The sequence below is a fragment of the Zingiber officinale genome, chromosome 10B (assembly GCF_018446385.1).
Source record: "Zingiber officinale cultivar Zhangliang chromosome 10B, Zo_v1.1, whole genome shotgun sequence".
Lineage (NCBI taxonomy): Eukaryota > Viridiplantae > Streptophyta > Magnoliopsida > Zingiberales > Zingiberaceae > Zingiber > Zingiber officinale.
Window position 1 is genome coordinate 91,011,319 of NC_056005.1, and position 72,089 is coordinate 91,083,407.

The window sequence follows — 72,089 nt, forward strand, 5'->3', positions numbered from 1 at the left end:
GGTCAGAAAAAGTATGTGTCATACCATCGTAAAAAACATTTATATTGGATGTGACGGATCGGATCACGCTGGGGTTGGTAACGCCTCGGGGTACGCTTCTAACATTCTCTCACCCGAAGAAGAGCCAATCACCAGCTAGGAAGCTTCGAAAGAAGACGTAATTAGATGGATATAATAAAGTAGAAATGACTGACTTTCTTGACTAAGTCCAAGCTAAGGACAAAAACTTTTAAGGATGGAGATTTAGGCGAATAATAGATTTTGAATTAACGCCCTTATGAAATGTAAACTAATATTGATCAGAATAATTTTATATTAGCCGGTATAACTTTGGTTATGCTAGGTAAGTATAATATTGATTTCAATCAGCGAAACAATATTGGCTGGCATAATATTAGCTATAATATAGAAGTATTCCAACAGTTAAGATAGCCTCGGCCATGACAAACGACACATAAAACATAAGGAGAGGTAATAAGCACAACATCACATTTATTCTTATAAATCAAGAGGATTCAATAGAATCACTTAATTCAGTACAAGAGGTTGTTTTCATACAATATTACATTTCCCTTCAAAACAGTAAGCCTCAGACAGATAACAAAAATTACAGACATAAGCTCTTGAGATACTTGGAATATCTCAGTCCCATTGGATTCAAACTTACCATGGAGCAGAGATGGAAACATTGTACCTCGTCCAGGCTTGTCAAGGCACATAAGTGGTAATATTTTGCCCTGGATGAAGGAAACAATGAAGCAAAAAGACTCAAGGGCAAGGGGAAGGGGATGGGTCTATTCAGACCATGATGGAAAAGTAAATGTAAAAACCACTTCCTCTCTCAAGCCCTAGAGCTCTGCAAGTGAAGCAACCAAGCTCAGCCTAGGGGTAACATGTGATGTGCCCTTCTCACAACATCCATGGGCTATTGAGCCGGCTCTCCATAAGTAGTGAGAATCCCTCTGAAGTCCCTCGAGCCTTCAGAAACTGGACACCTTTGGATGAAAAGTCTGGACTGTGAAGCTTCATCTCTTAAGACAATCCCTTGAACCCTAGAGGTAGCCGGAGCAAAAATCCCAATAAACTCATATATAGATCTCACCTTGTCCAACAAAAGTCACCCCCAAAGAGGAGGATCCGAGACCATAACCTTAGCAGTTAAAGGTGGCAAGGAAGGAAAAGAACTGAGATGGGTGGTGGATGAAGAGAAAGTTGTATCCCTATTTAAAGGATCAAAAGGCTCACAAGATCACTATACTTGGTTTAATGAGACAGTTGTACACAAAATCTGTGAGGTCATTTCAATATCTGGAGCAGAGTCACGGGTAGGAAAAGACAAAACTAGACTTATGTCTAGTCAATCGTCTACACCTCCTTCGACTAGACTTGAAGGGAAGGCTAGTGATATGGGTTAGGTTTCGTGGGCCCTCGATAAGGAAAGGAAAGGAAGTAATAAACCCAAGGAGATAAAATAATATCGGCGGGATATACCTCCAAGGGAGGTAAGTTTATAACGACCGAAATATGCTTCCTAGGAGGAAGATCTATATACCTCAAAGGAGGTAGGCTAATATCGGACGGGATATGCCTTCAAGGGGGAAAGATCCATATCACTTGGCGTATACCTCAAAGGAGGTAGGCTAATATCGGCCGAGATATACCTCCAAGGGAGGTAAGTTTATATCGACCGAAATATGCTTCCCAGGAGGAAGATCTATATACCTCAAAGGAGGTAGGCTAATATCGGCCGGGATATGTCTTCAAGGGGGAAAGATCCATATCACTTGGCGTATACCTCAAAGGAGGTAGGCTAATATCGGCCGAGATATACCTCTAAGGGAGGTAAGTTTATATCGACCGAAATATGCTTCCCAGGAGGAAGATCTATATACCTCAAAGGAGGTAGGCTAATATCGGCCGGGATATGCCTTCAAGGGGGAAAGATCCATATCACTTGGCGTATACCTCAAAGGAAGTAGACTAATATTGGCCGAGATATACCTCCAAGGGAGGTAAGTTTATATCGACCGAAATATGCTTCCCAGGAGGAAGATCTATATACCTCAAAGGAGGTGGGCTAATATCGGTCGGGATATGCCTTCAAGGGGGAAAGATCCATATCACTTGGCGTATACCTCAAAGGAGGTAGGCTAATATCGGCCGAGATATACCTCCAAGGGAGGTAACTTTATATCGACCGAAATATGCTTCCTATGAGGAAGATCTATATACCTCAAAGGATGTAGGCTAATATCGGCCGGGATATGCCTTCAAGGGGGAAAGATCCATATTACTTGGCGTATACCTCAAAGGAGGTAGGCTAATATCGGTCGGGACATACCTCAATAGGAGGTAAGTCTATATCGACCGAAATATGCTTCCCAGGAGGAAGATCTATATACCTCAAAGGAGGTAGGCTAATGTCGGCCGAGATATGCCTTCAAGGGGGAAAGATCCATATCACTTGGCGTATACCTCAAAGGAAGTAGGCTAATATTGGTCGGGAGATACTTCTGAAACATGTAGAATAGTATCGACCGAGACATGCCCTGAAGAAGGAATGTTAATATCAGCCAGGTCGACCAACACCTTGGAAAAATACTTGATAAGATATGACCTATTGCTAGTTAGGATAATTAACATAGAAGGACGCGAACAGAAGCCTCATGAGGAAGGATAAAGATAAATATTTCAAATAAGATAATTAATGAGGATATCTGCAATATGTAACCACATGACAGGTGTTATATATTTCGGTGGGAAATATGCTTTTAGATTATTTTGCAGGTGCTAAAAGACAAAGGAGGTACATCTGGGGTACAAGAAAGATTCCTTAAAAGTTATTTATCACAAGTACGCAGCTTACGTCATCTCATAACAAACTCTAACAAACCGGAGTCCACTTCATGACTACGGAGGTTATATGAAGTGGTATAAAAAAGGGAATCCTCTCCGTTGGCAAGGTAAGTTCACATCATCGTGCACATTCATAACCCTAATTTTTCAACTACTGTTCATCTCCTTCCTCTTTCTTCCACACCGAGAGAGATCACTGACTTGAGCGTCGGAGGGCCTAGCCAGGGATTCCCACCCCGGTCTTAGGTCACTGACGGTAGTGTTGGTTGGTCTCTTGTGCACAGGAAGTCTTGGAAGCTTCGGATCTTGGTTTTTTCTCTTCAGATTTAGATTTCCTCTTCGTCATCGAGTCTTCGTGGAGGAGGACCTTCGGTGACTCTATTTTTTCCCGAACCGCTTTGGGTTTCTCGGATCGGCGTCCTACGAGTATTATTCTTCATCAACGTAGTGAGTTTCCTTCTTCCGGATCTCCGTCTTGTTCAACTTTTCAGACAGGATCAAATATCAACACCACTTTGGTGCTGGTTTCTACAAACCAGCACCAAGGTGGAGCTGGTCTTTAAAGACCAGCTTTAATGTGTTGGTGTCGGTGCTGGCACCAACAAATCAACACCATCCAAGGTAGTGTGGTTTGTAGAAACCAACACCAAGATGGAGCTGGTTTCTACAAATCAACACCAACATGTTGGTGCTTGTCTTTAAAGTCCAGCACCAACACGTTGGTGCCGATTTCAATAAACTAGCTCTAATGTTGGAGCTGGTTTCTTGAAACCAGCTCTAATGTTGATGCTAGTCTTTAAAGACCAACACTACATTGGTGTTAGTTTATAAAAATCAGCACCAGCTTGCATGCAGGAAAAAGAAGAGAGTTGCATGTAGATGAAAGAGAGATTAAAAAAAATGATTTTGGCTACATCAGATCGCCCACGTCGAGCGTCACCCACAGTCGCTCACATAACGGTGTGCAAGCTATATATATATATATATATATATATATATATATATATATATATATATATATATATATATATATATATACCCTGCACTCCCTTACGTGAGTGACGGTGGACGACATCTAACGTGGTCACCTGACATGACTTTGATCATTTTTTTAATCCCCATCAAGTCTCATTTGCATGCATGCAACAAATTCTCTCTCGATTAATTTCATGTACAATCACAGCAACTGTGGTGTCGATCTTTAAAAACCAGCACTAAGGTGGAGTTGGTCTTTAAAAATCAACTCCAACGTGCTAGTCTTTAAAGATCAACACCCACACGTTGGTTCTGGCCTTTAAAAACTAGCACCAGCATGTTAGAGATGGTCTTTAAAGACCAGCTCCAACATTAGAGGTGGTCCAAATATGCTCTCCATTACTATTTTTAACTTTCCTAGAGGTGGTCCAGAGATTTTGAAAAAAAATAAATTCTTTTTTTCCCTCAGACTTGTTATGAGAGATCAAGCCCATGTTCGGTCTGATATCTCCCCATATCAGACCCACATTAGGCCTAATATGGGGAGATATCATGCCTAACTGAAAGGAAAGAAAAAAAGAAAAAAATATTTTTTTTTCAAAACCTCTGGACCATCCTTAGGAAAGTCAAAAATAGTAATGAAGAGCATATTTAGACTTCTTGTAATTTTAGAAATCTACATGACCTAAAATAGTTACAATCTGAGATCTCTAGGTCGATCTGTGGATTTTAACCAAAATCCACTGATTGACCTTGAGACATCATATTACTACTATTTTAGGTTATGTGGATTTCTAAAATCATAAGGAGTCTAAATATACTCTCCATTGTTATTTTCGACTTTATTAGCGGTGGTCCAGAGATTTAAAAAAATAAATAATTTTTTTCTCCTTTTTTATTTTTTTCTTATGCCTCTTATAGGAGATCAGACCCACATTGGGTCTGATATCTCCCCATATTAGGCCCAAATTTGGCTTGATTTGGGGAGATATCCGGCCTAACAACAGGAAAAAAAAAAAGGAAAAAAAAGAGAGAGATTTTATGTTTTCAAAACTTTTGGTTTATCACTAGGAATGTCAAAAAAATAGTAATAGAGAATATATTTAGACTCCTTGTAAGTTTAGAAATCCACTGGACCTAAAATGGTTACAATCTGAGATTTCTAGGTTGATTAGTGGATTTTGGTCGAAACCTATTGATCAACTTAGAGACCTCAAATTGTAACCATTTCAAATCATGTGGTTTTTTAAAATTGTAAGGAGTCCAAATATGCTCTCCATTATTATTTTCAACTTTCCTAGTGGTGGTTCAAAAATTAAAATAAAAATAAATTCTCTTTTTTATTTTTTTTCTCAAACATGCTATAGGAGATCAGACCCATGTTGGACCTGATATGGGGAGATATCAAGCCAAATAGAAAGGAAAAAAAAGGAAAAAAAAAGGAAATTTTTTTAGCTAGCATAGTTGCATACTTGGTAGGATGACCCCAAAGTAAGTTGAGAATGTTGCCGGAGGCTCCTTGACATATTAATGAAGCCATAGCATGACAATTTCAAGAGGAATAGAATGCTTGGCGTTCTTCTTTACATTCATATCAAATTCAGATTGCAACCATTTCAGATCATGTGAACTTCTAAAATTGTAAGGAGTCTAAATATATATTCTCTATTACTATTTTCGACAATTCCTAGTGGCGGTTCAAAGATTTTGAAAAAATATAAATTATTTTTTTTCTCAAATATGCTATGGGAGATCATGTCCATGTTGGGCCTAATATCTTCCCATATCAAGCTCACGTTGGATCTATATGAGGAGATATCTTGCTTAATAGAAAGGAAAAAAAAAAAAAAGAAAAATAAAGAAATTTTTTAGCCAACATAGTTACATACTTGGTTGGATGAAGCTTAATGGGCGCTGCCCCAAAGCAAGCTGAGAATGTTGCCGGAGGCTCCTTGACAGATTAATGAAGCCATAGCACGACAATTGCAAGAGAAAGAGAATACTTGGCATTCTTCTTTACATTCAGATCAAATTCAGCACAACCGTGTACGTAAATATTCTAGTTGTCATATTTTGCTTGAGCTTAAAAATTTTCCCTGGTTGGAAAGAGGGATGCTATCAAGCCTTATGCTTTTTTGTTCGAATTCATCCGTTCAGTAAACTCCATGCCTATGCTTTTTGTCACCTGACGAAATTTGTTCTTAGGCAAGAACAATATTTTTAGGTGCTGACCTATATTGAGACCTTATATTTTTGTTGGATCGTGTAAATTTAAATTTAGTTACTTCTCCCAATTTATCCTTGAAAATTTTCTTCAAGAGCAAAACCTGTATCATATTTTGTAATTAACTTTTATCATCTGCATATCCATTTGTCTTCAGTAAAACGTAGAAAATTCATACTAATGAAATTCTTTATTAGCATTTCACATGACATGTCCTTCTTGTTCGGATTAAGCCAATTTGGTTATCATGTTCAAGAAAATAAATTGAATGCAAATATATTTAATGCAAGCTTAAGAGTGTAATTGAAATATCCAATTTGATCTGTTCCCTTTAAATTTAAGCTAGAATTTGGTGTGAAGAGTTATTGTCTTGTAATTTGAAGGTCACATGTTTGAATCTTATAAATAGTCTCTTACAAAAAGGGAGTTTTGTGTACCTAGCTACTTTTGTTTTTCTGTTTTTTTATAATAGTGCCGACTTAGTGGACTTAATAGAGGGTGCACATAATTATATAGATCAAATGTGGACTTTTTAACACTATGATATCAGAAAAGAGAAAAAAACTGATGCGATTGTTAAAAGAAAATACCAGTTAATTATTTGATAGAAGCTTTCCTAATGTGATGTGATATCAATGCTATTATCTCCCTTCTTTGGTTTTTCATGTTCAGCTTAGTTCTTAATCCTCTTTTAAGGTTCAAAAATATTAGCCAGTGAAGGTGTCAAGGAGCCTCAGGCAATATTCTCAGTTTGCTTTGGGCAGGCATTCATCATACTTCATCCTACCAGATATATAGTTATGTTGGCTAAAAAATATTCTCTATTTTTTCCCTTTCTAATGGGCCTGATATCTCTCCGTATCAGATCTAATATGGGTTTAATATAGAAAGATATTAGGTCCACATTGGGCCTAATATGGTGAGATATTAGGTCTAACGTGGGTTTGATCTCCCAGGTTTGAAAAAAATAAAAAAAATAAAAAAAAGGAGAATTTAACTTTTTCAAAATCTTTGAATCATAACTAGGAATATTCAAAATAGTAATAGAGAACATATTTGAACTCTTTACGATTTTAAAAATCCACAGAACCTAAAATGGTTGTAATATGAGGTCTCTAAGTCAATCAGTGGATTTCGACTGAAATCCATAGGACTTGTGGATTTCTAAGATTACAAGAAGTCCAAATATATTCTCCATTACTATTTTCGGCATTCCTAGTGATGGTTCAAAAGTTATGAAAAAAGTAAATTATCTTTTTCTTTTTCTTTTTTTCTCAAACCTGTTATGGGAGATTAGGCCCACGTTGGACGGTCGAAATCTACTGATCGATCTAAAGACTTCATATTACAACCATTTCATATCCTATGGATTTCTAAAATTGCAAGGAGTCCAAATATGTTCTCCATTGTTGTTTTCGACTTTCCTAGTGGTGAACCAAAGATTTTGAAAAAATAAAATCTCTCTCGTTTTTTTTCTGTTGTTGGGCCTGATATAGGGAAATATCAAATCTAATGTGAGTCTGATCTCACATAAGAGGCACAAGAACAAAATTATTTATTTATTTTTCAAAACCTTTGGACCATCCCTAGAAAGCGAAAAATAACAATGGAGAGTATATTTGATCAAAATCTACTGATCGACCTAGAAATCTCAGATTACAATTATTTTTTGTTCTGTAGATTTCTAAGACTTTTCTAAGGGTGGTCCAGAGTTTTTATAAATTTTTTTTTTCCTTTCCTTTCTTTCCTTTCTGTTGATATCTCTCCATATCAAGCATAACGTAAGCCTGATATGGAGAGATATCAAGCCTAACGTGAGTTTGATCTCTCATAACAAGTCTGAGAAAAAAAAAAAGAGAATTTATTTTTTTTGACCATCTTTAGGAAAGTCAAAAATAGTAATGAAGATCATATTTGGACTTCTTGTAATTTTAGAAATCTACAATATCTAAAATTGTTGCAATATGAAATTTCTAGGTCGATCAATGAGTTTCGATCGACCTAAAATTATAATCATTTTAGGTCTTGTGAATTTTTAAAATTATAAAGAGTCCAAATATATTCTTCATTGTTATTTTTAACTTTACTAGTGATGGTCCGGAGATTTTAAAAAATTTAATTTATATTAAATAGAATGAAATAGGTGAAAGAAAATCAGAAAAAGAATTGATTATTTTACATGAGCAGACATAGAGGGAGAGAGAGGTTGCATGGCATAGTTGTTAAGAGAGGTAAAATAGAAAGATAAATTAGATATATTAGGACATCTTTGATAATTACTTAAGTGTGACACTAATAAATTGTGGAATTTTTTAAATTTAGAATATAATATTTAGGTTATTGACTGTCCTCACGGATGTGCAATATATAATACGGTCCCCGAATTTGCCACGCGGGACACTGCGCAGCTAAAACCCATAGAACCCTAGCGTTCCTCTCCCTCCGGAATTCGATCCCCGAACTGCCACGCCGATGATTCCTCCGTCGCCAAGGCGGAATCTTTGATCCTCTTGATGCGCCATTTGCCCCGATTTGGATCATTCCTTAGGTGCCCTAACGTCCTGTCTCTCGCCCCTGCCTTCTGCTCCTCCTCCGCCGCCGCCGCCGCAGCCGCCACCGCCGCGGCTGTTGAAATTGATGGCTCGTTTCCTATTGTAGAGAACGACGCCCGTCCTGCTTGTAATTACTCTGACCGGGGCTCCTCCGGGTTGGCATCTCATCTCGTCTTGCGAAGGCTGCGATCTCTGGAGCGGAAACCTGACAGAGCTCTTGCTTACTTCAATCGTATCGAGGCTCTCGGATTTCACCACGACCGCTCGACCTACTCGGCTATTGTAAGAATCTTAGCGAATTCTTGCCGATACGAGCAGTTGGTGACTGTATTTGGGAAATTGATATCTTCAGGTAGGGACAATGCTGTCGAGGTGTTGGCGTTATTGGATGCCCTTGCGCCGACATTAAACGATTCGCCCTCGTTAAATTGTGCATTTGATTCGATGATAATATCCTACACCTCTTATGGGACAACTGTAGAAGCCGTGGATGTGTTCTTCCAGCTGATTTCACTAGGTTTTGCTTCATCCCCATGGTGCCGCTCGATATTGATCAAGTCTATTGCTGAAGATGGTAACTTGGTGTTGATGATGGAAGTTTACAACCGCTTGAGGGAGTTAGGGATTAGTTTGGATTCTAGTGTATTTTTGGTGGTGATCAAGGCTTTGTCTCAGGGAGGGAAGATTGATGAAACACTTCAAATACTCCGTGAAATGGAGGAATCTGGATTAAAGCCTTCTCCCCAAGTTTACTCGGCTATTATCAAGGGCTTGTGCACCTGTGGAAGATATGAAGCTGGTTATGCTATTCTTGAAGAAACCTCAAGAAATGGTGTAGATGTGGATGTTTTAAGCTATAACAGGGTGATTGGTTGCTTGTCTAAAGATAGACGATTACATGAAGCTGAAGATCTTTTGAAGAAGATGATAGGAAGAGGTGTGCACCCAGATGTGTACAGTTACAAATTTCTTATTCAGTATTACTGTGAAACAGGGAATCCAATAAGAGCTCTGAATTTTTGTGATGAAATGTATTCTAAGGGCCTCAGACCAGATGCCAGCATTGCAGGCTTCATCGTTCTTTGCTGCAGCAAGTTGGGTATGGATTCTGAAGCATTGGGGTTCTTCGAGAAGGTGAAGACCTCTGAGCTTTATGTGGATGCAGTTCTTTATGATATAGTTTTAATTGCTCAATGCAGACTGGGGAGAATGATGGATGCAGCAGAGACGTTCCAAGAAATGAAGAATAAGGGCTTCATTCCTGACAAGATCCACTATACAAATTTATTAAATGGCTATTGTCGCAAGGGAGAAATGTATAATGCCCAGAAGGTATTTGCTGACATGGTGAAGAGTGATGTTGAGCCTGATCTTTTAACTTACAATGCGCTTGCTGGTGGATTTTGTAGGAATGGATTTGTCAATGAGGCATTTAAACTTTTAGATTATATGTTGAATAGAGGCTTCGAACCTAATGCTCTCACCTATAGTGTGGCTATTGATGGTCTATGCAGAGCTGGGAAGCTGAAGGAGGCAGAAATGCTTTTTGAGATATTGGAACAAAAGAAAATTTCACAATGCACTATTATTTTTAGCGCAATGATTTGTGGGTATCTGGAATCTGGTTGCACAATAAAAGCTTTTGGGCTTTTTGTTAGACTTCAGAAGCAAGGCTCCATTGTTGATGATATTGCTCGCTCAAGGCTTATAAACCAACTGTGTCGGCAAGGGGACATTGAAAGAGCTTCCTCTGTCTTCAGGTTGATCCAAGAGAGGCAAATTGTGCCTAATGAGGTTTGTTATAATAATCTAATTGCAGCTTATTGTCAGGTGGGAGATATATGCAATGCTCGGCTTTTGTTTGATGATTATGTAAACCGAGGCTTTTCACCCGATGTTATTTTGTATACATCGATGATAAGTGGATACTGCAAGACCAACCGCTTTCAAGAGGCCCATGAGTTGTTCTGTCAAATGATAGAGAGTGATATTAAACCTGATGTTATCGCATATACAGCAATCTTGGATTGCCATTTGAAGGAAAATTTGCACAAAGCAAGGTTAGGCCACAATAAGGAGAAACAGAAAACCAGAGCCTGGGAAATATTTTATAAATTGGCGAATAGCATGAAGGCTATGGAAGTCCAGCCTGATACTGTCTGCTACACTGTGTTGATCAATTGGCATTGCAAGATGGATTATCTCGAAGATGCTCGTAAACTAATAGACGAGATGTTTGGAAATGGGCTTGCACTTGATGCTTTTGCATATAATGCTCTACTCTCTGGATATTGCAACCGAGGAGATATCGAAACAGCTAAAAACCTGGTAGAGGAAATGCAAAGTAGAAAAATCCAGCTTACCAAGCTTACCTTCTCAATCTTAGCTGAGAAGCTCAAGATCTAGCAGACTTAGTGTGCCAACGCGATTAGTTCTTTCCGAGTAAGCACTCTTGACTTGTCAATTATTAATTCAATGGCGGGAATGAAGACTTTCCCAACTCACATTGAATTGCTGTGGCAAAGATTTGCTAAGCACCATACATCACTCTGAAATTTTGTGTGCAATGGAATCGATACTGGATTTTGGACTCCTGGTTGTGTTATTTCTGCCCTAATTCCATCATTTTCAACCAAAGCAATTTCCAGACCGTCACAGCACATGCATCATCAGGGTATGTGTCGGCTCACTTTGTTAACACTACATTATTTGAAATTCCTCAAACTGCAATTGCCTTTCTTTGTTTATGAAGATTTTATCGACATAAATGTGTAAAAATCATTCTAGTTTTCCGGTTGAAGAGTTGAAGAATTGGCAACTGCAGTGCAGCTTCTTGTCAAGATGGAATTAGGAACCTTCAATTATATAGAGAGCAAACCATTGACACCTTGAGAAATTGGGTTAAATTTGCTTGAAGGTTATTTATACTGTGAATTTAAAAGATGGATGTACTTTGAGAAACAATAATTAATTTAAGTACTTTGCCTGACTCGACTCGGCCCTTAAGGGTTGGATCGCGCCGCGCCAGATCTGGCTTGGTCTTCTTTTATGTTAGACTGAAACACTTAGATGAAGTCATATTACCACCCAATACTAATGCCAATATTATAAGATTTATATTGTTCGAGTCCCAAATATAATGAATATTTTGGAGGTTTGTTTCTGAGTATCTATAACTTATTAAGGTGTTTTCAGATTTAAAAGATGGTCTACTTCCAAGATTAATTTGAACACTTAAATTATTATTATTATTAAGAATTTTGGGATTTTTTACATTTATTTATGTTCTTTTATTTTAAATTAAACTATAGCGTGTAGATTCTCATGAGTCATGATGGGATAAATATAATTATTTTAAATAATTTTAGCTAAATGAACTTGATAATTTGATATTAATTTAGATGATTGATATTATCAAAATTTTAATGACGTTAAAAAAAATATAAAGGGGGTGACATGTTTGTTTTCTTTTAAATGAATATCGAGGGTTTTAGGTTGATTATTATATAAAAAAAAGACTCATTTCTAAGAAATGATATAATTATCCCCGCTATAAATATCAATTTATTATTATTATTATTATATTTTTTCCTATTGTTTTTTTTTTCTAAATCAATGTGGTGTAGTAATTATAAATCTGTAGTTGTTCTTATAGTTTAGTAACTATCATAATTTAACTATTATATTATAATTAAGTTGTTACATAATTATAATAGTTATATTTTCATAGTAAAAAAATTAAGTTTAAAATTATTTATTTTTTTTTAAATAAAATTAAATGATATTTAATTTCATCTCATAATTAAAGTTTCAATTTAATATATTATGTGTCATATAATCATAATTCAACTTCAATTTAGTATATTATGTGTCATATAATCATAATTCAACCCGAATGAAAAGATATGACCTTTCGAGGTGTCCTTTTAATTTTATACAGATTTTTACTAAAAGAAGTGATTACTTATTTATCCATAGGAACATTATAATTTCAAAATTATTAAAAAGAGCATCAAAAGTAGTATTATTTCTTTCCTATTCCTCACGCCAATCTCCTAAATTTCCTCTTCCTTTCATCTTTTTCAATACATCCCCTCTCTCTAAAATTAAAAAGGGTCTGATATTTTTTCATATCATGCTCACTCTAGATTTGATATGGAAACATCATACCCACGCTGGGATGAGCCTCATATGGAAAATATTATGCACAATGTGGATTTAATATGGTCTAATATTAGGCCTAATGTGGATCCGATATTTTTCCATAACAAGTCCACCAAGGGATGTATTGAAAAATAACATTTGGAGAGAGGATTTAGAAGGTTGATGGAAGGGTTAAAAAAGGAATAATACTTTTTCAATTTGGAGAAAGGATTTAGAAGGTTGATGGGAGGGTTATAAAAGGAATAATACTATTTTTAGTATTTTTTTTGATAGTTTTAAAAGTAGAATGTTCTTTTTTATAAATAAAAAAATACCCGCTCCTTTTGATAAAATATAATTTTCTATATGAATAATTTTTCAGAAATATTAAATGTTTAATAGTGTTCATTTGATACCAATTCAATATTAAATTCAGAAATTTTTTAATACGAATTGATGAAATTCATTAGGAACGCTGTGACCAATACTAATAATTAATAGTCATTTATAATTTATTTCCTCCGCGACGGATTGATGGAGGCGCTAATCGAGCAAATGATTTTTTTACCACTATTCCAATAAAATTAAAATAATGATATAATAAAAGAAATTTTATGCCGGAAGGCAGGGGGCAGGCCCCACACACACTCGACACTCAACGACTCGTCTCGCTTGCCATTTTCCGTTTCATCGTCCACGTCGCTCTCTCTCTCTCTTCCTCTCTCACCCCTTTTAAGGCCTTTGCGTGCAACCTTTGCGTTGCGCCACAGAGAGCGCTTCCCTCCGGCGATCGTTGACCGATGGAGACCGTCCCCTCCGACGATGACGACGAGGAGTTCACCTCCGATCTCCACAGTGACCGCTGCGGCACGTTCAGCCCCAGTGACGACGTCAGCGAGTCCGACTCCTCCACCTGCTACCTCCCCTCCGCCTCGTCTCCCCTCGCCCCCTCCCTTCCCCCGCATTTCCTCTTCTGGGATCGCAAGCTGGAGAAGAGGCCGTCTGATTTCTCCGGTTTGTACTTTCTACTCTGCTCTTCGCCCCCTTCTCCGTTAAAACGTGCTTGTCTTCGAGATCTGGAACTGAGAGAAATTGTGCCCTCCCGGTCATTTCTTCTTCAGAAGTGGAGCTGATGAAGGAACGATTTGCCAAGCTTCTTCTCGGCGAAGACATCTTCGGCGGAGGCAAAGGAGTCTGCACCGCTCTTGCTATCTCAAATGCCATCACCAATCTTTCTGGTGAGATCCAATCTCCCTCCATTTGGCTTGCGTCGTTCGCATTTCTTTTACTAAATTTGAGTGCTCAGCCACCGTGTTTGGGGAGCTCTGGAGATTGGAACCTCTGGCGCCGAAGAAGAAGGCAATGTGGCTGCGGGAGATGGATTGGCTGTTGTCTGTGAGTGATTCCATTGTGGAGCTTGTCCCTGCCGTGCAAGAGCTCCCTGGTGGGGGCACCTTTGAGGTGATGGTCTCGCGTCCTCGGCCTGACCTCCACATGAACCTCCCTGCGCTCAAGAAGCTTGACGCCATGCTGATTGGGATGCTGGATGACTTCACGGACACTGAATTCTGGTATGTGGATGGGGGGATTTCAGTTGCTGATGCGGATCAGGATAAATGGTGGCTACCTTGCCCCAATGTCCCACAAGAAGGCCTGTCTGAGGATGCAAGGAAGAAGTTGCAGCAATGCAGGGACTGTGTCAGTCAGATACTTAAGGCAGCCATGGCCATTAATAGCGGGGTGCTTGAGGAGATGGAAATCCCTGATGTCTTTATTGAGACCTTTCCTAAGGTATAAATTATGACGACTTACTTTATTGTTTGATCTATCTATCTATCTATCTATCCTACATTGAATTCAAAGCGATATTGGATCACCACCTAAGGTTTGTAATTTTTGGACGTGGCTAGCAGTATATTTCTCGTGGCTTCAAGGCTCAACAATGATCATGATCTCCCAAGACTTATTCATTATAGTTATAAGATTCCTTGAAGTGTGGCTGTAGAAATAAGATGTTTGTTCATAAATACCAATAAGTTGAACGTGATTGTTGCCTTCAACAACTAAGTTCATATAAAACTTTTTTAGTTCACGCATTCGGTTAATCTTTACTTTTTCTGCTTCATCTGTTGTCCGCAGCTTTTGAGATAAAACAATAATTAGATCCTACAACAACCTTTTCTATGCTACGGATCATCTTTGAGGTAAGTTCACTTATAGGGCATTAGTTAAAAAAGACTACTGATATGAAAATGAGTTCTATTAAATGTTATTGATCAACTTGTGTGTATAGAGTGGTTGCAGATCTAATTGCAATGCAGTACCATGGGTTTCACAAGTCGACCTGTATCTGCATGACAATTACTTCACATGGAAGTTGTGGGATCTGAATGGATGTCATTTAATTACCTAATCATGTCTAAGGAAAAATGAGGTGTAGGATTTGAGAGAATAGAAAAGTATAATCCTGTGTTTGTGATTTTTGAGAACGGGGTGAGTTATTTTCCTCAAGATTGAAAAGTGTAAAAGGCAGTTGCTCATATAGCAATGACATCTACAATGTGAATCAATGGAAGTAGCATTAATAGGTTACCCATTCTATGAAATGTGAATAATGAAATAGTTTGATTCTGATTAGGCAAATGTGGTGTGATAAGGAGAGTAGGCAAATAAGAATATGAGGTGTTGAATAATAGTAGCACCTTACCCCTCATAAAATACTCAAACAGGATGCTTGAAATTAACTCTGAATAAGGAGTCTTGGAGCAATGGTGCTCTCTTTTAACAGGTCTGTATTTGGATTAAAGACAGTGTTTATGTCATAGCCTTTGCCTCTGTATGACAAAAAAAAATTAAAGTGGAAGATATGTTTCACATGAAAAGTTTTATCCATAATGTGAAATAAGACTACTTTCTCCTAACTTGCAAAAAGAAATCACTGTAGAGAGCAATAAATTTCAATCTCTGAAATAATATATCAAACATGTAATATTGAGTATGAAACAGATATCACAATAGAGTCAGGTTATTAGAGTCGAGTGAACTAGAACCACCATAACTGTTATAATACCTAGCTGGAAACAGATAAAGAGAGGCTTGGTTTGGAAGCTGTAACATTTGTTTGCTGGATAGCATACGAAGTTAAGTTGTTCTAGCAGAATCTGAATGACATTACACAAATGGTTAATTGTTTGGTTTTCCTTTCCTTTTTGCACTTTGCATATACTCTGAAATTAAATTTCTCCATGCCTATAAGACACCTAACTTTCAGTGATGGTTAAGTTGTCCGGTAGGGCTGAACCAAGTAGGAGCATTGAGCCACTTAGTTAAGAGTTATGGGTACAAAAGTTATATTTGGTGGCTAACATATACTTATTCCTTAAAACTTGATGGATGGAAGAGTGATGAATGTGATAACTGGAAATTAAACAAGAGACCTATAAATTTCAACATGGTTTTAAAGTATCTGCCTACAGTAGTGGAATATCTTTTTCTGTCTATTAAAGGTTATAGGTTAAGTCAGCATGATGCTTACTTGCTTGGGTCCAAACACAAATTCCACAAAGTTTATGTTAAAGAACAATGTGATATCATCTAAATTCTAATGCATGGTCCATCTGGTTTAATGATAATATGAAGTGGAAAAAGTGATTCTTAGAGTTACTACATATCAATTTGTCTGCTGTCATACTTCTGGCCATTATATAGTGTAAATATTGGCCTGCCACCAAGCAGTGGTTTAGGTGGTGGATGTTCATATCGGCTGACATAATATAGACATTTGTGATTGATTTTACTTCACCATGTTATCCTTTGCTTATATCTGGAGTATGGGCATTAATCCGTATGGTACATGCTATCTTTTAAATTTTTTGAGGGTATGGTAATATCGGCATTGTATTCCAGTCTTAAAACAGCTATGCGCTATTGCTATTCATGTGCATTGTAATCATAAAATGTTAAACCTCTTTAAATGTTGTGCTCTTCCTGCAGAATGGAAAATCATGCTTGGGTGAGATAATATACCACCATATAACAGCTGAACAATTTTCACCTGATAGCCTTCTGGATTGTTTGGACCTTTCATCGGAACATCATACTTTAGAAATTGCAAATAAGATTGAGGCAGCAACTCATTTATGGAGGATGAGAGGTCATAGTAGGCATTCGGAAGTGAAGGCAAAGAAATCTTGGCGGGGGAAGGTGAAAGATCTTGTTACCGACACTGAAAGATGTCAATTTCTGGCAGAGCGAGCAGAGTGTCTTCTGCAAAGCTTGAGGCTCCGGTGTCCTGGACTTCCTCAGACAGATCTTGATATGAACAAAATTCAGTACAACAAGGTATTTATCTATGATTCAACTGCAGTTAGTGAATGAATACAAGGCCTCTTTAACTATTCCTAGTTATTCGGTTAAGATCCTATCCTAAGGTTGAAGTCTCGTTTGCAGGATGTAGGGTACTCTATCCTTGAGAGTTACTCCAGAGTCATGGAGAGCTTGGCATTTAACATCATGGCAAGAATTGATGATTTGATCTTTGTGGATGATGCGCCCAAAAAATGTTCGACTGCCGAAGCAGTTTCTATATTTAACCGGGGAGGATCAGGACTGCCAGTTCAAAAAAAGATCTTGCCTAGTCCCTTCTCAATTCAAAATACACCTCGCTCCTCACCTTTTGCAGCACCTACATATTGTTCAACCTCAGTAAGTGGAAGCCCTGGAAGGCTGCAAGCTTCACTGAGCAAGAGAAATATATTACATCAACCAGAGGCCAAGTCGGGGAAGATCAACTCCGGTCATCTGGAAAAGGTTTGGTCATTCACTGGCAACGTGAGTGCCAGAAAAGATGCAGAGGATGCCCCCGAAAGGGACTGACTCAACACAACGTTTACAAATGCAAAGCATAGAGAATGCAACATGACTCTTACTCGTCTGGTTGATGCTTTGCTCTGTACAGATGCACACTTTCAGATATCAGGTTTGTTTTTTCTAGAATTAGCTGCAAGATTGAATCTTTCTTTGTGTTTTGATCTATTGTTAGTGCAGTTTTATGGTTATTTCAAAGAAAATTATATCGTTACGAGCTTTTGGTACAACTTATTGCTGACCTTAGTCAACTCCTTTTTGGGCCTAGTCTATAGCTCAATGCCATATGTTAGAAACCTATGTAATTACTTGTTTGTCTAAGCTTCATATAGCTTTGTGCCCTACCACCATATCTAAATCTTTTCTTTTGAATATTGAAGAATTTGAGTTACCTTAAGCTGAGTAGAGATTGCATTTCTGCAGGCATGATGCCGGGGATTGTCTGAGACTAGTAAGAATGATGGCTCTTTAATTGGAAGCAATTGACGATTTCAAATTTTGTAGTTTTGTTTAAGACATAGTAGTTTTATTTAATGCTTAGTTTATCCTAACGGTGCACAATTGGGTTTCTGTAAATTTCTTTTAAGAAACTATGAACTGTTTCTTCTTTTGCGACTTGTACTGCAGAGTAAAGGCAAAAGTAAGGTTGTTGAATTGTGTTTGTTGGAGTGCAATTCCGGTAGCCGGAACTGATTGTAGGGAAGAAGGTTGTCGTTGATGGGAGAGGAGAGATTTCCTGCAGTAAATTCTCTTGAATTCAAATTGAGTTTTCAGGATCTAAGTTCATTCTAAACTCAATGTTTCCATGCAATCTGTATGGGTTAATAATCCTATGTTATGGCTAAGTTGAAGGGTCATATCGACACTCAAACAGTTTACAATATTGACATTCAATCATGAGTTGAAAGAACATTCCAATGGTAGATGCACTCGTCTGGGAGGAAAGACAGAAGCTACTTACAAGGTCACGCCATCAGTAATACTTTCTAGCTTTCCACTAACGGATTCTCTATAAACTCGCCATTGTAGAATCTGCACTATGTTGAGTTGCGGCTGCACGAAGATAGCGGTTGTGCAAGAAGCTCGAGGATCAATTTACAGCATTGCTTTTTAAAGTACAAATGTATTGATAAATGAGGGCAGATTTAAATCGGAACAATTTGGTAACAATAACATGAATTACACAAAGAAGAATTGATTAGAACTCTTGCGTCAGAGTGTGAGAACTAGTCATGCAAGTTACATTTCACGCCACTGATTAAGGAAAAAAAATTCAACTCAATAATCAAAAAACAGAATCGAAACCCACAAATTTAATACTGTACAGTTCTTAAGAAACTAATCCTATCAATTCCAGCAGCAAATCGAGCACCAAATAGCACCTACCAGAACAAGAAGATTGGGTGGCCAAGTTCGATCCCAGATCCCAGATCCCAGATCCCAGAAATGCGTGATGGAAACAATAGGCATTCAGATCTCGGCTTGCAAAAAGGACTCAATGGTTTCGTCTGAGAACTGAGAAAAAACCACTTGATGACTTTTCTTTGCGGCGATCATCAGATTCTTCCCCAACCTGTTCCGCATTCAGATCAATTAACCGTCAAGGTTCAAGGACTAATATATTAGTTTAGGAACACAATCTTTAGTTTGCTGTTTAGTAGGGAACCTCTTTAGCAATATGTTGTAGTGTCTCTAATATTTCTGAGAAGTCGGGCCGGTCAGTGGGTTCTTGTTTCCAGCACCCCTCGAGCAGAGCAGCAAGCTTTGGATGTGCATTCTTTGGAATGGTGGGTCTCAAGCCCTACAAGGGAACAAAAAACATGCGTCATATAGTTTCAAGTTTTTCCAGGGGAGAAATGAAACATATTTTTTCAGCCAAATTCTCATCTAATTCTCTCCAACAGACATGTTTCGTCTAACCTATCGTCATAGGTAGAGAGATATTTCCTAACAAAGTGAAGCCACAGCGAACACATTCAGATTATATGATTGCTTTAATTTATAAGAAATGACGATGGATATATGGAAGTTACTACTATATAGAATTTGTTTTAGAATTATTATTTTTGCATCAGTGAAACTGGAGACGTACCTTTTGAACCACTCCAACTGCAGCTTGTAGTGGGGTTAAATATTCGTATGGAAGCTGGGCAGAAATGAAAAAAATAGATATAATAAGCTTGTTATAAGATTTGAATTGTGCAACAAAAACAAAATAGTAGCTGCAAAGATCAGCTACCTTAGCTGTAAGCAGTTCCCACAAGACTATTCCAAAGCTAAAAACATCAGCTTTGTGATCATAAGGCTTGTGCTCTATGACCTGAATAGAGTAATGAAGTGAATTTTTTGGTGCATTAGAGGTAGGAAATAGCAGAGACAAAGACAATTTATCATCAAACTACACAATACTTTAGCAGTGATGATTAAATTGACAAATAATAGTTGAAAAAGATATTCTATAAAAGCACGAAAATATCCTACATAACTAGCAAATGATAACAAGCAGTGGGAACTATATGATGCAAGTATATATGTATACACCTGCACAAACACAGGCACACATAAAGCAAATGATTTTGATTGCTATTGATAATTCAATGATGCACATTGAATTATATAAATTGACCTTCTGTTCAATTTCCAATATGATGTCCATCAAATACTTTTGACACTTCAGGCACCAAAACCCCACTGATCGTGTTTGATATGTTTTCAGGAAGAGCCATATATTCATCTGTGTACCTGAGACTCATACTAGCATCCAAGTAACATGGTTTATTGCTGCAAGTTCCCAACAAATTTAATTGCAACACCATCATTATTGATAAACTAGTTTATCATAACCAATTTACAACATGATGGATAGATTAGAAAAATATCCACAGCTTTATGATGGGAATCTAGTTTGTCTTCCCAAAAGGCAAGTGACTAAAGGTAATATTGATAACAAATGGAAAAATACCCGAGCCCTTTATGAGCCAAGCTAGCACTATCTAATAGGTGTATAGTAGCAGAACATATTTAATTGGATTTGGATCTAGACATTATACAATCTAATGCAAACTAGGAATTGAATTTTTAGAAGTTTTAGATTTAGTAAAAGTTTATTTTGATAGATCCTCTTGTTTAGAAAGAAGAATAAGTTGGTTCAAGAAGCTTTTAAATTGGTAATTGTTTTATTACAGCGTATAGGATAATTTTGGCAGAAGTTTAATTTAATATGGTATCTTTCCCACTTTATATTTTGATTGAGTACTTTTAGCTATAGAAACATTTCTTCTCTAGAATATTTAGTTTATTTTCAACTTTATTCGGATTAGAGCCTTTCAAAAACCACAATCCTCCATGATCATTATCTTGGTATAATATGATTTTTTTTTTTTTTTTATTTGCTTTCCTATGTGAGAATATATATTTCTGTGTTATATTGAGGGTAACATATCTCTGTGAGTTTTGATCAACTTTCTTGTTGCATCACAATCTCGTCTACAACTTTTTAACTCCCCCATAGTAGCATATAGCCTAAGCTTAATGGAATCTTATAGATGTAAAGGGAGATGAGTCAAATTTTCACCTAGTTCACTTGCACCTTCCAAGAGACCAAAGTACGAGCACACTGCATAGTTTTTAAAATGCTCTCATACCATTAAAAATATAAGTGCAGTGTACAATTTTGATACTGAAATGCTCTCAAATAACTAGAGATGTCCTCAGCGTTGTAACTCACTTTTCCTAACAATTTCTAATAGAAGCTAGAGAATTAAATGAGTATTGAAATAAACTTGAAACATAACGTGATCAGAAAAGAAGCCTCCATTTATATGCAGAAAAATTATTTATTCGTGACAAATATTTTTTTGGATTTTTTTAATAAAATAGATTATTATTTAAAAACTCAGTGCATAAAGCTCTCACCAATGTGGGGTCTTAGAAAAGAAACAAACCATATTAGATCTATTGTACATAGCATTGCAAAAGGTTGTTTTTGCAACTTGAACCGTGACCACAAAGTCACATGGTAGCAACTTTACCATTACGCCAAAACTCTCCTCCTCAAAGGTTGAATTGATTGGATATTTTGACACAACCAAGCCTACCTGGTTAGACCATCCAACATATTAGGCTCGTCTTGCCTAACTGACCTAGCGGATGAGCCAACTAGTCAATGTGGGCACCAATCGACCAACATAACCAATTTAGTTGACTTAGACAAACCACTCATCCAACTTGATCAGGTGAGTTAGACTAAGTTTGGCAGGCCCACATGGACTGATCAACTAGATTAGATCGACTAACCCACTCAAACTTTTTGATTAAACCAATCAGTTCAATTTACCAGAACCAGCAACCTAACTTGAGTGGCATGATGGGTCCATTTAGATTGAGTAACTCGGCCAACTCAGTAGGACTAACCAACTCAACTAACCTGTTCACCCTGCTCAAACGAACTAGACTAACTTGATTAGCCCACCCAACCCACCCAAATCAATCAAATCACCTCACTTGCACAAATCAATCAACCAGCTAAGTCCTCCCCGACTGATTAGCATGTCCGACCAAATCAAATCTATTTGCTTGCTTGACTTACCTTGACCCACCCAACCTAGTCGACTTACCTAACCCACTTGATCGGATCACTCAAAACAATTGACCCAGTTAGACCAATTACCTACCTAAATTGATTGGCCTACATTGTAGCAAATTTGTCACCCTCTAGCAAACTAGGTACCCCCATGGGGACAAATTGATTGGGCTACATGAACAAAGGTAAGGGTGAAGAACATAGAGCATTTATTGATAGAGTGAAGGGTTTATGAATGAATAGAAAAAATAATTTCTACTTTTTTCAAAAGAATGTCATTGTCCTAAAAAAATGCATACTACCAAAAGAAAGTCTTCATTTAATAAAAACTACATTGCATTGAATATGATTTCCAAATACACACAGTTTTCTGAAGAATATTTTGTGAAACAAACGGAGCCTAAAAGGAAAAAAAAACTGCAACAAAAATTATCAACTTTTACCTTGAAATGAATCAGGTACATAATATTGAAGTGCCTATAAATGATAAACTGCCAACTAAGTAGTGCACCTTTGATCATTTATCAGATCAAATAATTATGACTCATAAAGCAAGTTGCCCAAACTCATTGGCAGAAGTAAATACAGTTCTTAATCTGATAACTGAAGAAAAAACTTTCAAAAGTATTGACAACCAAAAAATACTAACAAATCAGAAACCTTTGTCAATAGTCGGAAAAAAAGATAGAACTGTATAGTTAGACGGAAGAGCAATTGAACCCAAGGGTTAATTTGTACACTTGAGTAAGAAGTGGGAATTAATGTGGGATAATACCTCAGGTGCCATCCATCGATAAGTTCCTGTTTCAGCAGTCATAACTCCGGACTCCACTTTGACACGTGCAACACCAAAGTCTGCAACCTTAACCACCTGCCAAATGGATTAGTAAATAAAGTATGAGCCGAAGAAGGTAGCTAAGAAAATTCCCACAGGTCAATAGGGTCAATGTTTGATGCTCCACTCATTCAAAGTAAAAGAACTACAAAAAATGAGATATGTATACAGACATCAAATACAAAGAATACCGACAAAAAGAATACCATACAACAAACTAGTTTCAAGGGACATGTGCAAATATCATCTGGTTCTCACTAGAGTAAACTTATAATCCACGAATAAGCTTTAGATTAGTAAAAGAAGAGTTTAGCCACACAGACCTAGAACAAGATAGTATATGCTCAATCATCGTTGTCTACCTCAGAGAACAAAAAACATGTTGTGCCACTAGTTTAAAAAAAAACAAATTGAAAGTCAATTTGTGAAAAGATATATTTTTACAATTCAGCAACCAAAATTATTCAATCATCTAAAAGTATATGCAAGTCATCTGAATGTTATGGAAGGGCTGATCAGAGATACATACACTGAGTGGGACCAACTAATAGTTTGCATAATTACCAAAAAAAAACACCAAACAAATTAGCATAGAATGAAGAACCATAACCAGATTGGCTACAAAACTTCAAAGAGAACCAATCTAAAGGAACCAGGAGATAGATATCCTTAAATTTACTTGCCTCATTCTCATCCATCAGAAGATTGGCAGCCTTAAGGTCTCGGTGAATAATGTTATTTTGATGCAAGTAATTCATTCCCTTGGATATGTCAATTGCTACTCGGAGCAAAGCTGGGAGCTTAAAAATTCCTTTCTGTTTATGAAGATAGTCATAGACACTACCCCCTGACATAAATTCTGCAAGAATATACAGAAATAATAAGGGAAAATTTTGAGAAAACATGTCTAAATCTTGAAAAAGATAGACATACATAATCAAAGGTTTGTAAGATTTTATTACCTGTAACAATACATAATTTTGGAGGTCTAGTACAAGCTCCAATAAACTGTACCACATTCTTGTGACGGACCTTCCTGGAAAACAAAGAGAAACAAGTCAGTATAGGTGCAGAGTTAGATAAGCATAACCTCAAGCGGTTTATTGGTAAGATATTTGTGGCAATCAGCACAGCAGCAAAGTCTAAAGCAATTTATGGCAGGGAGAAATAACATGAAGAAATGGCAAAAGGAACATCTTAGAGGAATATCTCATGAAAGATATAAAGACAAACCTGATTGCAAATCAAATTGCAAACCACAGCTACAAATGGTTTTTAGATTGTACTACCCCCAAACTATACCATCCAATGACTTCAATGTTGCCACTTCCCAAGGCATAACTTTATGAACACAACTAAGATTTTATCCATTTATCATAATTAACAAATTTATGCAACATAATCATTTTATTGTTTTCAGGAAAATGAACAGCTACTCCTCAAACGTGCTGGCAAAGAGGGAAACAGAGAGGGCCAACAGAGAGAAAAGAAAGAGAGACAGAAAAAGATCATGAATGGAAATCAAGGCAATGTATTACAAGACCAAGAAGGAGCTATCATATGAATAGAACTTACTAGTAAATATTAAAAAAGAAGAAGAAGAAGAAGAAGAAAAATAAAGCAGGCAACTTTAACAAAGAAGAAGGTTCTCCAGCGTGTATTTCCATAGATCTATAAAAGCAAGGAAGCAGTCAATTTTCGAGGTTATTAAATATTAACTACCCCGATCCAACATTCTATGAAAAAATTTGTATAAATATAAGAAAAGTAGCGATATATGTCAAAGCACATCCATAATGTAGTTTTGTGCACTATAGAAGAAATAATAAGACACACATGTCGTGTTTGAGGCTCCGTCTTAGAAGTTCTGGTGGAACAATATCCATTCAGGCAATTGGATGCTATAAAAGATTAATTCTAATTGCTTATATACAAGTTAGCTTTCACTGACCGCATGATAAATACTTCCTGGGCAAACTCTCGCTGCATATCTATGTTTACACGCTCGGGCCTTAGTACTTTAATTGCCACATCCTGGCTATGGTAGGTTCCACGATATCTGGAAATGAATAAACTAGTAATTGGCAGGAGAACATAATAAACATCTCATTATCCTACCTATGTCAGTCAACTAGTGAAACTTACAGATCCCCATATGATCCAGATGCAACTTTATTTCCAAACTTGAGAAGCTGAAAATCAATTTCCCAAACATCAATTCCATCTGTTGGTATCTGAACATGCTCTGGCAGAGAGTTGCCTTCACGTAGTGGACTCTGTATTTGAAGAGACCATGCTTGAGACTTTGACCAAGTTTGTCTCTAAATAAGCAGAATTGAATAATCTTAAGCATCACAATCTTATAACAAGATATGAATTACAAAAAGACATCATAGTTGATTAATGCATGAGTTGATATATAGTGAAGGATACTGCACAAGTTACAACAAATTGAATAAAATATAGAAAATACTAACTATTAAATCACATACTCAAACACCGCAAACTTTGGTCCCAATTCCAGATGAAAATAGTGGAGGGTTGCATTAGGCCATAATTGCCAGTATAAACTTATGTCAAAAATGACATAAACATGGATCTCAACAGTTGCATTTGCCGTAAAAATCATCATTCTGAATGATCTAGTGATTAGACAAATAGAGCTTAATGGTGGGACCAGATAACATCTGCAAAACCTACCCTAAATATTTAGGAGACATGGCCAAATATTATTGTTTATTTTATCACATTTGTAAGAGATCACATTTTATCTATCCACTTCTAATCATTAGTCTTCTAAATTCTAATATAAGCACCTAGACAAGAAACAAATTGGAAAAAAACAGACATGATTTTTTAAATTTTAGCCAAGAAAAATTAACAGGAACAAAGCAGAATCATTAAGTGCCTCATTATGCTCATCTGGGAAAAAGTAATATGATTCTAACAGAACGCTGTCCATAAAAGTGTCTGACATTTTTAATGCTTCAAATGTAATAGATGACCCTCTACTTTGAAATAAGCAATGAAATATAGGAGACCTCCAGGATATCATTGATCCATTTGTAGTTTAGATTTAAACTTGAAGTTTAAACATAGTAGAACCTGATGAAATGTACAATTACATTTCAAATCAAGGAAAAGTTTTACAGCCAAATCCAGTAGGAACTCTTCAACATCTAGCTATGCTTCTAAACAATTTCAATCTATGGTTCTATTCATTAAAATTTAAAATCATGTAGTTCTATTTAATGATATCATAACATACAGTAACATCTCTTGCAACAGCTTCCATATACTTCAATAATTTCCATCCTTCATGAATTCTCCTTATGCATACTGCAATACATTTTGTCGTCCTAATTGCACATACTAAGTACTTGTTTAGTCCTAAGCTAAAATCTAGAAGGGAAAGAGTATACAAGATACAAAATGTAGATAGAATAAACTTAATAGAGACATAAGAATAAGTCTTCAAGAAGTGTTCAGCTTTGGGGGTTTAAGAGAAGAAATAAGCAAAAATATTAGCTATCATCATAAGCAACCATATCAGTTACAATTTGAGTTCATAAGAAACTAAAAGTTCATATTAATGGACCCATTGATGATCCACTGATTAAAAGGATCTTTAAGAAGAATAAAGAAAGGATGTTACCCCCATCTTGTGAATTTCCTTCTGTAACAAATCCCTCAGTTGTTCAGTTTCCTGTATATTGAACAGTAAGCAAGTATTAGTAAAACCTAAACTAACGCCAACAACTACCTATTACATGCACCCATAAAAGGAACAACATCATGGTCCAGTTGTAAGCAACAAAGTATAGCAAAAACAGTTGTATGAGCAAATTAAATTGCTTCAAAGTTTAAAATAAAAGAGTGTTATATGGATGAAACTTCAAATCAATATAGTAGATTGTGAGAAGTTTCCATATTATCAAGTTAGTGTAAACTTTGATAGCTGTTGTTAATGTCCTGGGCTAAAAACCTACCTTTAACTGAAATTAAGGCTTGCTTCAATTCCATATACCTTATCAAAAAAATATTATTATTGGATTGCAAAAACACTAGTCATATTTTAGGGGAAAAGAGTACAAATAAAAATTCAACTAATTAAGTTTATTCAAATACTACTGGATGACTATTTATAAATAATAAAGATTTGAAAAAAATACAAGTATATAGCAGTCAAACAGTTATAAACAACTTATTTTTGGTGACTAAATGTGAAAAAGATCATCAGGCTAAACATTGCAATAAAAGTTACAAGAGTTACCTCATAAGGCCAACCCTCAACAACAAACACATCCAAGGAGTAGCCATCGTTTGTTGAGAATGCATGTGCTTCTTGAATATTAAGGCCAAGCTCACCAAGCAATGAAGTCAGCTGGAATACCAAAAATACATCAATTGACAAAAGTATACTTAAAAATGCAAGCTACATTTGTACGAGATTTCATGATTCGATCATCCTTCAATATAACTTAAAATGGCAATATCAACAAGTCCATCTTTACTGAAACTGCAAATAAAGAAGTGAAATATCATTGAAATACAGCAATGAAACCACTTAGGATTCCATTCCTCATATACTGCATATTACAAAATTCAGTTTTAGACTTAGGATTCCATTCCTCATATACTGCATATTACAAAATTCAGTTTTAGAAATAGTTATTAAGGAAATTATGATTTACACTATTCCCCTCAGGCATCATAAATATGAGTACAGTTTAACAAGAACTTTGAAAAAGGATGTCAACCCAACCCATCACAGCTTGTATGTCCTTGGGAAGTTAGTATAAATTTATTCATATTAAAGAAGGTTGTCAAACATGTACAATCCTTGTGCAAAATTTAAAATTTTCCAAGCAATTTCAACAAATGGCGGTAGCCAAAAAGAGTAAAAAAAATCTTGGTTCTTGTATTTCAAAAATGATGCTTCCTCCAAATGTACGTATGGGTAAACAGAATGATATGACATGATACAGAACCAATTGGCGGGAAAAAGCGACTAACCTAAGAATTTTGTTTCAAGAATATGAAAAGTTAATCAAGCAATGAATTTCTCATAAATTAATATGTCAGAAGTGACAGCAACAAATAAAATATATTGGTATCTCAAAGAAGGAGCATCCTATTCCCTTGTGTGTTCAAATTTGAAGAAGATAATGTTTAGTACCAAACTCAAAAGCTTTGGTTTGTCATTAGTTGAAAAGGTGATCTCGTGCATTGGCCTGCAACCAAACAAATATGTGGTTCAGAAGAAGAAACATAAGTTGAATGGAGACAAGGAGATTAAAAACATCTGAAATAATTTCTAACCGCATACTGATATTACTATTAAAAAGGAAACATTTTCTTTGATAGAACACATCAAAATGAGAGGTTACAAACAAATATAATTCTGTATTCAATGATATTACTGAATATTCTCACATCTGAAATATTTCTACCAGGAAAAAGGATACAAGTAATCTATAGATCTTATTTATCTTATTCCAGCAACATGAATAGACTTTCTAGTTGCTATGCCTGCCCTAGTTTTTCCTGATTCAAGGACATGCCTTTGCAAACACAATCTGGCAAGATCACCTCCTCTGAGATCTCTATCCAAGGTATCTTAGATCTTAGGCACCATTACAAAGTCTGAGATACATATGAATTAGTAATTGAAGGTTGTCTTTTTCAGCTAACCAACCTCCATCAGTTACGAATCAAAGGTTTGACTTTGATTACTTCTATATATGTATCCCACACTCTTCCAGATTGCATCATTAAAAAGAGAAAGAAAATATATGGGCAATGACTTGGCATTACATCATTAGTTTTTTTCATATCACTAGAAGTTTTATCATGAAAAATTTTTGTTTTGTTTCTTGCTGATTGAGTGGAGCTAACTCAATCTATTGGCATTATATTTCTCAAGTTTTTTTCTTGACTGAATCAATCAATTAGGTTATATATCCGAGTATTCCAAGACATGAAGACCAAATCAAGTATTTTTCATAAGTATGACATTTCTTTCAATATTTTAAACTAAATTGTATGCAAGAGTTTCCAAAAAGTTAACAAGGTTTATTATCTACATTTCTTGTCAAACAATATTTTCAAGAAAGAAATCATTTTGGACACATTAGTAAGTATGATGTGATCACCGTTTCTTTTCTTCTCCACTTTCTTTTTCTAATATTATTTAATCATTAAGAAAATCATCCTGGTTAATGATAAGCAATTAACAATCTCTACTATGAGAGATAAAAAAGAATGAAATCACTTAAAAGTTTCATGAGCAGCATTCATATGACAAACAATATGGCCAACATGAAATACTGCACATATAACAAAAATGGAATGCAGTTGCCTTTAAATTAATGGTATGTTTAAAATCAGTTGATACATTTGGATTTGTTAAAGTTGATTGGCTATCCAATTTTCCCAAAGCTCAAGTTGTTAGATATATCTCCTGATTTGATATGATGCTACGGTTTGTTGGTCAATCACTTCTCCTAAAAGTAAGAGTTATTAGGAAAGGAACTAATTTTACATTTATAGCCTTAATAGAAACTAATTCATCACACTTCAAAATGAACATTAAAATCATATGAACATTAAAATCATACAACAAGGGGCAACACAGAAAAATGTTTACAAAAAACAAGTACATCAGGGTTTGTCTATAGAGCAGTCAAATACAATGCAACTAGCATTGCAGTGAATTTAAAGCCTATTGAAATGTTGATGATAAGTATAATTGTCATATATATCCTAAAGAAATTTTAGTATGTTCGTTTTGTTTATTTTACATAAAAAGTTGGAATCATGAGATAGAATTAGAAAATTACAGGAGTAGCACAAAACCTGGGCAAGTGCGCAGAGTTTGCATCACTATCACCATCTTCAACATCTTGCTTGCTGGCTTCAAGAACAAGAGCCCCGAGATTAGGAGAAGAACCAAAGGCAGGAGGAGGATGAACGCTGAAAGAAATATGGGCACGAAAAATCATTATTAGCATACCATTTGGAACAAGAAAGAGAAAAATACAGCATAGCCAATAAAAATTAGAAGACAAGTTAACATGCATAGAGAAAATTTCATCAGCTGAAAAAATTTGAAGCAAAGAAATATACCTATGTTTGAAGTAATTGGAAGTTGATTGCCCCTCTCCTATTATCTATGCAATAGAATTAGAACTATTAGCTTGGTTTCTATCATGACTAGAAGAAACCTAGAGAAGAATTCAATCAATCTAAACAAACGAATTGACTGAGAAAATAGACAAAAAAGACTACTCGACATAGAACGTATGAAGAGATCGGTCACAAAGTAGAAGCTTGGAAAAGCAATGTTCATTTACAAGAAATCAAAATTCATTAAGCTCATTGTGCAGATGTTTAACAGTTAAAACCCAAGATCAAGATTAAAAAATCTTTCATCTTAATACATAATTTTATGTAATATTGTTAGTTGTTACAGTTCTGTGACAAAGTTATGCATAAATATGGTCAAAATAACTTCATAATACCAAGGTGAATCATATTTCCCAATGATGCATTTGAGTCATGCACAAAACAACAGCACATTTTTTCTGTCAAAAGTTGTTTAATCAACACAGTGAAAAATCTTTGGCTCCACGTGATTGTCATTTCCTTGGGCAACCAAATTGCAAAAACATAACCACATGCAAAACTATAAAGATTTTTATAACAAAAATAATTTGTAATTTCATTAAGATATCAGTGACATATTTTTCACATTTAAAATAATTACTTGATATTTGATGGAAATGCATGAAGGTCATAAAAGCATGCTTCAAAATTTGGAACCAGGTTAGGTATCCAGAAGATAGTAAAGTCAAATCTTAAAATAAATAGTTCCCTTTGAAACTCATCAAGGTGACACTGACACCCATAAAAACTAAATATAAAAAATGTAAAACTTGGCAGTGAGAAATTGTTTGTTAAAATTCCCTAAAAGAATTACAGGGTTATTTAGTAAATGTCCGACAATATGTAGTTATGTACAGTGAAATATTCACTAAGCTGCAACAAGTTTTTTACTGATCCTAAAGTTAACGAAGTTATCCCATGCCATTACGCCAACAATTTCAAATGCACAGAGTGGGGCTTAATGACTAATTAACCCCAAAAAAACTATTATATCCAGCATCACATTGCTCAAACAGTCAAACTGCATAGGAAGGATATCCATTTATTCAACTCTTCCCACATGCATGCGATTAATTACAGCAACTAAACTGTTTTTGATGCGTAGGATCAAAGAAAGGGATATCTCTGATGTCTGGAATGGACCACCATAGGCTCTTCCTCCAAGAAATATTAGAAGTGAAATCTTACATACGCATAAAGAAGTAGATGTTGAATTGTTTACCTGGACCAAGCGCACGGCAAAGACAGGCCTATTTGCAGGTTCTTCAGCTAGTTCCAGCAACTTTTTATGAGTCAAGACATCTTCTGCTCTCTCCACGTTAACATCCAAGGCATAACTAAGACGATGGAAAGAAAAAACTATAGGATCAGGGTAGATTCAATGGAAAAATGCTTTACCAAAACCAACTAAGTGCAGTAATAGCTTCAACTCATAGAAATTTACATTTGTAGATCTGTGTCAACAATAATCAGCAACAAAAACTACCAAAATTCAGTAAGAATTCGAAGGATTGAATTCTCGAGCAACCAGAAAAAAGTATTTCTATAAGTAACTCTACTGCCTCGAGAAGGAACAGAGTCAAGGAAAAAACAAACACTCGTAAGAAAGCGCATAATGAGCGATCTTCCAGAACCCAAATTCGCCAAAAAGTCGGATCAAAATATCAAGTAGTTAATGGCATCGGACCCCAAAAAGGGTAGTGAAAAACGGATCTACCGTGCAGGAAGACGATTGAAGTGGTTCCACAACCCGTCCTCGAAGGACGGCGACTGCACCTCCGGCAATCCGGCCTCCCTCAGGCGGCGGAGGACCTCGTTATACACGTCCAACTTATGGCGCTGCTGCTGCTGCTGCATCAGCTTCTGCCGAGTGTGCACGGGAGACGAATCCGCCGCCGCCCAACTCCCGCAGCTCTCCGTCGCATCCTCCATCGCCATTCAACAATCCAAACCCCAACCGACGGCCGGCAAACCGACGAATGCAAAATTTTATAAAGAAATCTTCTCCCAACAACCTGGTTTCAGGCGATCGACGGGAGGCGGTCCCGATCGGCCATGATCCACGTGAGACGAAGCGACAGCACCGTGAAAGGATTGGCTTTAAACAAAAGTAACGGAAGCGGAGAACAGAACGAGAGAGATGCGAATCTTATATACAGGGTGATGGGCGAGGGTTGAGGAAGGCCATCTTGCAATTAGCGGAAACCCAAGGGTCCAACAGTTAAACCGCAAACGTGCTCCTTTCGCAATCACGCCCTTGCATTGTCGGAGTACAAGAATTTATACATATTAGAAAACTCATGCTGGTAAATAGTGAAAGTTACAGGCGCTATTTAGCAAATTCCTTTTTTATAAATAAGACCTGGCTTTTAGCACAATTGCTAACTATTAGAATTTTAATGTGATCAAAAGTAATGCTTATCCATTTGATTGGTCTAAAAAAGAAGTGTGAGAAATGAGTCAGCATTGTCGCACCTTCCTATCTCCTCTACTGGAAAGTTTTCATTTTCACCCTTCAATGTTTACTATTTTAAATTTTCAGATTGCTTGCCCCCTAATGACATTAATCAGGAAACATTTTTTAATTAATATTTCCAAAATTTATAACATTATTTAATTTAATTCGACTCGTTTTTATTTTATTTTAAAAAATAAGAAAGCCAGCTATTTAATTGCATATTGGTGACGTAATTAGATTATGCAAGATAAAACTAGAGTAATTAGGCTGTAATTAAAATGATGATGGTGTTTAAGAAATTTAAGCCTCGGTGTTGGTTGTTAGATTGGATATGCCATGGATGGAGAAGCATTATTCTCGTGCATGAGGTGGTACACGAAATATAGACTAAGGCAATTGAATATAATAATTTGTACAGACTATATGATGGCATGATATCATATTTAACCTACTTGATATACTTAAAATTTATTTATTTTTAATTTGTGCTGATACCACTATATTAGCATCGTTCATTTTAATATTAATTTATGAAAAATAGCAAAAAATGATATTGATCTTTAAAGATCAACTCTAACGTATAAATCTTTAAAAATTAACATCAATACTAAATAGTGCTAGATTAAAAGAATTAAACTTTTACTGTCTTAGATAGTTCTCGTCGGTTGTTACTCACAATCACTCACATAAATGTATATAGACTATATAAATCATACATTTTATTTTATTTAATAAGATACCCAAGTCCATTCAAATTGAATTTAAGATGAATTAAATGATTAAAATGGTTGTTTAACTTCAGTTTGATTTAAATTTGACTCATTAGATATTATTGAATTTTAAATTTGAGTTTTGATTAATGAATTTGACATTATAAGTTTATTTATCATTTTGAGAATTTATATCTATTTAAAAGTTTGATAAAAATTATAAATTTTTTAATGAATCATTTATAATTTATATTTATAATATTAATGAAATTATTTATCTGATTTTATAAATTATTCAAATTTATTTATTTAATTAATTGATATATATTGATGGGATATAAATCAATTTGTATAAAGTTGATAAATTTACTCGATAATGTATAAACCAATGCTTCCATAGATTCAATGTGGTTTACAATTATAGCGTCCACATCTGTTCATTTGACATCTTTACCATATAGTATAAAATATAAATATAAAGGAAAAAAAAAAAGATAGTGATTCAAGTCAAGATTTCTTAAGTACTCTAACCCTATGTCAAATAAAAAAAAAATCACAAAAGATACCAAAACAATCTTGTATCAGACTACTTGTCTCCTCGGAGTTTTGAATTATTTGTACTCCCACCGTACTATATGAAATTTAATAGAGTTATAGAAGGATATATTTTTTAATTTGATTTTGTAAACAAAAATTATAGATGCAGCGTGCAAATCTTATGACGACATAGATGGTCTGTATAGTGGTGCTGTCATAGATATATTTAGGATCGATTTTTAGCCCATATGAAAGCCTCATAAATTATCTCACATCGTGTATACACTATTTTTAGCCAATATGAAAACCTCGTAAGTTATCTCACATCCTGTATACACTTATTACTAGATAAAATCTTTCGTAATTTGTCTATCTATATTTATTCAGGGGACGGATGATAGCAAACTGCTTAGGATGGTCACTCAAAAAAATAATTTAGATTATGAGAAAAATTATCTATGTCCATTTTTTTTATATTTCAAATATATAAATTTTTTAATTATTAATTCTAAAGATGATGCATTAAAATTCTCATCATAAATCTATAAAATAAAGATGAATTTTAATAGACGGTCTAATATTATGAGTGATTTGACCGCCAAAAATATATATATATATATATATATTTCAAACACATTCATTACCTGAGTATTTGTCGTATTTCTTACCATAAGGGCACTGTGTTAAGAAAAAAACAAATTATCTATCACTATAATTAATGAAATAAAATTTGCGCTCGGGATAATGAGACAGTGATAATTTTTATAAATTAATAGATGAATTTTTTAATATGTAATTAATCGAAGGACCGTATGCGGGAATTGATCTAAAAACGTTCTGCTGAATATTTTTCGTTTTACTGGTAGTCAATTTAAAAAAAAAAACAAAATTTTAACATTTAAATTATTTTTTTTAAAAAAAAAAGCAAACGTTTTTTTGGTACGGGTTTGAAAGTGAAGTAGCTGAATAGGCAAGACCCCCAAGTCGTGACGTGGTCTGAGCCGGAAGCGTACAGAGCAGGCAGACACGTTTTATTTCAGTTTTTGCTTTTTAAAATACTTTTGGGGTTTTAAATGTGGTTATTTAAATTACGAGGAGAGTCGTATCAGTTAGGAAATGTGGCTCTTGGAGGTCGCGAAGGGCCGCCGACGAGCCCCGCGCCGCGCACGTGCATTGGAATTTTGATGGCGGCGCGGCGGGCGGCCGGCGCAGGCTCATGTTCGCCACGTCAATTCAAACGCGGTGCGCTTGGATTTGGAAGGATAATTTAAAATAATGAGAGGAGACTGGGCCCCACCGTTGAAGATGCCAGTTGGACGCTTTTATATAAAAAAATAACTATTTAAATTTAATTAAGATCATTTTTTTAAAAAAAATTATAATAATAGTCATTAACTAATTATTATAATAATATAACAGTCATTTAAAATTATTTTAATCAAAATAAAATAATATTTGATAAAGAAGAATATCTTTTATATAAAAAATATAATACGATGCCTTTTAACTTTTATTTAAAAAAATAAAGTACGATAATTCAGATAATTCAAGTGTCTTTTTAATTAAAAAATGGAAATAAATAACAAATGTTAAAATATTAAAATATCTTATCCTAAAAACATGGTCATTGGTCAGGAGACGTGGGAAGAAAAAAGTCAAAATTTTATCCCTTCTGAAATAGCAAAGAATTAATATTATAAGTATTTTTTAAAAAAACTAAAGTCAACGTTGACCAATATTAGAGGATTGGGTTGGACCTTGATCTGATCCGGAAAAACCAATTCAACTAAAAAAAAAAGAGGGAGACAGTTTTCCACATAATTAATTAGTAATCGGAACAGATTACTTTTACTAATCATTTGACTAATCAACAGCTGAGCCGGTGATAAGTAACCACGTGGATTTCGTTTTATATCGCAAGAGATAATTAAAAATAAGATAAGTAATCAACCACATGGTTTTGGAATCTAGTCGATTAACTAAGAGTAGCTGTTAGTATATCAAGAAATAAGAATTGATTTAGGCTAGAATCGTACAGAATTAATGACGCATTAACTTTCTTTCTTATTTTAGTCCTTCTTATTTTAGTCCAAATAATTGTCATTCTTATTTTAGCTTGGATGATGTAAATATATAGACATGTATATTTCGTTGTAATTGATGGGGGAAAACTTTGTCAATTTGTTTATCTGTTAACATGGTATCAGAGCCATTGCAAATTAAATCTGTGTGCTGTTAATTTGCTTCTGCCTTGGTTCACTCAAGATCTTCTCAATAGTTTTCAGCCTTGGTTCACAATTAATTTGTGGCCTGATCGATTGCTGTGGTTAGTTATTTGTATCTATGTCTAGTTCTTGTTTTGGGCAAATTGATATGGACAAATCGGAAATTTCTCGCCCTATTGTTACGATTTTGAATGGTTCTAATTATACATTATGGTCTCAACGCATTAAAAGTTTTTTAATTGGGCGAAAACTGTGGCGTATTATTACTGGTGATATTGTTAAACCAATTCGTGAGATCAATGAAAGTGACACTAAGTATGCTGAACGTCTTGAGGATTGGGATAGCAAAAATCATCAAATTATTATTTGGTTTTGCAACACTTCTATTTCATCGATTCATATTCAGTTTGCTGATTTTGATACCGCAAAGGATATTTGGGATTTCTTGGCAAATCGATACAAAACTACTGGTCTAGCACACTATTATCAACTGCTCACCACTCTTAATACTCTCAAGCAAGAGGCAGGACAATCAGTAAATGATTTTCTCGCCATTGTGCAGCCTACATGGAATCAGTTGACTCAAGCCAAAATCAGTGATGATCATCTTCATCTTATCCAAGTTCTGATGCCCCTTCGTCCTGAATATGAATCAGTGCGTGCTGCTCTGCTACATCGTGATCCTCTACCCACCTTGGATACTGCTGTTAAAGAAATTTTGTTTGAAGAAACTCGTCTCTGTTTAGTCAAGCCTCATTTATCAGAAGTTGCTCTTGCCATCACTCAGCCCCGCTCAACATCAAGCTCTGTCTTATGCAAGAATTGTCGCAGCTCTGACCATACATTTGCTAATTGCCCAACCGTTGAGTGTAGATATTGTCATAAACATGGACACATTTTGGAAAATTGTCCAACTCGCCCATCACGTCCTAAAGGAGATTGGACAAAATCCAAGTATTCCTTAAAGTCTGGTTCTTCTGTTGTTGCTGCTGCTGCTTCCTCAAATGAGTCCTCTTCTCCCTTTGTTACTGTTGGTGATCTTGAAGCTATTCTCAAACAGGTGATACCTTCCTATTCTCCTTCCTCCACTGCCTTATCTGTCACTCCAGGTAATTCTTGGCTCCTTGATTCTGCTTGCTGTAATCATATGACTTCTCAATTGTCTCTATTGGATAAACCGACTCCAACTAGTTCTCTTCCCACTATCCAAACTGCTAATGGTAGTTGTATGTCCATCTCTCATACTGAAACAATTAATACTTCTACTTTATCTCTTCCCGATACTTATTTTGTTCCTAATTTAGCTTTAAACTTAGTCTCTGTTGGTCAATTGTGTGATCTTGGTCTTACTATTCTTTTTTCTCCTCTGGGTTGTCAGGTTCAAGACCTTCAGACGGGTCAGATTCTTGGAACGGGACGCAAGGTGGGAAGATTATTTGAGCTTACATCTCTTCACATTCCTGTATCACGAAAGATCTCTTCTTCTACAACCTTCCCCTCGATATATCAATGACATCTTCGTCTAGGACATGCATCTACTAATAAACTTCGATCCTTGATTTCTAGTAGATCATTAGGGCTTTCTGAATTTGAGTCTTTTGATTGTTTACACTGTCAATTAGCAAAGCAATCTGCCTTGTCTTTCAATAACAATAAATCTATCTGTGACACTCCTTTTGGTTTAATTCACTCTGATATTTGGGGTCCTGCCCCTACTCCCACTGTGAATGGCTATCGATATTATGTTCTATTTGTCGATGACTATTCTAGGTTTACATGGATTTATTTTCTCAAACATAGATCTGAATTACCTCAAACATATATTAACTTTGCTAATATGATTAAGACTCAATTTTCTTGTCCTATAAAAATCCTTCGTACTGACAATGCAATGGAGTATCAAGATTTCATTCTTCTTCAGTTTCTCAAACAACAAGGAACCATTATTCAGAGATCCTGTCCTCATACCTCCCAGCAAAATGGTCGAGCAGAGCGCAAACATCGTCATATACTAGATTCTGTTCGTGCTCAACTTCTTTCTGTGTCTTGTCCTGAAAAATTTTGGGGAGAAGCTGCTCTTACTTCTGTTTACACTATTAATCGTCTACCTACTCCAATCCTTCAAAATGTATCTCCTTTTGAGCAATTGTATGGTAAAGCACCTGATTACTCGAGTCTTAAAGTTTTTGGTTGTGCTTGCTTTGTCCTCCTTAATCCGCATGAACACACTAAACTAGAACCTCGTGCTCGTCTTTGTTGTTTTCTTGGGTATGGAACAGAACACAAAGGTTATCATTGTTGGGATCCTATTTCTGGTAGACTGCGCATTTCTAGACATGTCACTTTTTTGGGAACATACTATGTTCTCTACACTGTCAAAATTTCACAGTTCATTTGATACTTCTCAACCATTCTTCACTGACTCTTCACTAGAATTATTTCCATTTCCGACGACAGATTCTTCTGATGAGCTTATTGTGTCTGATCCCTCCACTACACCTGCATCTCTAGAATCTACCTCCTCTGAAGATTCTGTTCCTCCACTTCGTCGCTCCAGTCGGGTAAGAGAAACTCCTCATCACCTTAGAGATTATAATTGTTTTTCTACTATTGTCTCTTTGCACGAACCTCACTCGTACCGTGAGGCTAGTACTGATCCACTTTGGCAGCAAGCAATGTCTGAAGAACTTCACGCTTTAGAGAAAACTCATACTTGGGATTTGGTTGATCTCCCTCTAGGTAAAACTCCTATTGGATGTAAATGGATTTACAAGATTAAAACTCACTCTGATGGTTTTGTTGAGCGTTATAAAGCACGTTTAGTTGCTAAAGGTTATACTCAGGAATATGACATTGACTATGAAGAAACATTTGCTCCTGTTGCTCGATTGACTTCTGTCCGAAGTCTTTTGGCTGTTGCTGCAGTTAAACATTGGCCTCTTTTCCAAATGGATGTTAAAAATGCTTTTCTGAATGGAGATTTAGAAGAAGAAATTTACATGAATCCGCCATCTGGGTATTCTCATCCTCCACAGAAAGTTTGCCTTCTACGACGTGCTCTATATGGTCTTAAGCAAGCTCCTCGTGCATGGTTTGCAAAGTTCAGTGCCACTATCGCACAATTAGGGTTTACGTCTAGTTCTCATGATTCTGCATTATTTACTCGCCGTACTAATAAGGGAGTTGTTCTTTTACTACTTTATGTGGATGATATGATTCTTACAGGTGATGATTCTTCGGTCATTTCTGATTTACAGAATTATCTCAGTCAGCAGTTTGAGATGAAAGATTTAGGATCTCTCAGCTATTTCCTTGGTATTGAAGTAACCTCTGATTCGGACGGTTACTATTTGTCTCAAGCAAAATATGCATCTGATTTACTTTCTAGATCTGGTATCACAGATTCATCTACTGTATCTACACCATTGGACACCAATGTTAAGTTAACTCCATTTGATGGCACACTTCTTTCTAATTCTACTTTGTATCGACAACTTGTCGGTAGTCTGGTTTATCTTACAGTGACTCGCCCTGATATTGCGTATGCTGTGCACATAGTCAGTCAGTTCATGTCTGCTCCACGAACCATTCATTTTACAGCGGTTCTTCGTATCCTGCGGTATGTCAAGGGAACGTTTTTTCATGGACTCTATTTTTCTGCTCATTCCTCATTAATCCTGTCTGGATATTCTGATGCTGATTGGGCGGGCGATCCTACTGATCGTCGGTCTACAACTGGTTACTGTTTTTTTCTGGGGGACTCACTCATTTCATGGCGCAGTAAGAAGCAAACAGTCACATCTCGATCCAGTACAGAATCTGAATATCGAGCTCTTGCAGACACTACTTCAGAATTACTTTGACTTCGTTGGTTACTTGAAGATATGGGTGTTACACACTCCTCTCCTACTAATTTGCATTGTGACAATCATAGTGCGATTCAAATTGCTCATAATGATGTCTTTCATGAACGAACTAAACACATTGAGAATGACTGTCATTTTGTTCGACAACATTTGCAACGTGGCACTTTACAACTTGTTTCTGTTTCTAACGAAGACCAAACTGCAGATCTTTTCACTAAAGCTCATCTTCCTGGACGGTTTAATCGTTTACTTCACAAACTCAAGTTGGTTTCTGCTATTCCACCTTGAGTTTGAGGGGGAGTGTTAGTATATCAAGAAATAAGAATTGATTTAGGCTAGAATCGTGCAGAATTAATGACGCATTAACTTTCTTTCTTATTTTAGTCCTTCTTATTTTAGTCCAAATAATTGTCATTCTTATTTTAGCTTGGATGATGTAAATATATAGACATGTATATTTCATTGTAATTGATGGGGAAAAACTTTGTCAATTTGTTTATCTGTTAACAGTAGCTTTTCGAACGCCCTATCAATTAATAAGTTTAGGCATGCCTAAAAAAGTTAGGGTGGGCCATGGTAATTAATTTGGCCGAATAGGCCATTTAGGTCCGATCGATTAGTTAGGTGAATTATATTTGATCATGCTTGAAATCGATAGAGATAAAGTACTAGGTAAGTGGTCTTAGTGTTGACTATGTGAAAACTCTAAGTTAGAAAAGATGGCTCTGAATGATACTACGTGACCAAAGGAGTATTAACAACTGAGTCAAGGAGAGGATCCCGGCACATGTCCTTCAACGTTCAAGACATTGATACGATTGAAGACAATGAACAGTACATGAACAATGATTATGAGTATGTAAAGTTGTTTAACGTCGCAAAGCGTTTCTAAAAAAGGATAGACCATAAAGATGCTCTGACATCTTTCCTAAAATGGATTACAATTCTTGCATTTGGCAAGATGGAAATTTTTAATGTATAACTTGCATATAGAATATTCTTTGTCATACATGTTGAGTTTTAATTCACATTATCTCTTATGCTTTTAGTCCCACATTGCTAAGCCAAAAAGGTTGGAAGGCTTTATATATGGAGTCCTTCCATCCATGCTTAGCAATGTTAAGGGGACTTACACGCATGCGCGGGCTGAGCCCAAATCAGGTGGTTTCGAGGGTTCGAGCCGGAAATCCATAAACCGGGCGCGACGCACCCCCAAATTCCCAGCTCGTGGGCCTCGCGCTTGCAGGCGACCTGGTCTGTTTTTGCCAGTTTGGTGACCTGGTTTATTTTTGTTGGTCCGGTTTGGTTCTGTCCCTCGCACCTGGTGGTTCGGTTCTGTCACGCCCCCAGAAGAGTCCCTGTCCGAGAAAATTTCGGCAGCATCTCCCCTGTACGGCGGACAATCAAAATTTTCTACAAGCACTAAATACTCAGCCACAGGCGGCTGGAATCATAACAATAATAAAAATCATCACCACGCAGTTTATATATATATTCAGCCTCTGGCTGACACAACCACGCAGTAATAATACTCTGACTCAAAAATCACCCTACTCCACTACACTCGTAAAGCTCAAATCCGACGAACTCACCTCTTCTGCCGTCTAGGCAGGCATGTAGTAGAATAAAAACCAAATCCAAATCCATCGATATAATAAAATCTATACCATGTCCATAAGTAAATAAATCCAGAACATAACAAGTTCAAATAGTCTAGAACAGAAAAGGAAACCAAACGAAAACCAATCACATCCTCGAGGTCTGCAGGGACCAGCAACTGGAACTCTCTCCTGACAGCATCAACCTGAAAATATCAACAATGGAGGCGGGGTGAGTCCAACACTCAGCAGGTACAATTGATATGCAAAGTAAAGAAATAACACCTAGCACTAATCATGCGTACAGTCTCCTGATAAAGATAAATGTAACTACAAACCGAAGAAGACAGGAGAGAATCTGTACTAACCAGGACCCGGTAAAAGGACAAACAGTCTGAAAGGTGCATGCATGTCAATCAAGGTATCCAAGCAATGTGCAGCATATAAGTGCAACAAACACAAACACAAACAGTAAATGCATCATGCATATGATGCCAATGTCATGGTCACCCCTGACGCCAGTCAGCCGACTCACAACAACAGTGGGACCGAGTGGGTAGGGCTGTGACAACCGTGCACTCTGCAACACTACTCCTGATGAGTGATCGAGTGGACGGGATGCTGTCGGAGTACATACGTACTCCTACCCCAAATCATAAATGGGGGAGCGCAATGCTCTCATCTCCCGGTACACTATGACGGAGAGGAATCTCTAACGTGCTACACGCTGCGTCACACTACCCATGAGCGGATCAACGGAGCACCGGAAGAGTCAAACTGACGTGCTACCACGCTGTGTCCCGCTACCCATGAGCGTCACAACGGAGCACCGAACAGTGATGAAACTGGCAAAGTGCTCGACAATAAAGGAGCAATCTATCGCACAGCATGCGATCATGCAAATGGTGCATGTCACTAAACATGGTAATATACTAAACCAATCTCTGGACATATCATAATGTGCACCAAAGCAAATGAATCATATCAAGGTATCTGATCATATAAGGTATCCAACCTAGGTCCTGACGTGGTAAAATATGGTTATATCACTACCCATGAGCATGTGGAATCAGGTACATATCCATACAAGATGTAAACAAACAATCAATCAACAGGTAGCATGTATTGGGCAGTGATTAACCGAAACAAGCAAGAAACACAATTAATGCATTTTGTTAATTTAATTACTAAGCATATCAAAGACAATAAGTCAAAAGTACCCGCCTCCGAAAATAGAAAAGATTGTATCCGAAACAGATCCCTCGTCGAGACACCGTCTCGAGTCACAATCCTGTGATATCAAACAGACAATGTATTTAGCTATATAGCTAAATAAAAATCTCCAAAACTATTTAATACTCATATCCATTCCTTTATTCAACACATATACCTAGGTTAACATTAGTTATTGACCTATCTGTCAATCATCGACAAAATGATCAACTCACTCATAGCAATGGCTCCTACATTGAAGTCAATATCCCTAATTATTCAACCATCAAAATGAACACAAAAACTCACCAAGAAATAGGGATTCCTCAGTTGATCAAGGTCGGAGGTATACATTGTGATACCGCTGTCCAATCATGGTTAAATGCCCAAAAAAATTAGAAATCCATTACCCATCCCCTATTTCAGCAACTAGGGATAACACTTACCTCAACCCATAGTTAAAGTGGATTGCTGCCGAAAGAAGTAGATGCTGGCAAACCTCCTCACTCACTGAAACCCTACTTAACAAAACGGAAGAAGATCAGGAATACAACCATAGTAAACAACTAGATCCCAAACTTCAACTAATTAACCTTTACCTTCAGTGGTCGGCAACAGGAGGAATCCACAGACTATGCCAGGCGCGGGAGGCAGCCGACTGATGCGGCACCACCCTTTGATCTGCTCCAACAAAAGGGGCGACTGAGATCTCCACGGTAAGGCGAAGGGTGCGGCGGTGCTACTCGGGTCGGCGGTGGCTCTGTGCAGAGCTCGGCATGGAGAAGGCCGGCGGTGCTGAGTGAGTCCAGGTAGAGGATGAGTCGCCGGCACTGCTCAGCTTCGGCGGAGATGCTAGGGCTCGGCGGCGGGCCGGCGCTAGGGCAAGAAATCGCTCGGCTGAGGAGAGGGAGAAGAGAAATGCCAGCACCTCTTGGTCTCGGCCTTTTGCACGTGAGGGAGATGAGGAAAATCGCAGCGCCCGGCGGTTAGAACTCCGGCGGTTAGGGCTCGGAGGAGTCGGGCGCGCGGCAAGGCTCAGGCATGGGTCGGCGTCGAGAGAGGAATAAGAATAAAAGAAAACGAAAACAAATAAAGAAAATAAAAGAAAAAGGAAATGTAATTATAAACATTTCCTCGCTTAAATGGGGTAGCCTAAATTGGCTTTTCCGGGCCCCGTATTCATCCCCGTTAACTCGTCCATACGAGCTCCGAAAAATTCCCGAAAAATTTCCAAAAATTCCTGAAAATTCCCTTATTAATATTCGCCTATTTTCGGTATTTTACAGGTTCTGTCCGCATGCTCCTTCTCAAATCACTCCGAAAAAAGCAAAGCATTCCTCTGCTCTCTGCTTTCTTCTTCTTCTTTCTAAGTTCTGAGGCTTGGTTCTGCGATCTGAGGTTGAGTCCGAGTGCGGTGTTCATCTTGGAGTGCACCTACGAACGACGCGAGCGGTTGTCGGATCTTGGGAGGATTTTGCCGGAGAGCCTCTGCACCGTGGGCGGCAATAAATTCTCTAAAGACAGTCGGCAAGCCCGACGCTTCAACCGGAGATACACAAATTCTTAACCTTACTCTTATTACCGTTTATTGCATGCTTGTCATTTATTGGTGCAATTATAGATTACTGTGTTAGCGTAATCATATCACAATAATACATTGATACGGATATGAGTATAGGGCAGTGAAGGGATTAAAGGGAGGAGGGGCAATTTGATCTTTTCACTTGTGAAGAGTTTTGAGGGTTTAAGGGGCCAACTGTCCTCGTTGGAGCCGTCGGCGGCCGCCACTTCTACTCCTCTCCCTCTTTTCTCGCACGACGCCGCCACCATGACGGCGCCGACGCTGGCAGCCACCTCTCCTTCCTCTCCACGCGAACGCTGCCATGCACCAACAACTCTCGTCTCCTTCTCCATGCCGACACCGCCCAGGAGCATAGTCGTCGCCTCTTCTGCTACGGGGAAGCGACCAGCTATGCCACTGGTTGCACGCACGAGGTCGTTACCTCCTTTCCTCGTCGGCATCAGACGCTGGCCTCTCCCCTTCTTCCTCCGGTCGCCAAAGAGCAAGATGGGGGGATTACTGTGTTTCTTCTCCAAGACCACCGCCTTTTCTCTACTCGGACAGCCGTTGACGTTTCCCTCCCCCGTTCCCCATTGCACACTAGCAGCAGTCGTCAGCCGATCCAAGGCTTCTCTGACTGCACAACTGTTGTCATGCTCCAATCCGTACTGCCATATAGTTTCAACGCCGATCCGGTATCCGATCCACGCCACTGTGTGCCTTCGGCACTGATCGGGCCTTCAAACCATCATCGTATTTCGTCCTTCGTACGGTTGTTATATTTCGACTTGTGTGCTTATGTTGTATTCTAGTCTGTGTATTGATGTTATATTCCGACCTGCGTGTCGATCTTGTTTCCCGGTCGGTGCTGATTTCGTGTCCCGGTCAGCGTACAGGTGTCTTATCCCGGCTTGTGTGCCGATGTCTTAGCCCGGTCTGCATGCCACTATTATCTCCCGACCTGCAGCTCGTCTTCCGACTCCGTGTCGCATCCTGCTTCGCGTCGTCAGATCCCTCTCTCCAGCCTAATCAGAGTCATCTGCTCTTCCGGGTCACGACAGCTCAAGTCACGTCCCATCCGAGGGTGTACGTGCCCCCCGGCCCAGGGTACATTCCCACACTTACTCTCCATTTATTTTATTATTCCAGTATTAATTTGTTACTTATGCATTCGTTGGATCTGCCACGAGCCTCGGGGTACTAAGGACCGAGGGGACCCGGTCGTTGGCTGCAGGATAGCGTTGACCAGAGGACTTTTTGAAGACTTGGTTAACACAGAAGCCATCTCAGCACACCTTCCTCCGAGATGTCGCGACTCGGTCAACATTCTATCCACCTCACCCCACAGTCTGTCTGACTCAGCTTCCGGACGGGATCATACATAGCACAAAACGCCAAAAAAATATAAGGTTGTTGGGTTTAGGGACTTTCAATATGTGTAACTGGCCAACCGACTGAGTTTCTCATGTAGTTCGATCGGCTGTCGCTTACAAGAGCGACCCCGTCAGATTTAAGGAATGTTGATGGGGACCGGTCCTTTGCTTAGCCTCTCCATTTGACACCAGAGTTTGGTCGGTCCAACTATCCAGTTTATTCGATTGGATCATAGGTTCGATCGGCTAGATCACTCGGTCAAAATAATTAACCGTGCTTGGCTTGAGTGATGAAGTGGACTTTGCTTTGGATGAGTTGGATCGGCTAGATCACTCGGTCAAAATAGTTAACCGTGCTTATCTTGAGTGATGAAGTGGACTTTGCTTTGGATGGCGCCGACTTAGTTTAGAATTTTTTTTATCAATACTAAGGGACTCGGCATCCGACCGACCCTAGGATCCGGTCGACTAACCTTTCGGTCGAGACGATCATCTATACTGACCCTAAGTATTAATATTTTCTTGATTTTGAACATCATATCAGCTGACCTTTTAAACCTTGACCCAACTCGGATCCACTTTATTCACAGCATCAATATCGATTCCAGCATCAATATCGATTCCACTCACTCATGGCACTTGTAGTGACCGACAAGTTTGTGATGGTGATTAGCTTGGGAGAATGTCACGAGCTAATAGCCATACAACCATTGATTGCAAGCTCATGGCTAGATGGAGTTACTAGTAGTGACATAGATATACTTGAAGGCATTGTCACTCGCTGTAAAAGTTTGATTCGACTCGTATCGGTTTGGTATTCGATTTTTTTTTTATCGTACAATCATTTCTCATGCCTAATTAATTAATTAATTTATATATAATATTCTTGTTATAAATATAAAACTGACTTGGCATACCCATGGATCAGGATTACCCGTGAGGGTGCCAGAGTTAGATTCAATGAATCTGGACGCAAATTTAAACAAGCTTCATACGGATCACATTCCGAGTAACATTCATTTACGATGATGCATGAGTGTTTAAGATTAATTTTAATGAATATAAAATGACTGGTTGGGTGTATCTCTTTTATATAAAGAATTATTACGATGGAATAAAATATTTTTTATGATTTATCTATCTGTATTTTATTATGAGACCTATAATATTAAGGATTAATTTTATTGATCGATCAGTTAAAAATTTTTATCTTCCAATTATAATGCATGCATGTAATTAATATCTATATATGATATTATTAAAATACATATGCATACACATACATGTATATATTTTGGATGATAAAATTCTGACTATTTAACATTATCCTAATATTAAATCACTCATCATCATCACCACCCCATTTTGTTCTCATTTGTTTCATTAGAAACACTAAATTCAAGATTTATTAAAAATTCAGAGCAATATGAGATTAATTATGTTAATCTGGAAATTCCTTTTAGAAAAAAATTAATTACACAAGTAAAAAATAAATACGCCTACTAATAATTCAACAATAATGTAAACTATAGATTTGACATACCCATGGGCCATGAACTAGGATTATATCAACGGTAAAATATAGAAAAATCCTCAATGACAACTTAAATTTTACATGCAATCCCTACTCATAAAAAATTTTGTTTCCACTCTCTACATGCAAAGTTTTAGTTGCTTCAACTCACTCATGCAAATATTGTGACCTAATTGCCCCTCAGACTTTTAGGTACAAAAAGTCCAAAAATGAGTATAATTCCTCTTAAATTCAGCACTTTACATTAAAATCGAGTATATTTTCTATTAAATTGAGTATATTTTTTTTTTCATGTTTTAATATAATTCCTCTTAAATTCAGCATAATGTAAAAAAAAAATCTAGTATATTTTCTATCAAATTAAGTATCATTTAAAGAAAATCTAGTATATTTTCTATCAAATTGAGTATCATTTAAAAAAAAATCTAGTATATTTGAGTATATTTTCTATTAAAATTGCCCTTCATATTTTTTAGGTATAAATAGTATAAAATGAGTATAATTCCTATTAAATTCAGCATTTTAAACTAGAATCGAGTATATTTTCTATTTAATTGAGTACAACTTTTTTCGTATTTAATATAATTCCTCCTAAATTCAGTATCATTTGAAAAAAATCTAGTATATTTTTTATCCAATTGAGTAAGAAAATCTAGTATATTTTTCATCCATATTATTTAAAGAAAATCTAGTATATTTTCCATCCAATTGAGGTGAAAAAAGAATCGTACTAATTTAATAAAAAATATACTAAATTCTAGTTTAATGTACTGAATTTAAGAGGATTTATATTCAGTTTTAGACTTGTTATACTTAAAATATCAGGGGCAATTAGATAAGTATATTAGACTAGGGAGTGAAAAAAAAAAAAATTTCCAATGAAGAATACATGCAAAATTATGTTTGCCAATGGAAACTGCATGCAAATTTTCCCTTATACCTGTGAGGGTGCCATTTAGATTCAATGAATCTGGACGCATAGTTAAACCATCTTCCTACATATCACAATCCGAGTAACATTAGCTATTGGTATAACTTAATTATCACATGACATATTTACATAATTAAATAAGGATCGAATCAACTAAAGATTAAAAATTATTTTTCTATGTAATGACTAATTTTGATTTGTTTATTTACTCTCTTTTAATAATATAATGTTGGACAATTGTGGGAGGCTATCAGGGTGACAAATTTCATATTTTGTAGAACAATATGAGTAACATTCATTTATGATGATGTATTAATGTAATTGATATTTACATGAATATTTGCTTTAATAAATTTTAAGATTAATTTTTAACGGATGTAAAATGATTTATTGGATATCTGATCTCTCTATATATAAAAAGTCAATGTGTTAAGAAAAAAAATACTCTCTGTAATTTATCTACTTAATCGTGGGACTGATGATACTTAAGATGAATGACACTTCTTACTCCCATTTATAATCATGCATTAGAAACACTAAATCTAAGGTTTGTTGAAAATTAATAGCAATATGAGATTAATTATGTGGGAATTCCTTTTAAAAAAAACAATTAATTATGTAAATAAAAAATAAATATGGCTACTAACAATTCAACAATAACGTAAACTATAGAAATATTAATTGTTCATTCGATCCAAATGGCCCTAGTCAATTAAATGGGCCAATTGGCTCTAGAGGTTAAATTAAGTAGAGATCAGAGCTGAAGGCGTATCATGTTTCGGCACAAGCTTAATTATAAGCACAGAAGAATAAATCCTAACTTCAGTGAATAAATTTTTTTTACTCTACATTTGATTTAAGAACCTTAGATTGATGAACCATTAATTTATTATAAATAGTTTTAGATTTATTATCTAATGATGGATGAAAAATTATTATAGGATCAAATTGATCATCTTTTTTATAAAATCGTTAAGTATAAATATGTTAGATATACCTTTGACATGATTGGAAAAATAGTCTTTTTCTCCTTAAAAATATATAATATTTTATTAAGAGTGAATAAGATTATGATAAATTGTCTAACCGTAGGATGATTGATCCAGTGGAAAGGATCGGTGGCCCACATAGGAAGGGATCAACGATACGAGAGAGTCAAAATTCCGGCTGAGTGGGGAGGAAGTCACCTGGCCGACCGGCCGGAGTAGTTCTCGAGCCGACACAAAGACAGCTCGACCTCCGGTCGAGCTTCCGACGCTCACAAGCTCTTAGAACCGTTATGTCAAGTGGCCAATCTGCTTGGTCAAACTGCAGAACAGCTAGCTTGTACCCCGTCCGAGTATATGACCGAGCGGCCTTCTCACCCGGTCCAAGGTGCATGTATACCCGAGCGCCCTGGAGGCCGAGCGACCAGCCCGTCCGACCCAAGTAGAGACAAAAGGCTTAGAAGAGGACAAAGGGGGCAGCTAGTGATATCATCCTCGAGACACCTGCCGCCGATAAACAGCATGATCGGCGGCCGGGCCATATCGAGGATCGTACAGGGGAAGTTTCCGTTGTCGTGGAAGAGATATGCTCGGACAGTTGCGGTATGACGTCAGACATGCTTTTCTGACACAACCATTCTGAGGTATGCTTTGAGGAGCGTGCACGCCTTGGGAAGCGTGCACGCATCTCTCCGGGGTCCTATATAAAGACCCCCGGACTTCGACGAAGGTATGATTTTTCTCCTCATCTACTGTAGCCACAGTCTCTCTATTCTGCCTCTGTTTCTTCTCGCCATGGCTTGACTTGAGCGTCGGAGGGTCGTCGCCGGAAACCCCTTCCCGGCCTGGCTTTATTGCAAGTTCATTGGAAGCTTACGTCACTACGGAGATCACCCTGTTGGTTGCTACTCGGAAAGCCTAGAGGTTCCACTGTACAAAAATTTTGTACAAAGGTCTGAACCTTTTCCTAGCTACCATGTGTTCTTTTAAATTAAATTTTGGATCGCGAACTTAACACGTTTGATCCAAAACTTAATCTATTTGTTCTTTTAGGTTTTGACTTGGATCTCCTGCGGAACTTAACACGTTCGACCCAAATCACCTTAAGTTATTAATTCCATTAAATATTACTTTCCATAATTGGTTCCCAGTACTGACGTGGCGAGGCACATGACCTTCTTGGATATGGGAGCAACAACCACCGACTAGACAAAACCTTTTATAGAAATCTAATATTTAATTCCTAAAATAACTTTAGGTTAACCGAAAAGAACAATCAAATCACAAGGAAAAATAAAACAAAAGAATACAACTCCGAAAAACATATTCGAAATACTAGAACGTAAGCCTCTTGTATTTGGTATTATTTCCATAAATAACTAGTATGATGCGGAAAAGGAAAAACTACTAGTTATACCTTCTAGAAAGACCTCTTGATCTTCTACCGTATTTCTCTTCTAACCTCGGATGTTGTGTGGGCAACGATCTTCTGAGATGAGAAACCACCAACCACCTTCTTCTCCTCCAAGCTAGGTTCGGCCACAATAAGGAAGCTTCACCAAGGAAGAAGATCAAAACACCAACCAAGCTCCAAGAGATGCTAGCTTTCTCTCCTTCTTCTTCTTCTTCTCCAAGTAGTATCCGGCCACCACAAGAGCTCCAAGGGGAGAGAGAGGTTCGGCCACCACAAGAGGAAGAGAGGGAGAGGATGATGATGGCCGGTCACACCAAGGAACAAAAGAGGGAGAGAAATAATAGAGGTTGTATCTCATGAAGGCACCTCCACCCCTTCTTTTATATTCCTTGGCCTAGGCAAATTAGAAAATTTAATTACAATAAAATTTCCTTAATTTCCTTGACATGATTTAATTGAGAAAAATAAAATAAAATTTCCAATTAAAACAATATTAGCCGCCCACATCAAAAGAAATAAATTAGACAAGTTTTAATCAACAAATTAAAACTTCCTAATTTGTTTCCGGAAATTTTAAAAATAAAATTTCTCTTCAAAAATCTCTTCATGGTTGATAAAAAGAAATTTCTATAATTTTAATTTAACAACATGTGAATAATTTTTAAAAAGAAAATAAAATATCTCACCAATCTACAAATAAGGAAAAAGATCTAATCTCTTTCTTTAATCTTTTGTAGATCTTTTACAAGAAAGATATTTTAATTTTAATTCTCTTTAATAAATTATATCTTCCACATAATAAAAATTAAAATTAATTTTTTTTTTTAATTTAATATGGACGACCCCTCTAGCTTGGGTTCAAGCTAGGGCCGCCTACACCAATTTATGCTTAGGCCGACCCTAGCTTGGTTCCCAAGCTAGCTTGGCCGGCCCCTATTAGGTGGGTATAGAAAGTGGGTATAGGTGGGTATAGAACTCTATAAATAAGAGGCTACGATAAGGACCGAGAGGAGGAATTGGTTTTGGTCTCCCGATAAAATTAAACATCCCGTGTTCGCCCCGAACACACAACTTAATTTTATCAATAAAAATTCATTCCACTAGAGAACTATTATTGAACTACTGCACCAATTCCAAATTACATTTTTGGGCTCCTTCTTATTATGAGTGTGTTAGTCTCCCTGTGTTTAAGATATCGAATGTGCACTAATTAAGTGAGTTACTGACAACTCATTTAATTAATATCTTAGTTCAAGAGTAGTACCACTCAACCTTATCATCATGTCGGACTAAGTCCACCTGCAGGGTTTAACATGACAATCCTTATGAGCTCCTCTTGAGGACATTATCAACCTAGTATCTCTAGGACACAGTTTCCTTCTATAATCAACAACACACACTACAAGTGATACCATTTCCCAACTTATCGGGTTTATTGATTCATCGAACTAAATCTCACCCATTGATAAATTAAAGAAATAAATATCAAATATATGTGCTTGTTATTATATTAGGATTAAGAGCACACACTTCCATAATAACCGAGATCTTTGTTTCTTTATAAAGTCAGTATAAAAGAAACGACCTCAAATGGTCCTAGTTATTACACTCTAAGTGTACTAGTGTAATTATACAGTTAAGATAAACTGATACCTAATTACACTACGACCTTCTAATGATTTGTTCCTTTCCATTTTGGTCGTGAGCTACTGTTTATAATTTATAAGATACTGATAACATCATCTTCTGCATGTGGCACCTAGAGCCGTCAATTTGGGTTGGGCCCTCCCCGCCAAACAATTTAAGCGGGTTGGGTTGGAATTTTATCAACCCAAGTCCGCCGTGGGCCGACCCGCCTAGGCCCACGACCCGCGCGGGTCGGCCCGCTTGGGCTTGGGTTGGCCCGCAGGTTGAAAAATACATGTAAGATAAGTTTTAGGTCAATTTATTATCTTTCTTTATTATAATTTTGAAATAAAAACAGTACTTTTCATCCAACATAAGTACTCGTTTGTGTTCATTTATATTTAAAATACATGTTTATGTATACATTTAATTGTAGAAAACTTTTTCGAAGTAAAATGTTGAAGATATGAAATATTTTTTAATTCTTTTAAAAAATTTTGATGGGCCCGCGGGTTGGCCCGCCAAACCCGCAACCCGCCTTAGAATGAGTTGGGTTGAAAATTTCCCAACCCGCCAAGTTGGCGGGTTGGCCCGCCCCGCCCCGCCAAATGGTTAACCCGCCACGGGCCGACCCGCCCCGCCACGGGTTGGCCCGTCTGACAGCTCTAGTGGCACCATATACTATGTTATCTACAGTATAAATTAATTGAACAACTACAACTAAATGTAGACAATTTGACCAAATGTGATTCTTTATTCATAATAAATGTTTACAAAGCTTAGGCTTTCAGTATACACTCCAACAATCTCCCACTTATACTAATGACTAAGCTGTCATATCTTCTACCATACATCTGATTCCCATTCCTTCCACATGCCGATCGAAAGCTTTCGCCGGAAGGGCCTTAGTGAAAGGATCTGCCAGGTTATCCGCTGATGCAATCTTGGCGATGACAACTTCTCCTCGCTTCACGATATCTCGTATCAGGTGGTACTTGCGCTCTATATGTTTACTTGCCTTATGAGCTCGTGGTTCCTTCGAGTTTGTGACTGCACCGTTATTATCACAATAAATTGTGATGATTTTGGGCAAACCAGGAATCACATCTAAGTCCATTAGAAAGTTCCTGAGCCATAGTGCTTCTTTAGCTGCCTCAGAGGCTGCTACATACTCAGCTTCCATGGTTGAGTCCGAAACCCATTTCTGCTTAACACTCCTCCATGAAATGGCTCCACCTCCTAAAGTAAACACATAGCCTGATGTAGACTTACTACTGTCCCTATCTGATTGGAAATCTGAATCCGTGTAACCCACAGGGAGCAAATCGTCTGCTTGGTAAACTAGCATATAATCTCTAGTCCTTCTCAGGTACTTTAATATATGCTTTACCGCAGTCCAATGTCCTTGTCCAGGGTTACTCTGATATCTACTGACCATGCCCACGGCAAAGCAGATATCAGGTCTCGTACATAGCATTGCATACATAAGGCTTCCTACAGCCGAAGCATAAGGAACCACTTTCATGTCTTCTATCTCCTTTGATGTCTTTGGAGACATCTCTTTAGATAGAGCTATTCCATGCCTAAAAGGTAAGAAACCTTTCTTGGAATCCTGCATACTAAAACGAGCAAGGATTGTATCTATGTATGAAGCTTGGGACAGACACAACATTCTTTTCTTTCGATTCCTTATTACTTTGATCCCAAGAATGTGTGCACACTCTCCTAAATCCTTCATATCAAATTATTTGGACAACCATACCCTTACGTCTGATAATACCTTGACATTGTTGTCAATTAACAAAATATCATCTACGTATAGTACAAGAAATACCACCACGTTTCCGTTACACTTCTTATATACACAAGACTCATCCGGACTTTGAATAAATCCATATAACTGGATTACTTCATTAAACCGGATGCTCCAAGATCTTGAAGCTTGCTTCAGTCCATAAATGGACCGATTGAGCTTACACACTAGATGCTCTTTGCCTTTTTCAATGAACCCTTCTGGTTGCTCCATATGGATGTTTTCTTCAAGACTTCCATTAAGGAAAGCTGTCTTGACATCCATTTGTCAAATCTCATAATCCATATGAGCAGCAATGGATAAGAGTATCCGGATAGACTTAAGCATGACTACCGGTGAAAAAGTTTCCTCATAATCGATTCACTCTTTCTGAGTATACCCTTTCGCAACAAGCCTAGCTTTGAAAGTTTCTACCTTCCCGTCTGTCCCTCTTTTCCTTTTATAGATCCACTTGCATCCAACGGCTTTTACACCATCAGGTGGTTCTACAAGCTCCCAGACCTTATTAGAGTACATAGACTCTATTTCAGAATTCATCGCCTTTTGCCAAGATGCTGCATCTATATCTTGGAGTGCTTCGTCATATGTCCGGGGATCAGGTTCATATTTACCCGGGATCAAGTCCGAAGACTCTCCCAAAAACATGAATCTCTCAGGCTGCCTCACAACCCTCCCACTACGATGAGGCACTGTCTGTGGTTGTGTATCATGTGTGACACGTGTTGCAGTCTCTTGTGGTACTTCATCTTGTACTGTTGGTACTAAAGTAGACGTGCCCTCTCTTAGTTCTTCTAAAACAACTTTACTACTGGGCTTGTGATCCATTATATACTCTTCTTCTAAAACCTGGGCATTGGTGCTAACAATGATCTTATGGTCTTTGGGACTATAAAATAAACCACCTTTCGTTCCTTTGGGATATCCTACAAACACACGAACTTCTGTACGGGATTCTAACTTATCAGCATCTGGTTTCAGCACATGTGCTGGACAACCCCAAATCCGAATATGTCTTAGACTGAGTTTTCACCCATTCCACAATTCTATGGGAGTAGAAGAAACTGATTTAGAAGGTACTAAGTTCAGAACATACACTGCTTTTTCCAGAGCATATCCCCAAAACGAATTTGGTAATTCTGAATAACTCATCATCGATCTAACCATCTCCATAAGAGTCCTATTCTTTCGTTCTGCTACACCATTCTGTTGGGGTGTTCTAGGTGCAGACAATTGGGATTGAATCCCGGCCTCTGATAAGTAATTCCTAAACTCTTCTAAGAGGTATTCGCCACCACGATCAGATCGTAGTGTCTTGATACTTTTACCTAATCGTTTCTCCACATCAGCCTTGTATTCTTTGAACTTATCAAAGCACTCAAACTTACGGCGCATTAGGTAAATATATCCGTATCTTGAATAATCATCTATAAAAGAGACAAAATATTCAAAACCACCTCTTGCCTGGACAGACATAGGACGAACCAATTCCAACACTTCTTTGGCTCTATACCCCTTGGCCTTGAATGACCTCTTGGTCATTTTACCTTCCAAACAAGATTCACAAGTTGAAAAATTTTCCAACTCTAATGAACCCAAAAGTCCATCGGCTATTAGCCTCTGAATCCTACTTAAGTTAATATGACCAAGCCTTAGATGCCAAAGATATGCTTGGTTCATTTCCGAAGGTTCTTTTCTTTTATTTGAGTTAGAAGATGAGTTATAAATTTCCATGTTTTACTTTGTGGAAGAAATCAGATTTAAAGTATACAAATTGCCAACTAATGTACCAGAACAGATAATCACTTTATTTCTCTTAATAACTACATCGTTACTGAAAGAAACTGAATATCCATCTAAAAACAGTTTAGAAACTGAAATTAAATTCTTTCTAAAACTGGGTACATAAAGACAATTTCTTAAAACCAAATTTCTATTACTACTAAAAGATAAGTAGACATCTCCCACTGCAATAACCGCCACCTTAGTAGCATTGCCCATGTAGACGGTAATCTCTCCTTCAGTTAGTCGTCGGGTTTCCTGGAACCCCTGCAGGGAATTGCAAACATGATCAGTGGCTCCTGTATCTACACACCATGTGCTGGTAGATAACACCGCTAAACATGTTTCAACAACTAGAGCATGAGATATACCTTTGTTGTTCTGATTCCTACGAGGATAGTCCGCCTTCCAATGCCCTGACTGCTTGCAGATGAAGCACTTGCCCTTCGGCTTCTTCATTCCAGCTTTAGATCCTGTACTCTGAGATTTATTCACTTTCTTTGCTGAACCAACTTGTTTCTTCTTCTTCTTTCCTTTCGATTTAGAAGTAGAACCATTTTCAGCATAGTGAATATGAGAATTGTGACGAAACAAACCTTCTGCTGCCTGAAGTTCTGTCAGTAGTTCCGCCAATGAATATACCCTTTTGTTCATATTGTAATTCAGGCGGAATTGCTCAAAACTTCTAGGCAGTGTTTGGAGGATCATATCGATCTGGGTTTCCCCATCAATTTCTCCTCCAAGGATTTGTATTTCGTTCAGATAAGCCATCATCTTTAGGATATGATCCCTCACAGGAGTATCCTCTTGCATGGTGGCTGTCATTATCTTTCTCATGACTTCTTGTCTAGAAGCCCTATCCTGATGACCAAAGAGTTCCTTGAGATTGTTCATAATATCATAAGGTGTTGGTAAATCTTGATGCTGATGTTGCAATACATTTGACATTGAAGCCAAAATGTAACACCGCGCCATCTCATCTGCTTTTACCCATTTCCTATGATATTCAATCTCCTCTTGGGTAGATTCACCAGTAGGTGCTTCAGGGCAAGGCTCAGTCAATACAAATTTATAGCTTTCAGCAGTAAGACCAATGTCCAGGTTCCTTTTCCAATCTATGTAATTAGGTCCAGTAAGTCTATTCTGTTGAAGTATGATGGACAGTGGGTTTGAAAGTCATCCTAAGAATCACAAATAACTTTTGGTCAGAACTCTAAATTTAGAATAATATTGATTCCTCAATTAATACTATTTTAAATTAACCAACACCTCAAAACACCGTGAATTTTGTATGCCACGTTAGTGTGGACGTATACAAATTCAACATTTGTAAAAGGAGATTTTTAACACATTAATTTTATTATCTTGTCAACCTAACTTTTTGACAAATAAAATTAATAGTTGGTGTCTTTTGGTCACACAAATAATAGTAGTGACTCCGATGGGGAGGATACTATTAGATGTGTCTAAGTGTATACCATTACTTGACACTAAGTCCATTAATAAGATTATGCCCCTTCCGTTGGGGAAGATCACACGCTCTTAATTAACTTCCTATAGTCATCCAAAAATGGAAGTCTGTTCTAGTGATCCACAAACAAGCTCATCCGTTATGGAGGAAGGCACTCAGAGCCAACGCGCAAGCTTGTTTGCATCACTTACAAACCAGTAATGGAGACCATGGGATTTATTTAAAAATCCCTCTCCCACTTAGTTATTTATAAACGAGAAATTTTAACTATGCTAGCCTACTAGTCATGTACACACAGCACAATATAAAAGCAATAAATAGAAAATCTAATTTTCAACTATTATGGCTTTTATCTATAGTTGTCCTCCGTGTGTTGTCATCCCAAGCTGCTGCCATATTTGGCCACCGCCACCAGGTCTAGCTATCGCATCCATCTTGCTCCTAGTTCCGCCGAGCCTCTGGTCCTTAGAAGGTTCCACGCTTTGCAAGATTTGATCCGCGACATAAATAGAATTTTACATTTTTGATCCTATATTCCATAAAAGGAATGCACATGTATCTAGATCAAAAATAAAATCCTAATAAAACTAAATACAGCTCCTGCTGTATTTTTAATACAATCATGCACACACATATAAATGTCCTTGACATGTCGAAGGGTCCAATCACACATAATAACTAAAAGCCATAATAGTTGGATCCTGCATCCACAAAGTTAGCACATCCTACTATTAACCTGCCTAAATTATGTATGACATGTGCATAATTAAACTAATACCAAATACACAGAGGCAAAACCCTAGCTCTTATACCAATTGTTGGTTGCTACTCGGAAAGCCTAGAGGTTCCACTGTACAAAAATTTTGTACAAAGATCTGAACCTTTTCCTAGCTACCATGTGTTCTTTTAAATTAAATTTTGGATCGCCTGCGGAACTTAACACGTTTGATCCAAAACTTAATCTATTTGTTCTTTTAGGTTTTGACTTGGATCTCCTGCGGAACTTAACACGTTCGACCCAAATCACCTTATGTTATTAATTCCATTAAATATTAATTTCCATAATTGGTTCCCAGTACTGACGTGGCGAGACACATGACCTTCTTGGATATGGGAGCAACCACCACCGACTAGACAAAACCTTTTATAGAAATCTAATATTTAATTTCCTAAAATAATTTTAGGTTAACCGAAAAGAACAATCAAATCACAAGGAAAAATAAAACAAAAGAACACAACTCCGAAAAACATATTCGAAATACTAGAACGTAAGCCTCTTGTATTTGGTATTATTTCCATAAATAACTAGTATGATGCGGAAAAGGAAAAACTACTAGTTATACCTTCTAGAAAGACCTCTTGATCTTCTACCGTATTCCTCTTCTAATCTCGGACGTTGTGTGGGCAACGATCTTCCGAGATGAGAAACCACCAACCACCTTCTTCTCCTCCAAGCTAGGTTCGACCACAATAAGGAAGCTTCACCAAGGAAGAAGATCAAAACACCAACCAAGCTCCAAGAGATGCTAACTTTCTCTCCTTCTTCTTCTTCTTCTCCAAGTAGTATCCGGCCACCACAAGAGCTCCAAGGGGAGAGAGAGGTTCGGCCACCACAAGAGGAAGAGAGGGAGAGGATGATGATGGCCAGCCACACCAAGGAACAAAAGAGGGAGAGAAATAATAAAGGTTGTATCTCATGAAGGCATCCCACCCCTTCTTTTATATTCCTTGGCCTAGGCAAATTAGGAAATTTAATTACAATAAAATTTCCTTAATTTCCTTGACATGATTTAATTGAGAAAAATAAAATAAAATTTCCAATTAAAACAATATTGGCCGGTCACATCAAAAGAAAAAAATTAGACAAGTTTTAATCAACAAATTAAAACTTCCTAATTTGTTTCCGGAAATTTTAAAAATAAAATTTCTCTTCAAAAATCTCTTCATGGTTGATAAAAAGAAATTTCTATAATTTTAATTTAACAACATGTGAATAATTTTTAAAGAGAAAATAAAATATCTCACCAATCTACAAATAAGGAAAGAGATCTAATCTCTTTCTTTAATCTTTTGTAGATCTTTTACAAGAGAGATATTTTAATTTTAATTCTCTTTAATAAATTATATCTTCCACATAATAAAAATTAAAATTAAAATCCTTTTTAATTTAATATGGCCGACCCCTCTAGCTTGGGTTCAAGCTAGGGCCGGCCACACCAATTTATGCTTAGGCCGGCCCTAGCTTGGTTCCCAAGCTAGCTTGACCGGCCCCTATTAGGTGAGTATAGAAAGTGGGTATAGGTGGGTATAGAACTCTATAAATAAGAGGCTACAATAGGGACCAAGAAGAGGAATTGGTTTTGGTCTCCCGATAAAATTAATCATCCTGTGTTCGCCCCGAACACACAACTTAATTTTATCAATAATAATTCATTCCACTAGAGAACTATTATTGAACTACCGCACCAATCCCAAATTACATTTTTGGGCTCCTTCTTATTATGAGTGTGTTAGTCTCCCTGTGTTTAAGATATCGAATGTGCACTAATTAAGTGAGTTATTGACAACTCATTTAATTAATATCTTCACCCAAGAATAGTACCACTCAACCTTATCATCATGTCGGACTAAGTCCACCTGCAGGGTTTAACATGACAATCTTTATGAGCTCATTTTGGGGACATTATCAACCTAGATTACTAGGACACAGTTGTTGGTTGCTACTCGGAAAACCTATAGGTTCCACTGTACAAAAATTTTGTACAAAGGTCTGAACCTTTTCCTAGCTACCATGTGTTCTTTTAAATTAAATTTTGGATCGCCTGCGGAATTTAACACGTTTGATCCAAAACTTAATCTATTTGTTCTTTTAGGTTTTGACTTGGATCTCCTGCGGAACTTAACACGTTCGACTCAAGTCTCCTTAAGTTATTAATTCCATTAAATATTAATTTCCATAATTAGTTCCCAGTACTGACGTGGCGAGGCACATGGCCTTCTTGGATATGGGAGCAACCACCACCGACTAGACAAAACCTTTTATAGAAAGCTAATATTTAATTTCCTAAAATAACTTTAGGTTAACCAAAGAGAACAATCAAATCACAAGGAAAAGAAAAAATAAAAGAACACAATATCGAAAAACATATTCGAAATTCTAGAACGTAAGCCTCTTGTATTTGGTATTATTTCCATAAATAACTAGCATGATGCGGAAATAAGAATTACTAGTTATACCTTGTAGAAAAACCTCTTGATCTTCTACCGTATTCCTCTTCTAACCTCGGACGTTGTGTGGGCAACGATCTTCCGAGATGAGAAACCACCAACCACCTTCTTCTCCTCCTAGCTAGGTTCGGCCAACAAAGAGGAAGCTTCACCAAGGAAGAAAATCAAAACACTAACAAAGTTCTAAGAGATGCTAGCTTTCTCTCCTTCTTCTTCTTCTTTTCCAAGTAGTATCCGGCCACCACAAGAGCTCCAAGGGGAAGAGAGAGGTTCGGCCACCACAAGAGGAAGAGAGGGAGAGGTTGGCCGGCCACACCAAGGAACAAAAGAGGGAGAGAAATAATAGATGTTGTATCTCTTGAAGGCACCCTCACCCCTTCTTTTATATTCCTTGGCCTAGGCAAATTAGGAAATTTAATTACAATAAAATTTCCTTAATTTCCTTGACATGATTTAATTGAGAAAAATAAAATAAAATTTCCCCAATTAAAATCAAGTGGCCGGCCATATCAATAAAAACAAAATTGGACAAGTTTTAATCACCAATTAAAACTTCTTAATTTGTTTCCGGAAATTTAAAAAAAATAAAATTTCTCTTCAAATCTCTTCATGGTTGATAAAAAGGAAATTTCTATAATTTTAAGTTTACAACATGTGAATAATTTTTAAAGAGAAAATAAAATATCTTACCAATCTACGAATAAGGAAAGAGATCTAATCTCTTTCTTTAATCTTTTGTAGATCTTTTACAAGAGAGATATTTTAATTTTAATTCTCTTTAATAAATTATATCTTCCACATAATAAAAATTAAAATTAAATTTCTTTTTTAATTTAATTTGGCCGGCCACCTAGCTTGGGTTCAAGCTAGGGCCGGCCACCCAATCTATACTAGGCCGACCCTAGCTTGTTCCCAAGCTAGCTTGGCCGACCCCTACAGGGTGGGTATGAAGGTGGGTATAGGTGGGTATAGAACTCTATAAATAAGAGGCTACGATAGGGACCGAGAGGAGGAATTGGTTTTGGTCTCCCGATAAAATTAAGCATCCCATGTTCGCCCAGAACACACAACTTAATTTTATCAATAATAATTCATTCCACTAGAGAACTATTATTGAACTACCGCACCAATCCCAAATTACATTTTTGGGCTCCTTCTTATTATGAGTGTGTTAGTCTCCCTATGTTTAAGATATCGAATGTCCACTAATTAAGTGAGTTACTGACAACTCATTTAATTAATATCTAAGTCCAAGAGTAGTACCACTCAACCTTATTGTCATGTCGGACTAAGTCCACCTGCAGGGTTTAACATGACAATCCTTATGAGCTCCTCTTGAGGACATTATCAACCTAGTATCTCTAGGACACGGTTTCCTTCTATAATCAACAACACACACTATAAGTGATACCATTTCCCAACTTATCGGGTTTATTGATTCATCGAACTAAATCTCACCCATTGATAAATTAAAGAAATAAATATCAAATATATGTGCTTGTTATTATATTAGGATTAAGAGCACACACTTCCATAATAACTGAGGTCTTTGTTCCTTTATAAAGTCAGTATAAAAGAAACGACCTCAAATGGTCCTACTCAATACACTCTGAGTGTACTAGTGTAATTATATAGTCAAGATAAACTAATATCTAATTACACTACGACCTTCTAATGGTTTGTTCCTTTCCATTTTGGTCGTGAGCTACTGTTTATAATTTATAAGGTACTGATAACATTATCTTCTGTATGTGACACCACATACTATGTTATCTACAATATAAATTAATTGAACAACTACAACTAAATGTAGACAATTTGACCAAATGTGATTCTTTATTCATAATGAATGTTTACAAAGCTTATGCTTTCAGTATACACTCCAACAACAGTTTCCTTCTATAATCAACAACACACACTATAAGTGATATCATTTCCCAACTTATTGGGCTTATTGATTTATCGAACTAAATCTCACCCATTGATAAATTAAAGAAATAAATATCAAATATATGTGCTTGTTATTATATTAGGATTAAGAGTACACACTTCCATAATAACTGTGGTATTTGTTCCTTTATAAAGTCAGTATAAAAGAAACAACCTCAAATGGTCCTACTCAATACACTCTAAGTGTACTAGTATAATTATATAGTCAAGATAAACTAATTCTTAATTACACTACGACCTTCCAATGGTTTGTTCTTTTCCATTTTGGTCGTGAGCTACTGTTTATAATTTATAAGGTACTAATAACATCATCTTCTGTATGTGGCACCACATACTATGTTATCTACAATATAAATTAATTGAACAACTACAACTAAATGTAGACAATTTGACCAAATGTGATTTTTTATTCAAAATAAATGTTTACAAAAGCTTAGGCTTTCAGTATACACTCTAACAATCTCCCACTTATACTAATGACTAAGCTGTCATATTTTCTGCCATACATCTGATTCCCATTCCCTCCACATGCCGATCAAAAGCTTTTGCCGGAAGGGCCTTATTGAAAAGATCTGCCAGGTTATCTGCTGATGCAATCTTGGCGATGACAACTTCTCCTCGCTTCACGATATCTCGTATCAGGTGGTACTTGCGCTCTATATGTTTACTTGCCTTATGGGCTCATGGTTCCTTCGAGTTTGCAACTGCACCGCTATTATCACAATAAATTGTGATGATTTTGGGCAAACCAGGAATCACATCTAAGTCCATTAGAAAGTTCCTGAGCCATACTGCTTCTTTAGCCGCCACATACTCAGCTTCCATGGTTGAGTTCAAACGCATTTCGCTTAACACTCCTCCATGCAATGGCTCCACCTCTCAAAGTAAACACATAGCCCGATGTAGACTTACTGTTGTCCCTATCTCGATTGGAATACGTGTAACCCACAGGGAGCAAATCGTCTACTTGGTAAACTAGCATATAATCTCTAGTCCTTCTCGGTACTTTAATATATGCTTTCAGCAGTCCAATGTCCTTGTTCAGATTACTCTGAATCATGCCCACGGCAAAACAGATATCAGGTCTCGTACATAGCATTGCATACATTAGGCTTTCTACAGCCGAAGCATAAGGAACTGCTTTCATTTCCTCTATCTCCTTTGATGTCTTCGGAGACATCTCTTTAGATAGAGCTAGTCCATGCCTGAAAGGTAAGAAACCTTTCTTGAAATTCTGCATGCTAAAACGAGCAAGGATTGTATCTATATATGAAGCTTGGGACAGACACAACATTCTTTTCTTGCGATCCCTTATAACTTTGATCCCAAGAATGTGTGCACAATCTCCTAAGTCCTTCATATCAAATTGTTTGGACAACCATACCCTTACGTCTAATAATACCATGACATTGTTGCCAATTAACAAAATATCATCTACGTATAGTACAAGAAATACCACCACGTTTCCGTTACACTTCTTGTATACACAAGACTCATCCGAACACTGAATAAATCAATATGACTGGATTACTTCATTAAACCGGATGTTCCAAGACCTTGAAGCATGCTTTAGTCCATAAATGGACCGATTGAGCTTGCACACTAGATGCTCTTTGCCTTTTTCAATAAACCCTTCTGGTTGCTTCATATGGATGTTCTCTTCAAGACTTCCATTAAGGAAAGCTGTCTTGACATCCATTTGCCAAATCTCATAATCCATATGAGCAGCAATGGATAAGAGTATCCGGATAGACTTAAGCAAGGCTACCGGTGAAAAGGTTTCCTCATAGTCGATTCCCTCTTTCTGAGTGTACCCTTTCGCAACAAGCCTAGCTTTGAAGGTTTCTACCTTCCCATCTGTCCCTCTTTTCCTTTGGTAGATCCACTTGCATCCAACGGCTTTTACACCATCAGGTGGTTCTACAAGCTCCCAGACCTTATTAGAGTACATAGACTCTATTTCAGAATTCATTGCATTTTGCCATATCTTGGAGTGCTTCGTCATATGTTCGAGGATTAGGTTCATGTTTACCCGGGATCAAGTCCGAAGACTCTCCCAAAAACATGAATCTTTCTGGCTGCCTTACAACCCTCCTACTACGACGAGGCACTGTCTGTGGTTGTGTATCATGTGTGACACGTGTTGCAGTCTCTTGTGGTACTTCATCTTGTACTGTTGGTACTAAAGTAGAAGTATCCTCTCTAAGTTCTTCTAAAACAACTTTGCTACTGGGCTTGTGATCCATTATATAGTCTTCTTCTAAAAACTGGGCATTGGTGCTAATAATGACCTTCTGGTCTTTAGGACTATAAGATAAACCACCTTTCGTTCCTTTGGGATACCCCACAAACACGCGGACTTCTGTACGAGATTCTAACTTATCAGCATCTGGTTTCAGCACATGTGCTGGACTACCCCAAATTCGAATATGTCTTAGACTGGGCTTTTGCCCATTCCACAATTCTGTGGGAGTAGAAGAAACTGATTTAGAAGGTACTAAGTTCAGAATGTACACTGCTGTTTCCAGAGCGTATCCCCAAAACGAATTTGGTAATTCTGAATAACTCATCATCAATCTAACCATTTCCATAAGAGTCCTATTCCTTCGTTCTGCCACACCATTCTATTGGGGTGTACCAGGTGCAGACAGTTGGGATTGAATCCCGACCTCTGATAAGTAATTCCTAAACTCTCCTAAGAGGTATTCGCCACCACGATCAGACCGTAGTGTCTTGATACTTTTACCTAGTCGTTTCTCCACATCAGCCTTGTACTCTTTGAACTTATCAAAGCAATCGGACTTGCGGCGCATTAGGTAAATGTATCCGTATCTTGAATAATCGTCTATAAAAGAGACAAAATATTCAAAACCACCTCTTGCCTGGACAGACATAGGACCACACAAATCATAGTGAACCAATTCTAACACTTTTTTAGCTCTATACCCCTTGGCCTTAAAAGGCCTCTTGGTCATTTTACCTTCTAAGCAAGATTCACAAGTTGGAAAATTTTCCAACTCTAATGAACCCAAAATTCCATCGGCCATAAGCCTCTGAATCCTACTTAAGTTAATATGACCAAGCCTTAGATGCCAAAGATATGCTTGGTTCATTTCCGAAGGTTCTTTTCTCTTATTAGAGTTAGAAGATGAGTTATAAATTTCCATGTTTTGCTTTGTAGGAGAAATTGGATTTAAAGAATACAAATTACCAACTAATGCACCAGAACAGATAATCACTTTATTTCTCTTAATAACTACATCGTTACTAAAGGAAACTGAATATCCATCTAAAAACAGTTTAGAAACTGAACTTAAATTCTTTCTAAAACTGGGTACATAAAGACAATTTCTTAAAACCAAATTTCTATTTCTATTAAAAGATAAGTAGACGTCTCCCACTGCAACAGCCGCCACCTTAGTAGCATTGCCCATGTAGACGGTAATTTCTCCTTCAGATAGTCGTCGGGTTTCCTGGAACCCCTGCAAGGAATTGCAGACATGATCAGTGGCTCCCGTATCTACACACCAGGTGCTGATAGATAACACCGCTAAACATGTTTCAACAACTAGAGCATGAGATATACCTTTGTTGTTTTGATTCCTACGAGGACAGTCCACCTTCCAATGCCCTGACTGCTTGCAGATGAAGCACTTGCCCTTCGGCTTCTTCATTCCAGCTTTAGATCCTGTACTCTGAGATTTATTCACTTTCTTTGCTGAACCAACTTGTTTCTTCTTCTTCTTTCCTTTCGGTTTAGAAGTAGAACCATTTTCAGCATAGTGAATATGAGAATTGTGACGAAACAAACCTTCTGCTGCCTGAAGTTCTGTCAGTAGTTCCGCCAATGAATATACCCTTTTGTTCATATTGTAATTCAGGCGGAATTGCTCAAAACTTCTAGGCAGTGTTTGGAGGATCATATCGATCTGGGTTTCCCCATCAATTTCTCCTCCAAGGATCTGTATTTCGTTCAGATAAGCCATCATCTTTAGGATATGATCCCTCACAGGAGTATCCTCTTGCATAGTGGCTATCATTATCTTTCTCATGGCTTCTTGCCTAGAAGCCCGATCTTGATGACCAAAGAGTTCCTTAAGATTGTTCATAATATCATAGGCTGTTGGTAAATCTTGATGCTGATGTTGCAATACATTTGACATTGAAGCCAAAATATAACACCGCGTCATCTCATCTGCTTTTACCCATTTCCTATAATATTCAATCTCCTCTTGGGTAGATTCACCAGTGAGTGCATCAGGACAAGGCTCAGTCAATACAAACTTATAGCTTTCAGCAGTAAGAACAATGTCCAGGTTTCTTTTCCAATCTATGTAGTTAGGACCAGTAAGTCTATTCTGTTGTAGTATGATGAACAGTGGGTTGAAAGTCATCCTAAGAATCACAAATAACTTTTGGTCAGAACTCTAAATTTAGAATAATATTGATTCCTCAAATAATACTATTTTAAATTAACCAACACCTTGAAACACCGTGAATTTTGTATGCCACGATAGTGTGGACGTATACAAATTCAACATTTGTAAAAGGAGGGTTTTAACCCATTAATTTTATTATCTTGTCAACCTAACTTTTTGACAAATAAAATTAATAGTTGGTATCCTTTGGTCACACGAATAATAGCAGTGACTCTGATGGGGAGGATACTATTAAACGTGCCTAAGTGTATACCATTACCTGACACTAAGTCCATTAATAAGATTGTGCCCCTTCCGATTGGGAAGATCACACGCTCTTAATTAACTTTCTATAGTCATCCAAAATGAAAGTTTGTTCTAGTGATCCACAAACAAGCTCATCCGATATAGAGGAAGGCACTCATAGCCAACGCGCAAACTTGTTTGCATCACTTACAAACCAGTAATGGAGACCATGGAATTTATTTAAAATCCCTCTCCCACCTAGTTATTTATAAATGAGGAATTTTAACTATGCTAGCATACTAAAACTGTATACTAACATACACACACCGCACAATATAAAAGCAATAAATAGAAAATCTAATTTTCAACTATTATGGCTTTTATCTATGGTTGTCCTCCGTGTATTGTCATCCCAACCTGCTGCCATATTTGGCCACCACCACCGGGTCTAGATGTCGCATCCATCTTGCTCCTTGTTCCGCTACGCCTCTGTTCCTCAAAAGGTTCCACGCCTTGCAAGATTCGATCTGCGACATAAATAAAATTTTACATTTTTCGATCCTATATTCCTCGAAGGAATGTACATGTAAACTAGATCGAATCATAAAATAAAAAATTTACATCCATCGATCCTATATTTCATAAAAGGAATGTACATGTAACTAGATCAAAAATAAAATCCTAATAAAACTAAATACAGCTCCTGCTGTATTTTATAATACAATCATGCACACACATATAATTGCCCTTGACATGTCCAAGGGTCCAATCACACACATAAAAACTATAAGCCATAATAGTTGGATCTTGCATCCACAAAGTTAGCATATCCTACTATTAACCTGCCTAAATTATGTATGACATGTGCATAATTTAAACTAATACCAAATACACAGAGGCAAAACCCTAGCTCTGATACCAATTGTTGGTTGCTACTCGGAAAACCTAGAGGTTCCATTGTACAAAAATTTTGTACAAAGGTCTGAACCTTTTCCTAGCTACCATGTGTTCTTTTAAATTAAATTTTGGATCGCCTGCGGAACTTAACACGTTTGATCCAAAACTTAATTTATTTGTTCTTTTTGGTTTAGACTTGGATCTCCGCGGAACTTAACACGTTTGATCCAAATCACCTAAGTTATTAATTCCATTAAATATTAATTTTCATAATTGGTTTCCAGTACTGACGTGGCGAGGCACATGACCTTCTTGGATATGGGAGCAACCACCACCGACTAGACAAAACCTTTTATGGAAAGCTAATATTTAATTTCCTAAAATAACTTTAGGTTAACCGAAAGGAACAATCAAATCACAAGGAAAAGAAATAAACATAAGAACACTACATCGAAAATAAATTCGAAATACTAGAATCGTAAGCCTCTTGTATTTGGTATTATTTCCAAAAATAACTAGTATTATGCGGAAAGGAAAAATTACTAGTTATACCTTCTAGAAAGACTTCTTGATCTTCTACCATATTCCTCTTCTAACCTCGGACGTTGTGTGGGAAACGATCTTCTGAGATGAGAAACCACCAATGTACCTTCTTCTCCTCCTAGTTAGGTTCGGCCAAAACAAAAGAGCTTCACCAAGGATGAAGAAAAAAAAAACACCAACCAAGCTCCAAGGGATACAAACTTTCTCTCCTTCTTCTTCTTCTTCTCCAAGTAGTATCCGGCCACCACAAGAGCTCCAAGCAAGAGGAAGGATTCGGCCACCACAAAGAGAAAGAGAGGGAGAGAGGTTGGCCGGCCACAACACCAAGGAAAAGAGGGAGAGAATAATAGAGGTTGCCCCCCATAAAGGCACCCCAACCCCTTCTTTTATATTCCTTGGCTTTGGCAAATAAGGAAATTTATTTATAATAAAATTTTCTTAACTTTCCTTGACAATAATTAATTAAGAAAAATTAAATAAAATTTCCTAATTAATTGAATGTGGCCGACCACCTCATATAGAGCAAATAAGATAATTTTAAATTAACAATTAAAACTTCCTTATTTATCTTTGAAAATTTTAAAAAATAAAATTTCCCTTTAAAATTCCTTCATGGTTGATAAAAGAAATTTCTATAATTTTAATTTTTCAACATGTAAATAATTTTCAAAGAGAAAAAATAAAATATCTTTCCAATCTACAAATAAGGAAAGAGATCTAATCTCTTTCTTTAATCTTTTGTAGATCCTTTTTAAGAGAGATATTTTAATTTTAATTCTCTTTAATAAATTATATCTTCCACATAATAAAAATTAAAAATTAAAATCCTTTTTAATTTAATGGGGGTCGACCACCTAAGCTTGGTTCAAGCTAGGGTCGGCCACCCATGAATCAAGGTTTGGCCGGCCCTAGCTTGAACCACAAGCTAGCTTGGCCGGCCCCCTTATCATGGGTATGAAGGTGGGTATAGTACTCTATAAATAAGAGGCTACGATAGGGACCGAGAGGAGGAATTGGTTTTGGTCTCTCGATAAAATTAAGCATCCCGTGTTCGCCACGAACACACAACTTAATTTTATCAATAATAATTCATTCCACTAGAGAACTATTATTGAACTACCGCACCAATCCCAAATTATATTTTTGGGCTCCTTCTTATTATGAGTGTGTTAGTCTCCCTGTGTTTAAGATGTCAAATGCCCACTAATTAAGTGAGTTACTGACAACTCATTTAATTAATATCTTCACCCAAGAATAGTACCACTCAACCTTATCGTTATGTCGGACTAAGTCCACCTGCAGGGTTTAACATGACAATCTTTATGAGCTCATCTTGGGGACATTATCAACCTAGATTACTAGGACACAGTTTCCTTCTATAATCAACAACACACACTATAAGTGATATCATTTCCCAACTTATCGGACTTATTGATTCATCGAACTAAATCTCACCCATTGATAAATTAAAGAAATAAATATCAAATATATGTGCTTGTTATTATATTAGGATTAAGAGTACACACTTTCATAATAACTGAGGTATTTGTTCCTTTATAAAGTCAGTATAAAAGAAACAACCTCAAATGGTCCTACTCAATACACTCTAAGTGTACTAGTGTAATTATATAGTCAAGATAAACTAATTCTTAATTACACTACGACCTTCCAATGGTTTGTTCCTTTCCATTTTGGTCGTGAGCTACTGTTTATAATTTATAAGGTACTGATAACATCATCTTCTGTATGTGGCACCACATACTATGTTATCTACAATATAAATTAATTGAACAACTACAACTAAATGTAGACAATTTGACCAAATGTGATTCTTTATTCAAAATAAATGTTTACAAAAGTTTAGGCTTTCAGTATACACTCCAACTAAATGTAACTTAGGCTTTCAGTATACACTCTAGCTTAGACTTCCATTTTGGTCCCGCCGTTCAGCACATTGCGGCCGAGCAGCCTCGACAAAAAGGTAAGGTATGGATGCTCATGTTTTGCAAAATCCATCAATCAGCCACCCATAACACTCGAGACTGGCGGAGTCTCCCCCCGGTTAGTCAACCTGAACCAAGGATCTATCGCCGGTGATCACCTTCATCGGACAGGCGAGCTCATCATCAGCAAGCTGAGCGGTGAATAGTTAGGCGTTCACTCGAGCGGCACCACCATCAACAGGAACATCACCAGCCAAGGGCCAACCCTCGAGTCTCCCATGAGCAAGCCAGACCGTCTGCTCGGGAGGAAGAAAACAGAAGCAATACCGCTCGGGGGGAAATCAATATCATCGTCGGTGGACCAATAAGTGGTGACTCCAACCGAGCCTCCAAGTCGTATGCTCGACGACTGGAAATACATACTGTGGGATGCAACCAAGAGAAGGCGAGCGGGCCGGTGATTAGCTTTGGTCCTGGCGATCTCGAGGGAGTCGAAGTGCCTCGCGATGACGCCCTCATCATCCGAGTGGTAATAGCAAACTACACTATTCATCGCATCTTTATTGACACAGGGAGTTCGGTCAACATAATCTTCAAGAAGACGTTCAACCAGCTCCAAATCGATAGGGCGGCGCTACTACCGATGACCACGCCCTTGTTCGGATTCACGGGTAACGAGGTTCAACCAGTCGGTCAGATGAAGTTGGTCATTTCGCTCGGGAAAGAACCACTCAGAAGAATGCGGACTGCTAACTTCATCATTGTGGACGCTTCCTCGACGTACAACGTCATTCTGGGCCGACCGGCTCTCAACGAGTTCCGGGCGGTCATCTCAACTTTACATCAGAAGATCAAATTCCCCGTGGAAGACCAAGTGGGAGAAGTTAGAGGCGATCAGTTGGCAGCGCGACGTTGCTATGTGGAGATGGTACGGGCAAAGTCGAGGTCCGCTCGGTTCGCCCCCCGTATCGAGGTAAATGCTATAGCCGAAAAGCCGTCTACTTTTGTTTATGAAGAAAAGGAGGAGGTACAGATTCACTAGGCTCGATCGGAGGCCACAACATTCATAGCCTCCGACTTGGAGGCAAGCCAGAAGGAGGAGCTAACCAGATGTCTCCAACGAAACCACGACGTCTTCGCATGGTCGATGCATGAGCTGCTAGGAATCTCACCAAGCGTCGCGCAGCATGAGTTACACGTCCGGTCGGACGCTCGTCCCGTCAAGCAAAGGAAGCGGGACTATAGTGTCGAGCAAAACATCATCATACGGGAGGAAGTTGAGAAGCTCCTGGAGACCGGCCACATACGCGAGGTACAGTTCCCAAGCTGGCTTGCAAATGTGGTGCTAGTCTCCAAGCCCGGCAACAAATGGAGAGTCTGCATCGACTTCCATGACCTGAACAAAGCGTGTCCTAAGGATTTTTACCCACTGCCCCGGATTGACCAAATGGTGGACTCAACCGCGGGATGCGAACTGATATGCATGTTGGATCAAGATAAAGTCAGTTTCATCACGGCGGATGGCACTTACTGCTACAACGTGATGTCGTTCGGACTGAAGAACGCAGGG

The 72,089-nt window shown here is 37.3% G+C and overlaps 3 protein-coding genes across 5 annotated transcripts; 2 read left to right on the forward strand and 1 right to left on the reverse strand.

The window, feature by feature from the left end:
- Positions 1–8,440: 8,440 nt before the first annotated feature.
- On the forward strand, positions 8,441–11,698 carry LOC122029980 (pentatricopeptide repeat-containing protein At2g26790, mitochondrial-like). 2 transcript variants are annotated; one of them, XM_042589123.1, is made up of 2 exons: positions 8,441–11,281; positions 11,395–11,698. In XM_042589123.1, the coding sequence occupies exon 1, from the start codon at positions 8,569–8,571 to the stop codon at positions 11,011–11,013; it is 2,445 nt and encodes an 814-aa protein (XP_042445057.1). In that variant the 5' UTR covers positions 8,441–8,568; the 3' UTR covers positions 11,014–11,281; positions 11,395–11,698. The 2 variants fall into 2 exon arrangements, with proteins under 2 accessions (XP_042445057.1, XP_042445058.1); XM_042589124.1 differs by having other exon boundaries at positions 8,750–8,889; positions 8,960–11,698.
- Positions 11,699–13,462: 1,764 nt separating this feature from the next.
- Positions 13,463–18,223, forward strand: LOC122030597 (rop guanine nucleotide exchange factor 1-like). The gene is made up of 6 exons (XM_042589805.1): positions 13,463–13,764; positions 13,872–13,988; positions 14,057–14,541; positions 16,744–17,091; positions 17,200–17,728; positions 18,040–18,223. The coding sequence occupies exons 1-5, from the start codon at positions 13,551–13,553 to the stop codon at positions 17,623–17,625; spliced, it is 1,590 nt and encodes a 529-aa protein (XP_042445739.1). The 5' UTR covers positions 13,463–13,550; the 3' UTR covers positions 17,626–17,728; positions 18,040–18,223.
- A 572-nt stretch (positions 18,224–18,795) lies between these two features.
- On the reverse strand, positions 18,796–32,336 carry LOC122028675 (serine/threonine-protein kinase STY46-like). 2 transcript variants are annotated; one of them, XM_042587518.1, is made up of 16 exons: positions 31,918–32,336; positions 31,423–31,537; positions 30,162–30,205; positions 29,892–30,008; positions 28,213–28,267; positions 27,307–27,417; positions 26,689–26,739; positions 25,179–25,309; positions 24,985–25,092; positions 23,996–24,069; positions 23,717–23,892; positions 22,974–23,069; positions 19,856–19,936; positions 19,709–19,762; positions 19,283–19,417; positions 18,796–19,189 (listed from the first exon to the last, which is right to left on the reverse strand). In XM_042587518.1, the coding sequence occupies exons 1-16, from the start codon at positions 32,136–32,138 to the stop codon at positions 19,112–19,114; spliced, it is 1,647 nt and encodes a 548-aa protein (XP_042443452.1). In that variant the 5' UTR covers positions 32,139–32,336; the 3' UTR covers positions 18,796–19,111. The 2 variants fall into 2 exon arrangements, with proteins under 2 accessions (XP_042443452.1, XP_042443451.1); XM_042587517.1 differs by having other exon boundaries at positions 25,179–25,354.
- Positions 32,337–72,089: the final 39,753 nt, after the last annotated feature.

Bases quoted from the DNA above. Each gene is read 5' to 3' on its own strand.
- LOC122029980 (XM_042589123.1), top strand. From the start codon at position 8,569: ATGCGCCATTTGCCCCGATTTGGATCATTCCTTAGGTGCCCTAACGTC.
- LOC122030597 (XM_042589805.1), top strand. From the start codon at position 13,551: ATGGAGACCGTCCCCTCCGACGATGACGACGAGGAGTTCACCTCCGAT. The intron at 13,765-13,871 runs GTTTGTACTTTC...TTTCTTCTTCAG, and splicing joins GAGGCCGTCTGATTTCTCCG to AAGTGGAGCTGATGAAGGAA. The intron at 13,989-14,056 runs GTGAGATCCAAT...TTGAGTGCTCAG, and splicing joins TGCCATCACCAATCTTTCTG to CCACCGTGTTTGGGGAGCTC.
- LOC122028675 (XM_042587517.1), bottom strand. From the start codon at position 32,138: ATGGCGATGGAGGATGCGACGGAGAGCTGCGGGAGTTGGGCGGCGGCG. The intron at 24,070-24,984 runs GTCAGTGAAAGC...TTTGTTTTCCAG, and splicing joins CAGGAAGTATTTATCATGCG to GAAGGTCCGTCACAAGAATG. The intron at 19,763-19,855 runs GTAGCTGATCTT...ATTTCTGCCCAG, and splicing joins GGGAACTGCTTACAGCTAAG to CTTCCATACGAATATTTAAC.